This window comes from Hypanus sabinus, unplaced genomic scaffold (genome assembly GCF_030144855.1).
Source record: "Hypanus sabinus isolate sHypSab1 unplaced genomic scaffold, sHypSab1.hap1 scaffold_1560, whole genome shotgun sequence".
Lineage (NCBI taxonomy): Eukaryota > Metazoa > Chordata > Chondrichthyes > Myliobatiformes > Dasyatidae > Hypanus > Hypanus sabinus.
Genome location: NW_026779638.1, coordinates 7,293 through 79,381, shown reverse-complemented (window position 1 = coordinate 79,381; position 72,089 = coordinate 7,293). Strand labels below are relative to the sequence as shown.

Genomic DNA, 72,089 nt, shown 5'->3' with positions numbered 1-72,089 from the left:
CTACATGAGTACATCTACAGTATGAGAGTTCCAGTCTGTATGTGGAGGGTTAAAATCATATTATAACAAATTATGGTTCTTGCAATATTCTCTGACGTCTACTAATTTGATCCTCTAAATCCCACAGACTCTTGGGTGGTCTATAAGATAGACCCATTAACATGTTCAAACAAATTTTATTTCTTCGATCTACCCATAAAACCTCACTAGATGAGTTCTCCCATCTGCCCTTTCTGCACACTGCCGTGACAGTTTCCCTGAGTGAAACCACCCCTACCCCTTTAATCCCTCACGCTCTGTCCTGTCCAAAACAACAGAACCCCAGAATATTGATCTGCCAGTTCTCTGCAAGCCAGGCTTATTGATGGTGACAATATCATAATGTCATGTGTTAATCCATGACCTAAGCTCATCTGCCTTTCCTTCAATAAAATACATCGTGGGAATTTTTTGGTGTTTCCGCCAATTTCAGGAGAGTGAGGAAATGGTGGGTGCTGTCGTCACACAGATTTACAAGGGATTTCAGCCACCCCAGAGAAACAGGAGTTGTATTCTGTGAATGCTTCAGAGATGGGGTCATTTTTGCTGCAGTTGGAAGTTTGAACATCCCTTAGAAGGCTAACAATTATACCAGTGCCCAGGAAGAGCAACTTCATGTCCCTGTGTGTCAGCATCTCTGAGGATCTCCAGGGCCCAGCATACCGATGCAGTTACAAAGAATGCACGGCAGCTATTACAAAACAGTGGCATCAATCATTAGGGATCTGCTTCACCAAGGAGATGCCCTCTTCTCGTTGGTATCAGCAGGAAGGTGGTACAGGAGATTGAGGGCACACACTCAACTACTCAGGAACCGCTTCCTTCCCTCTGCCATCCCATTTCGGAATTGACATGGAACCCACGAACGTACTTCACTGAATTTATTTTTGCAATACTTATTTAATTTAACTTTTAGTAACAGATACTTATTGTAACGCGGTTCTGTTTTCTATTATTAGAAGCCGTGTTGGCTAAATAACTTTTCCCACGCTTGCTTTCGAATCGTAACCCCTGATTCGGGAACTGTTTTTAACCTTGACATAAACAGTGGAGAATCTCAACCGTGCAGACAGGATAATGCAAGAACACAAATACCACGACCGACAGAGGAGACTTGAAATAGAGCGAATAACTTCTTGCAAAACACACTAAATGCCGGAGGAAATCAGCAGGCCAGGCAACATCTCGGAAAGGAGTCATATCGAAGGATTTTGGCCCAAAACGTCGTCCGTTCACTCTTTTCATAGATGCTGTCTGGCCTGCTGAGTTTCTCCAACATTTCGTGTGTGTTGCTCCGGAATCTGTAAATTTTCGCTTGTTTGCAAGTAACTTCTTGATCACTAATCCAAAACGCAGGTAACGTGTCGGTTGGAAATAAAGATCGGAAATAAATATCAGAAGCTGAATTATTCTCACCTTAAGAATGTTCAGTTTCCGTGTGGGTAGATTCTAACTTTACAGCAGACAGTCAGGCGAGGGTCATTTAGTAGCTTCGGGGGAGGAGGGGAAGGGGGGGTGCTAATCTGTGAAAACTCACAGCACGATTCTCTGTGGTGTCCACAGGGCGAATTCCAACACACAGACATCCCTCAGAGCGGGGAACGGCTTCTCTGCTGAAACCATACAAACCAGTTCGACTTTCCGCACTCACCTTCAACTGTGAACAAAGCTAATTTAACACTGCGTTTAAATATTTCTGTTACAGGGGGAAAATAAATAAAAACACCGATGATATAGAAAAGAAAGTTCACCAGTGTCTGCAATCTGAATTTCGACTTGTTTGAATTCCGATCGGACTTTAAGAGTTTTTACATATCTATTAAAAATACACAATTTAATTAAATAAATATATCTGCAGCATTGTCCACTGCGACGATCCGAACGGCAACATCTTAGAGTAGTTCTGTATTCCGAATAGTTTTTCGTGTGTATGTGAGTGAGTGAGTGAGTGAGTAAGAGGGGTGAGAGGGAGGAGAGGGACAGAGACTATTTCCCTGCCCCGTGGGGACATTGCGCATATCATTGTCGGTGCGAAAGGCTTTTCGGCAGCGACGAGAACAACTGGAGAAGGTTTGCAATTGAAGGTAATCGTTTCTTTTAATCCATTTGGTCAATAATTAATTCGTTAATTTGAAGATTTCAGATTCCCCTTCTCCCACTGAATTCCCTCCCGGTCCCGACAGAAGCCGAATCCCGTTGAAAACGTTCCCTGATTCTGGAGAATCGGAGACAACACTTACTGTGATGTTGAAACCGGACCGAGTTCAGTGCGGTCCCGGGTGAACGGTGCTCACCGTGCACGCAGATTTCAGTCTGAGCCGCTACACCCGAGATCATTTGGTTATACAGTGTCAGTCGCTCATTACAAAAACACTTGCTCTCCTCCCACCCACCCCTGCCCGTTGTGCTCTCCTCCCAATCCCACCCCCGTCTTCTTTTCCTCCCGCTCTCTCATCCCCACCTACCCCTCGTTCTCTCCTCCCCCTCCCGCTCTCTCCTCATCCCATGCTCTCTCCTCCCCGCTAGACGCTCCTTCCTCTTTCGCTACTCTCCCTTTCCTTCTTTCCCTACACCCTACCCCGCTCTCTCGCGCCTTCACCCCTCGTCTTCTCTTTCCTCTCCAGGTACGGACTGTCTATCCCCTTCGCACCCCTCTTCTCTTTCCCCACTTTATATACGCCCCTCCGGGTGAGGGGGGGGGGTGTGAGAGGGAGGGGAAGAGTAGGGAGTGGGACGGCAGGGGTAAATAGTAGAGCAACTTTTGCAGGACGATGCTGCGTAGCAGAGGGAGATGGAGGTAGGGAGGGTGGTGTTGAGGGAAAGGAAGTGTTGAGAGAGGGGGATGAGTTGAGAGAGGGGGTGTGTGCTGAGACAGGGGAGTGCGGAGAGAGGGGATGCGCAGGGAAGGGGGTGTGCGCGGGTAGAGAGGGTGGAGGGAGGGGTGGGGTGTTGAGGGAGAGGGTGTGTGCTGAGAGAGGCGGTGTGCTTAGGGAAGGAGGTGCTAAGACGGGGTGGAGGGAGAGGTGGGGAGTTGAGGGAGGGGGTGTGTGCTGAGAGGAGTTGTGCGTGGGGAGGGAGGTGCTGAGAGGGGGGTGTTGAGAAAGGGTGGATGGAGAGGGTGTGTTGAGAGAGGGGGATATGTTGAGAGAGGGGGTGCTTGGGGAGGGAGGTGCTGAGAGGGGTGTGTAGAGAAAGTGTGGAGGGAGGGGTTGTGTTGAGAGAGGGGTGTGCTTGGGGAAAGGGGTGCTGAGGGGTGGTGTGTGCTGAGAGAGGGGGTGCTTGGGGAGAGGGGTGTTGAGAAGGGGGTGTTGAGATTTATTCCCAGGGTGAGGATTTTCACTTCAGGACATCACAGATGTTCTTCTTCAAAGAATGTCGTTTCCCGTCCTTTTCCACTGATGCTGCTCTCACCCGAATCTCCTCCATTTCCTTCTGCCTTAACAGTGATGGTCTTCCTCTTGTCATAAACTACCACCCAGTCAGGTTCTGCATCAACACAACATTCTCCACAACTTCAGTCATCTCAAAAAAGGATCCTAACACTAACGCTAACTCACCTACACTTCCACAGTGATCCGTCCCCACTAATCTGCCTCCTGGCACTTATCTCTGTAGGCGGCCAGAATGCTACACCTACCAGTCCTTCCAAGAGAGGCAACACTTCACCTGCAGATATGTTGGACTGAAAGATTGTAAATGTCACTCCGCTCTTTAAGATGCGAGGACCGTAAAAAAAAAGGAAATTATAGGCCAGTTATCCTTATGTTAGTGGTTGGGGAGCAGTTGGAGTCTATTATTAAGAATGAGGTTTCGGGGTACTTGGAGACTAATGATAAAATAAGTCAAAGTCATCATGGTTTTTGTGGAGAGAAATCTTGCCCGATAAGCCTACTAGAGTTCTTTGAGGAAGTAACCAGCAGGGTGGTCAAAGGGAAGACAGTGGATATACTTTGCTTACATTTTCAGAAGACATTTGGTAAGGTGCCACACATGAGGCTGCTTAAAAAGCTAAAATCCTGTGGCATTACTGGAATAGGGGAATGGTTGACAGGCAGAAGGCTGTCAGTGGGAATAAAAGGAGGCTTTTCTCGTTGGCTGCCGGTGACTAGTGGTGATCCTCAGGGGTCAGTATTGGGACCACAGTTCTTCACATTATTTATCAGTGATTTAGATAATGGAATGTGGATGGCTTTGTGGCAAAGTTTGTGGATGATACGAAGATAGGTGGAGCAATAGGTAGTGCGGATGAAGCAACGACTCAGACAAATTGAACGAATGGACAAAAAGTGTCAAAGGGAATACAGTGTTGGGAAAAGTATGATAACACATTCTGGTAGAAGGAACAATAGTGCAGACTATCATCTAAATGGGGAGAAGGTTCAAACATCACAAGTGCAGAAAGGATCATGAGTACTCGTGCAAGGTTAATTTCCTTGGACGTTAATTTAAAGGTTGAGTCTGTAGTGAAGAAGGCAAATGCAATGCTGTTCTTTATTTCAAAGGGAATAGAATATAAAAGCAAGGAGAAAATTCTGAGTACACTAATCTGAGTACAAAATTCTGAGATACTAATCGGGCCATATTTTCAGTATTGTCAACAGATTTGTGTCCAATATCTCGGAAACGATGTGTTGTCATCGTTGAGTGACCGCAGGAGGTTCATGAGGATGATTCCAGCAATGAAGAGGTTCACATATGAGGAGCATGTGGCAGCTTTGGGCCTGTACTGACTGGAATTACAGGAATGCTGGGGGATCTCATTGAAACCTACCGAATGTTGAAAGGACCGGCGAGTTTAGATGTGGAGAGAATGGTGGGCGTATCCAAACCTAGAGGACACAGCCTCAAAATTGAGGGGTAACTGTTTAGAAAAGATGAAAAAATGATTTTTTTCTTTAGACAGAGAGTAGTGAATCTGTGGAATGCTCTGCCACAGACTGTAGTGGAGGCCAAGTCTGTGGGAATATTTAAGGCAGAGGTTGATAGTCTCCTGATCGGTCAGGGCATCAAAGGTTATGGCTAGAAGGCAGATGTATGGGGTTGAGTGAGTGGGATCAGGGGTCAGCTATGATGGAGTGGCGGAGCTGAATTGATAGGCTAAATTCTGCTCCAAGTCATATGGTCTGGTGAATGTTACAACCTGATTTTTTTATAAGAATCATGAAATAATTTTTTTAGAGACAACTGTAGATAATGTGAGTCTGAAAGAAAAAGTTGTACAATTCCGGAAACTCACAGCAAGCAGGTAATTGATAACGTTGCAGTTTCGAGACCATTGGTACTGTTCTTTATATCAGTTTTCAGATTCACTGACCTTCCCTGCAGCAGAAATAGCTTAGCAGAATACTAATGTGAATGCTTTCACATCGGAATGATATTGAAATGTTAAACCGATTGGATTTCATTTTCGCAGAGTGACCACTCACTGGAATGTGGAATGTGCAAGGCCAGACAGCTGCTTACACCAGACCCTGGTGAAACTCCTGGTGTGGAATACAGAGACCAAAAACTGTAATCTCACCCTGGATTTGCTCAGTGATTTGTGATTAGCCACGTCTAACAACCTTTGCACTGTGGATGAATAAACAGTTAGTCTAATTATTCCGTCCAGTCACAGCACCTCTCTCACTCATCCATACCTCCTCACTGTCGTTCTCTTTCATTGAAACAAAGAAAGTCAACAGCACAACACAGGCCCTTCGGCCCACAAAGCTGAGTCCAACATGTCTTTACTTTGGAAATCACCTAGGTTTACACATAACCCCCTATTTCACTCAGCTCCATGTACCTATCTAGGAGCCTCTTAAAGGAACCTGTCATATCCACCTCCACCACCGTCACCAACAGCCCATTCCACGCACTCGCCACTCTCTGTACCTACTCCTGTCATCTCCTCTGCAGCTACTTCCAAGCACTTTAAAACTGTGCCCTCTCGTGTTAGCCATTTCCGCCCTGGGGAAAAAAGCCTCTGACAATCCGCAGGATCAATGCCTCTCATCATCTTGTACACCTCTATCAGACCACCTCTCATCCTCCGACGCTCCAAGGAGAAAAGGCCGAGTTCACTCGAACTGTTTTCAAAACGCATGCTCCCCAATCCAGGCAAAATCCTTGTAAATCTCCTCTCACCTTTTCTATGGTTTCCACATCCTTCCTGTAGTGAGCCGATGCTTTCTTCTACATCTCTTTCCTCCAATCCCTGCACTTACCTCATTCTGTTCCGCACACATCACCCTCACTCATCCTTTTCCAACAACCCTCGTGCTCACTCCACACTTGAAACCACTTCTCCTGAAACCCGTTTCCCTCAGCCCTCCCTCATTGATTACATTCTCATCTCCATTTTGCCCCTCACTTTTAACCTTACATCAACAAAATTAAAGGGGTATTTAGCATGTTTCCTTTAACAGGGAATCATACACGTTTCATACACTGTGTAATGTCTTTGTATTAAAGAATTTCACATTTGTGAATGTCATGGAGTGATTTTTCTTAAAAGCATCGTGGAAAAAATACTTTTAAAACAACTGCAGATATGTGAGTTTGAAGTAAAAATAGTCAAATTCTGCAATTTCACAGCAACTAGGGCAGCAACTGTAATTGGTTACGTAGCTGGTTCAAGCCCATCCTATAAGATAAATTACATATTCATTGGTTTATTGCTCTTCCCTGCAGAAGAAATAGTTAATAGTTAAACTATTAACTATTAACAGTTTAGCATCTTTGCATGTACAGAAATAGACAATAGACAATAGACAATAGGTGCAGAAGTAGACTATTCGGCCCATTGAGCTTGCACCCCCATTCCGAGATCATGGCCGATCAACTACTATCAATACCCGGTTCCTGCCTTGTCCCCATATCCCTTGACTCCCCTGTCCATAAGATACCTATCTAGCTCCTTCTTGAAAGCATCCAGAGAATTGGCCTCCACTACCTTCCGAGGCAGTGCATTCCAGACTCCCACAACTCTCTGGGAGAAGAAGTTTTTCCTCTCAATCTCCTTAATTCCAGCATATACAAACCCAGTCTCTCTAACCGCTCTGCGTAAGACAGTCCGGACATCCCAGGAATTAACCTTGTGAATATACGCTGCACTTCCTCGACAGCCAGGAGGATGTCCTTCCTTAACCCTGGAGAACAAAACTCTGCACAATACTCCAAGTGTGGTCTCACCAGGGCCCTGTACAAATGCAAAGGGATTTCCTTGCTCTTGTACTCAATTCCCTTTGTAATAAAGGCCAACATTCCATTAGCCTTCTTCACTGCCTGCTGCACTTGCTCATTTACCTTCAGTGACTGATGAACAAGGACTCCTAGATTTCTTTGTATTTCTCCCTTACCTAACTCTACACCGTTCAGATAATAATCTGCCTTCCTGTTCTTACTCCCAAAGTGGATAACCTCACACTTACTCACATTAAACGTCATCTGCCAAGTATCTGCCCACTCACCCAGCCTATCCAAGTCACCCTGAATTCTCCTAACATCCTCATCACATGTCACACTGCCACCCAGCTTAGTATCATCAGCAAACTTGCTGATGTTATTCTCATTGCATTTATCTAAATCGTTGATATAATTCGTAAACAGCTGTGGTCCCAATACCGAGCCCTGTGGCACCCCACTAGCCATTCCTAGAAACACCCATTCACCACTACCTTTTGCTTTCTATCTGCCAACCAGTTTTCTATTCATGTCAATATCTGATCCCCAAAGCCATGAGCTCTGATTTTACCCACCAATCTCCTATGTGGGACCTTATCAAATGCCTTCTGAAAATCGAGGTACACTACATCCACTGGATCTCCCTTGTTCAACATCCCGGTTACATCCTCGAAAAACTCCAACAGATTAGTCAAGCATGATTTGCCCTTGGTAAATCCATGCTGGCTCGGCCCAATCCTATCACTGCTATCTAGATATGCCACTATTTCATCTTTAATAATGTACCCTAGCATCTTCCCCATTACTGATGTTAGGCTGACAGGACGATAGTTCTCTGCTTTCTCCCTCCTTCCTTTCTTAAAAAGTGGGATAACATTAGCCATTCTCCAATCCTCAGGAACTGATCCTGAATCTAAGGAATATTTTAAAATGATTACCAATGCATCTGCAATTTCCAGAGCAACCTCCTTTAGTTCCCTAGGATGCAGACCATCTGGGCCTGGGGATTTGTCAGCCTTCAGTCCCATCAGTCTACTCATCACCGTCTCCTTCCTAATGTCAATCTGTTTAATTTCCTCTGTTACCCTATGTCCTTGGCCCATCCAAACATCTGGGAGATTGCTTGTGTCTTCCCTAGTGAAGATAGATCTAAAGTACTTATTAAATTCTTCTGCCATTTCTCGGTTTCCCATAACAATTTCACCCAATTCATTCTTCAAGGGCCCAACATTGTTCTTAACTATCTTCTTTCTCTTCACATACCTAAAAAAGCATTTGCAAATTATTTTATATTCCGGGCTAGCTTGCGTTTGTGCCTCATTTTTTCTCCCCGTATTGCCTTTTTCGTTAAGTTCTGTTGTTCCGTAAAAATTTTCCAATCATCTGTCTTCCCACTCATCTTAGCTCTGTCATACTTCTCCTTTTTTAATGCTATGCAATCTCTGACTTCCTTTGTCAACCACTGTGGCCCCTTTCCCCCCTTTGAATCCTTCCTTCTCCGGGGGATGAACTGATTTTGCACCTTGTGCATTATTCCCAAGAATACCTGCCATTGCTCTTCCACTGTCTTTTCTGCTAGGATATCTGTCCATTTAACTTTGGCCAGCTCCTCCCTCATGGCTCCATAGTCTCCGTTGTTCAACTGCAACACTGACACCTCCGATCTGCCCTTAACCTTCTCAAATTGCAGATAAAAACTTATCATATTATGGTCACTACCTCCTAATGGCTCCTTTACTTCAAGATCGCTTTTCAAATCCTGTTCATTACATAACACTAAATCCAGAGTAGCCTTGTCCTTGGTTGGCTCTCATACAAGCTGTTCCAAGAATGCATCCCGTAGGCACTCTACAAACTCCCTATCCTGGGGTCCAGCACCAACCTGATTCTCCCAGTTCACCTGCATGTTGAAATCCCCCATAACTACTGCGACATTGCCTTTGCCAGATGTCAATGTTAACTCCCTATTCAACTTGCATCCAATATCCATGCTACTGTTTGGGGGCCTGTAGACACCACCCATTAGTGTCTTTTTGCCCTTACTGTTCCTCAGTTCTATGTACACATACTCTACTTCTCCTGATCCTATGCCCCCCCCTTGCAAAGGACTGAATCTCTTTCCTCACCAACAGGGCCACCCCTCCCCCTCCCCCCACATTTCTGTCCCTACGATAGCACATATACCCTTGTACATTCATTTCATTGTACATTATACCCTTGTACATTAAATAGTTGAATAGAATTCTAAAGTGACTTTGTTTGCGTGACTGAGAGTGAAACTTCGAACCAGTTGGATTTGTTTTCAGCAGAAAGTCCGCTCCCTGTTCTGAGGAATGTGCTGTTTAAACACAGACCCTGAGCTCCGAGTCTCACAGCAAAGCAACCCATACATTCCAACTCAATCATTGATATTGCCTCTCCCCTCTTCATTTCCAGTTCCAATAAAAGGTCCCGGCCCGAAACGTTCCCTTTGTATTCAGTTCCATACATACTGCCCGGACCTGCTGAGTTACTCCGATTTGTAACAGCGGAAGCGTGGTGGGCCCATAATCCAGGGGTCGATGGATCGAAACCATCCTCTGCCATATTCTCTGCTGGCGCATCCTTTTGTTTCCGAAGACCCACGCTCTGTCCGTCAGTGAAAGCAGGACCTCCCAGTGGCCACACATTTTAATTCCACGTCCCATTCCCATACTGATATGTCTGACCGTGGCCTCCTCTACTTCAAGATGAAGCCACACTCAGGTTGGAGGAACAACATCTGATATTACAACCTGACGGTATGAATATTGATTACTCTTTTTATTGAATCTGAATATTGATTACTATTGATTAACTTCAGTTAATGCCCCTCCTCTCCGTCTTTCCCCATACCTTATCTATCTATCATTTATTTATTTAAGACACCGCGCACGTGAGGGCAGATCCCGCTGTGGAGAGCACGTCAGGCGGGAGGGGGAGTCTGTGTGAGGTCACCTGTAGGGGTGTAGCCTTAATGGGCGTTCCTTATGATTTCAGAGGGACAACAACATTATTCACGGGTTTCATCACTGAATCCAGCGTTGTGAGATGTAAAGGCCCCTGTTATGTGTCCGGCTGTGCCGTGTTGTTGGTGGAGTGGGCAGCGTGGTGTTTGTCTCGATTCCGGTCTCAACACCAGAATTGCCGGCGGGGTCCACACACAGTGTATTAGTCAACAGAAAACCTCTCGTCCCTGCAGTCTTTGTCTCCTGGTAAACTCAACACCCTGACAGTGTGGACCATAGATACCCTCTCCTCTCAGAGTCAGGGAATCACTCAGACAGCTGATCGCTGAGAGGAATTATATTTATTGGCCATTAAAGCTCGCCCAGATTCGTTTGGACGGATTTGATGTGGATTTCGGGGTGTCACAGTGAAAGGGCCGGACGGCCGAACTCTCTCCGTTGTCCAAACATCCTTCCAGGTGAGGCGAAACTTCACCTGTGAATCTTCCGGGGTCGCCCGTTGTGTCCGCTGCTCCCGATGCGGCCGCCTCGACACTCGTGACACCGGCTCCTCCGCAGTTGTGCGGGGTAGGGGTGTTTTTTTTTATCGGGGGGGAGTCGATGTTATTGTTCCATTTTCTCCAGAGGGGTGTGTTTGGGGTTTGATGATCAGGATGAAGATCTTTTTTATGCGGGGGGGGGGGTAGTTTGATTCTTCTCCCTGAGCGACTTTCATGCTCTTTTTTTGTTTCGTGGTTCTCTGGAGAAGAAGAAAAAAAAACTCAAGAGTTGTTTATGGATACCTGCTTTTATAATAAATTAAACTTTGAACTATCCGCTCAGAGCGGGACTTCCGGTGTCCAAACATTTCAATTCCGATTCCCATTCTCGTTCCGACGTGTCAGCCCATCTTTTGCCAAGACGAGTCCACCCTGAGTGTCCAGGATCAGCAACTTATACTCCGTCTGGGCACCCCCCCCCCCCCCCCCCGCAACCTGATAGCATAAATATAGATTTCTCCTTCCGGTGAATAAATTTCATTCACACCCCTCCCTCCCACTCCCTCTCTGACTTCTCACGTCCTCTCTCCTGCTTATCACTTCTCTCTGGATCCACTGCTCCATCCCTTTCTCCGATTCTCCACTCTCCTCTCCTATTAGACTCTATTTTCTTCTGCTCTTGAGCTTTCCCACCTACCTGGCTTCACCTATCACCTTCCAGCGAGACATTTCCTCGCCCGCCCCGATTTTATTCAGATATTTCTCCCATCCCATCTCAGTCCTGAAGGAGGGTTCAACTGGAAACGTCGACTGCTGATTCTTTCCGGTAGATGCTGCCCGGCCAGCTGAGTTCCTCCAGCATTTTGTTTGTGTTGCTCTGAATTTCCAGCATCTGCAGACTTTGTCGTGTTTGTGATTTACCTCTCCGTTGTCCCTCCCGCCTCCGTCCACTGGTCCCTCTGTAGGGACCTCCGGCCACGACTGGTGCAGCACAGAACCTCCTGCTAAACGCAGGCGCAGTGCCGACTGGAGCTGTCGCCGGCCGTTATTCTGTTCAGGAGTCCGTGAAGAAGGGTCTGATCTCGGGTTTGCGGAAACCAGGGGCCAGCTGCCGTGGAAGCACAACTTTGTGTGCCGAAGGGCCTGTATTGTGCTGTAGGTTTTCTATGTTTCAATGAAAAGTGCCGGGAACGAGCTCTGCCGGACGGCTGGAGGCTCCGGGCTCTCCGGACCCGCAGCCCCAGTTTTAACTTTGCGTCCGAGGCCAGGCTGTGGGATCAGTTAGTTGTGGTTCCCAGGCTGGGAGGGATTTAGTGTGAAGGGGATCTGTCTATGTGTGTGTGGGTAGAGGTTGTGGGTGGACTTGGGCGTGGGGTGAGTGCAGGGAAGGTGTAGGATCATAGTCGGGGAGGGTGGGTTTGCTGTTGTGAGAAAGTGGGATGATCGGACGTTCCGTGACCCGGGTCAAATAAAGTTGTAAACAGGGGAGGATCTGCTCCGTTGTATCGGACGCTCGCGTGTCCTTTCAGGAAGCAGCCATTCTCTCTTCGAATGAATTACTGTTTAATCTTGCTGCTAACATTGTGTTTGTTACAAAGCCCCAGTGTCTGGAAGAGCTGTCAGCGTCATTGGCTGTTGGTGCAGATTGGGATGGCGGTGGGGTGTCAGTGACCTCTGTATCAGAGGACAACACGGGTTTCTACATCCTCCTGTGAGATATAAATGTCCTCACAGTGGATTCGGATCAGCTGGCTTATCTGGAGTTTGCAAAGGGAAAGGCAGTAGGGAAAGGGAGTAGGGAAAGGCCTGAGAAGAGAGAGTTTTAATCAGCAAATCATCGTCCGGGGTGATGGGGTGCAGGAGCTGTCTGATAGATCGTTTTACAGTAATTATATTTTTATATAATCTCACAGATGGTGTCTGAGGAAGAGGCTTGTTGATGGAGGATACCCGGGGGTGAGCAGGTCAGACACGGTATCAGGAGAGTGACAGAGATGTGATTTCCTGTGTCACGGGTATAGACAGTCATCTCAAGTGAGGAGTTTGTGTGGAGATGCAGCTTCCCTGGAGGTGGAGGAAAGAGGACACACCAACATGTGGAACCAGCTGTGGGAAGACATGGTTTGTCAGGTCTGATGACGAGCTGAATGTACCATAACCTTCAGACTGAATCAGTAAACCATTTTGAGGGTAATTGAAATGTCAGGAGCAGGGGATATGTGATCCCATGTCTCCATCAGACCCTCAGTGAGATGGTTCCAGTTATAACATGCAGGGATGAAAGCAGAGTGTTTGGGGTCTGATTTAATTACTGATTCTGACACAGTGAGAGATTTAGCTTTGCTGTAAGGCAGCAACATTAACGGAAGAAACTTCATCAATTGCCAGTTGTTCAGCAAAAGTGATCAACTTGTATGTTACCTTGACAGAAACTGATACTCACAGTAGTGACAAAGGAGTTCAGTCTGGTTTATTTCAGGATGGAGAGGGGTGTGGAGTTTTGAAATCAATGCCTTGCAGTGGTACAATCATTAATCTGACATGTCCGGAGTGGTGGATCACAGAGCACGGAAACAGGCCTTTGGCCAGCCATACCTGTTCTGACCATCCACTCACTGTCTCCACTGGTCCCATTTATCAGCACTTGGTTCACAGCCGACTGTATCTCGGCAGTTTCAATGCTCATCCTCTTCGTAAATGTTGTGAAGGGAACAGCCTCAACCACCACCTCGGGCAGTGTGTTCCAGATTTCAGCTACCCTCTGAGTGGGAAATCTCTTCCTCAGATCCCTCTAAAGCTCTTCATCCTCTGCTTAAATCCATGCCCTCTTTATCTGTGACACCTCCGCCCCAGGATCGTGGCTGATGTGGGCATCAGTGAGGCCTTTGATAAGGTTCACATGGTAAGTTGCTGTGGAAAGTCAGATCACACGGGATCCAGGGAGAGCTGGCTCACTGGATGCACAGTTGTCTTGATGGTAGGAAGCAGAGAGTGATGGTGGGAGGCTGTTTATTGGACTCGAGGCCCGGGCCTAGTGAGGTTCCTCAGGGTTACACCACATTGCTCTCATTATTCATTGATATTTGAATATATTTGCATTTGCACAGTTTGTTGAATTCTATGCTCTAGTTGAACTTTCATTGATCCTTTTACTATTCTATAGATTTGCTAAATGTTCCTGTAGGAAAAACAATCTCAGGGTTGTATGTGGTGACATATGTGTGCTCTGATAACAATATTTACTTTGAACGCCAAGCACTGCTACTTGTCATCTAGATCAATAACGTGCAGGGTATGGATAGCAGGTTTGCAGTAAGTTCAAACAATTACTTTTTCTGAAAGATATTAAGTATAAACTCTCCACTCTGTTTCCCTCTCTGCACTCGACCACCACCTTCCCTTACTGTCTTCCCTCTGTGCCCCGTCCTCCCTCTCACCCTGACATTGGACATACGTTCAGGGTGAAAGTAAATTATTTTCGGGGAACCTGAAGGGGTATTCTTCACTCGGAGGTTGGTGAGAGTGTGGAATGAGCTGCCAGTGGAAGTGGAGGATGTGGGTTCGATTTAGACACTGAAAAGGAATTTGGGTGAGGACGTGGATGGGAGGTGTATGGAGGCTCTGGAGCAGGTAGCTGGAACCAGGCAGTAACAACAAAAACAGGTCAGCATGGACTAGTAGGCCTGTTTCAGTACTGCTGCTCTGTGACCTGAATAATATTCTCATTTGTAGTTTCCACAGTCAGTACTTTGCTACTTATGAGTGAACCCAGAAATTTACTCAAACAAGAACTGAAAGACTGTTGGTTGGCTACAAAAAGTGTTTACAAGCTGTGATACTTGCCAAAGGGGGTTTTACTCAGTAACGAACATGCAGGGTGCCCAAACTTTTGCTTTGGGCCCTTTTCCTTTTTTGTTATTTTGAAATTGTAAAAGATGGAAATAAAAATGTAATCTTGCTTAAAATATATTTAAAAAGTGTCATCTTTAACTTTATGCCTTTTGTAATCAAGTCATCTTTTACTCGCTTATCTAATCACAGTAAAATAAATTTTGAACAGGGGTGCCCAAATTTTGCATGCCACAGTATATATCCTGTGCCTTCCAAAAATTCCAGACATTGCTGATCTGTTTTCATCCCAGCCCATGTTTTTTTTAGATCAATTTTGAACAATTTTTCTCTCGTGCCCCTCTAATTCTCTTTATTCCACCTGACTTTAGCTTCTCCTTCTCTAATGTCAGGGTGAATTAGATCAGATTAAGATCACTAAAGGTTCTTTGGACTTAAGTGACCTAATTAATTCTGGTTTATTACAACACCCAATCCAGAATAGCTGATCCCCAAGTGAACTCAATCACGAGCTGCTCTAAAAAAGCATCTTGTAGGCATTCCAGGAATTCCTCCTCTTGAGACCAACACCATCCTAATTTTCCTAATTACCTGCATGACAATCCCCCATGACTACTGTAACATTGCCCTCTTGGCACGCATTTTCTATCTCCCATTGTAATTTGAGGACCACATACTTACGACTGTTTGGGGGTCTCTGTACAATTGTCATCAGGGATTTTTTTTTACATTTGCTGTTCCTTAATTCTACCCACAGATTTTACACCTTCCTACCCTACGCCACTTCTTTCTAATGATTTAATTTAATATTTTACCAACAGAGCCACACAACCCCACTACCAGCTTGTTCTTGGCTTCTTCTTTTAAGAAACATATAAGTATCTGGGAAACAAGAGGACCTGCAGTTGCAAGAAATCTAGAGAACTACACACAAAGTGCTGGAGAAGCTCAGCATGTCAGGCAGCATCTATGGATGGGAATCAACATTTCGGGCCAAGATCCTTCACCAGGACACTTGATACCCACATATCTGGAATATCAACAAGCAAAGAAAATAGAAAGTACTGCAAAATAGGGAAAACCTTTGACAAAATTCAGTTCAAGACTTTTAAAAAAAAACTACCAAATTGAGCTCAATAATTAACAAATACAACACAGGCAATAAACACTTTCATCAATACTGACATTGACTTTTTTTTTATAAAAATATCTTGGTCCCATTTCAATTAGTAAAATTTAGAAAGATAAACAATAAGAAAGCTTTAGAAAAGACTATTTACACTCAAACCCACTTAGATTAACACTACCTTGGACAGATGGAGGAAGGGAAATAACACACATGAAATAAAAAAATATCACAGAACAGTCAGATAAAACTTCAAGGTATATATGTTTTCATCAAAAATGAACTGGATTCAGCACTCCATGTGTGTATATGCAATTGTGATAAGAAATACAGACCGGAAATCTTAAATGAGAGGCCAACTCAGAAAAATTAATCATCACTATGGAAGGAAACATTAATCAGTTGAACGAGTATGATCCTCCATGGGAGACATCCCAACAATCTGAGCAGATGAAATGATGACAAAATTATACATTAATCAATACATTATTTCAGATAGGACAATCCATAACAACGATCCAGATATAATTTTACAAGATAAACAAGCAGGAACAACTCCCTTAATAGATAAAGCATTTCCGAACACACACAGTTCCTCAAACAGTGGAGCACTTCAACACAGGTATTGTTCGTGTTATCAGTCAGACAAACAAAAGATTTTCTCTGTCAATCAGCTTCAAAATGTTTCAACTCTGACATTGCCACACCCCACTTCTGATTTCCTTCTCCTCGACTTCTTCACTCTGCAGAAAACTCAAGGGAAACCTCTTCACCACAGAGTGGTGTCTGTTTGGAATCCGTCACCACTGGAATATGGATCCAGTGGTGGATCTCACCACCCAGGGAGAGCGAGAGATGAACAACAGGAGAAGATTTAAAAGAACTGTTGTGGAACTGGATCACTGGCAGGGTCCAGCTGGCTTGAGTTGACTCTCTACTGTACACTAGGTGTGTTATAAATTCAGTAAGTACCAGAGACAGAGTTTAAAATATAATTGATTTATTTGTCTCAGATCCAGAATATTAAACTCCAGTCCCATTAAAGGTGAATGTGCAGCAGAAGAAACTCCTCCCATGCCCAGTGACCAGGGTGCAGAACTGGGTGTGGTGAGCCGCAGCAATAATTGCAGAGTTCAGCACCGACAGTCAGTCTCGAAGTTGCATTCAGCAATGGTGATGGACAAATATCCAGCATGCAGCTCATTGAAACTTTCTCCCCAGTGTGAACCCAGTAGTGTATCACAAGTCTTACATGCTGTAAGGTTTCACTGCTAATGTAAGGACCTCTCAGTAAAGTTTCCCAGCTGAGGTAATGGTTTCTCAGTAGCAGCAATGTTTAGGCTACGACTATGGGGCTATCCAATGACAGAAATGTTCTTTCTTGTGAGTCTGGAAGAGAGATTTTCATGGTCTTTTGCCAGGGAGAGATGAGAAAATGCAAATGGAGAGAATGGGTCCTTTTTCTTTTTCTTAAATTTGCTTTCTTTACTAACCCACTGGTCAAAGTATGAATTACAAAGCTCAATTGTTTAATCACATGTTGTTTACTGTTATTTCAGGGTTCTGATTTGTAGCAGGGGACACATCACACAGCATCCATCCAAATGATATTTCTTAAGTTTAGCCAGGCTGGGGTCTATCACCCGTTATATTAAGCTACTAGCCAAATCAAGAGTTACATAAGGTTAGTTCACTAAGTGAATCGATTCCCATATTCACAGCAGGTGAAGGGAATATCCCCAGTGTCAACAGTGATATACATTGGTTGATTTAGCTGAGAGAATTTTTTCCCAAAGTCTGAGCATGAAATTGGCCTCTACCCAGTGTGAACTCGCTGGTGTCTCTGTAGTTGATATGTCCGAGTGAATCCCTTCCCACAGTCTGAGCAGGTGAACGGCCTCTCCCCAGTGTGAACTCTATGATGTACCTTCAGTTGAGATGACGAAGTGAATCCCTTCCCACAGTCTGAGCAGGTGAATGGCCTCTCCCCAGTGTGAACTCTCTGATGTACCTTCAGATGAGATGACATAGTGAATCCCTTCCCACAGTCTGTGCAGGAGAAAGGCCTCTCCCCGGTGTGAAATCGCTGATGTATCTTCAGTTGAGATGATGAAATGAAACCCTTCCCACAGACTGAGCAGGTGAACAGCCCTTTCCCTGTATGGGCTGACTGGTGTGACAGCAGGTGAGATGACCAATTGAATCCCTTCCCACAGTCTGAGCAGGTGAACCGCCACTTGCCAGTGTGAACTGACTGGTGTCTCTGCAGGAAAGATGATTCAGTGAATCCCTTTCCACAGACTGAGCAAGTGAATGGCCACTCCCCAGTATGAACTAACTGGTGTCTCAGTAGGTGAGGTGACAAAGTGAATCCCTTCCCACAGACTGAACAGGTGAACGGCCTCTCCCCAGTATGAACTCGCTGATGTACCTTCAGTTGAGATGAGCAAGTGAATCCCTTCCCACAGTCTGAGCAGGAGAACGGCCGCTCCCCAGTGTGAACTCGCTGATGTAACTTCAGTAGAGATGACTGAGTGAATCCCTTCCCACAGTCCGAGCAGGTGAATGGCCTCTCTCCAGTGTGAACTCGCTGATGTACCTTCAGTTTATATGACCGAGTGAACCCCCTCCCACAGTCCGAGCAGGTGAACAGCCGCTCCCCACTATGAACTCGCTGGTGAGCCATTAGGGTGGATGATTGAGTAAATCCTTTCCCACACTCTGAGCAAGTGAACGCCCTTTCCCCAGTGTGAACTGACTGGTGTACCAGTAGGTAGGATGACTGAGTGAATCCCTTCCCACAATCTGAGCAGGTGAATGGCCTCTCTCCAGTGTGAACTCTCTGATGTATCTTCAGTTTAGATGGCGAAATGAATCCCTTCCCACAGTCTGAGCAGATGAACGGCCTCTCCCCAGTGTGAACTCGCTGGTGAGCCATTACGTCAGATGACCGAGTGAATCCCTTCCCAGAGTCTGAGCAGGTGAACGGCCACTCCCTGGTGTGAACTCGCTGGTGAGCCATTAGGTCAGATGACCGAGTGAATCCTTTCCCACAAGTTCAGCAGATGACCAGCCTCTGCCCAGTGTGAACTTGCTGAAGTACCTTCAGTTGAAATGACCGAGTGAATCCATTCCCACTGTCTGAGCAGGTGAACGGCCATGTAAAACGATGGGTGTGCCAGTCAGTTAGATGACAGAGTGAATCCCTCCATACAGTCTGAGCAGGAAGGACAATCGAGTGAATCCCTCCCCACAGTCTGAGCAGGAAGGATGATCGAGTGAATCCCTTGCTGCACTTCTTAAATATCTGGACAAAGACAGCAAAACTGGTGTGTTGTGTTTGAGATTCCCGTAGACAAATTCCTTGACATTTTTAACCTGTAAAAAAGATTTACAAAATCCATCAATGGGGTAGGACAACATTTCAGATGAGATCACTTGAGTTGTCAAGGTGTGATCTGACATCACACTGTTACAGTAAAGTTCATCCCAAGTTGGAGAGAGAAATCATCTTCTAACTGGGCAGATTGCTGGTATCTGAAATGACCATCAAACTCTCAGATGCTCCTCCTGTCTCTATAAGAATGGGGCATTTCTGCCATCTTCAATCTGTGACCTGGCTCAGTTTGACTCTCGCCATTGGTATTACTCCCTGTTCCAACTGAGCTGCATGGGTTGCTGGCCCCACAGTAACTGAAGCACTCTCACACAAATATTCGGCAGTGCATTTCACGCACCCACCACTCTCTGTGTAAAATCTTACTCCAAAATCCCCTCGGTATCTACATCCATGCAGCTTAAAATGATGCCCCCTCATGTTAGCCATTTCTTCCCTGGGAAATTTCAACTATAGAACCATGGAACATTACAGCACAGAAACAGGTCTTTTTGCAGAACCATTTTTCTACCTAGTCCCACTGACCTGCACCTGGGCCATATCTCTCCAAACCCATCTCATCCATATACCTGTCCAAGTTTTTCTTAAATGTCAAAAGTGAGTCCGCATTCACTACTTCATCTGGCAGCTCATTCCACACTCCCACCATTCTCTGAGTGAAGAAGCACCCCCTAATGTTCCCTTTAAACTTTTCCCCCTTCACCCTTAACCCATGACTGTTTTTTTTCTCCCCTGGCCTCAGTGGAAAAAGCCTGCTTGCATTCACTCTATCTATACCCATCATAATTTTATACACCTCTATCAAATCACCCCTCGTTCTCCTACATTCCAGGGAACAAAGTCCTAACCCATTCAACCTTTCTCTGTAACTCACTTTCTCAAGTCCCAGCAACATCCTTGTAAACCTTCTCTGCACTCTTTCAACCTTATTAATATCCTTCCTGTAATTAGGTGACCAAAACTGCACAGAATACTCCAAATTCAGTCTTACCAATGTCTAATACCCCTTCACCATTACATTCCAACTGTTATACTCTATACTTAGATTTATAAAGGCCGATGTAACAAACATCTGGCTATCCACACAATCAACATCCCTCATCATTTCATAAACCTAAAAAAGGCTCTAAACATAAACAAGGAAATTAGACATTGCTTTGAGGATTTGTTATAAGTCTACAAAATTATGAGGGTATAGATCGGGTAAATGCAAGCAGCTTTTTTCACTGAGGTTGGGTAGGATGACAACCAGAGGTCATGGGTAAGTGGGGATGGTGAAAGTTTAACAGGAACATTTGGGAAAGCTCTTTACTGAAATGGTCGTGAGAGTGTGGAAAGAGATGCCAGCACAAGTGGTGAATATGAACTCGATTTCTCAATTAAGGGAAGTTTGATAGGTACCTGTATGGTAGGGGTATGGAGGGCGATGTTCCCAGTGCAGGTCGTTGCATTAGACAGCTTAAATTTTTTTTGGCATTGACCAGATGGGCCAAATAGCTTGTTTCTGTACTGAACTTCTCCATGTTTCTGTAACAGAGGAGCTGGCCAAACGTGTTTGGGAGGGAAAAGTTAGGAGTGACAACGTAGCAGCAATGGCTGGAGTTTCTGGGAGCAATTTGGGAGCTGAGTGACAGATATATCCCAAAGAAATGGAAGCATTGGAAAGGCAGGAGGACACAACTATGGCTGAAATGAGAAGCCAAAACCAACATAAAAGACAAAGACAGGACAAACAAAAGAACAAAAAAACTATTGGGAAGCTTCTAGGAACCAACAGAAGACGACTAAACAAAAAGTCAGATAAGCTCAGGGCTTGGAATGATGATTAATGAGTCAGTCATTAATGAGTCTTGGTAGCGCCCAGCAGTCTGAGACACTTAGAGGAACAAAATATCCGAGGTCTCAATATCTCTTGAAACCCAAGTTTCACTGTACCAGTTACCTTACCACTTTTATTCTGGCAGGCACATACAAACTCTACTCCCTCACTTCTGAAGAACTCACACTTACAAGTACTCCTTTGCTAGAAAAACCGCCAGTCCCAATCCACACTTATTAGATCTTTCTGATACCATCAAAATTGTCTTTTCTCCAATTTAGAAACTCAAACCATGGTCCAGCCCTCTCTTTTTCCATATTTACTTGGAACCTTATATCATTACGATCGCTAGATACAAAGTGTTCCCATACACAAACTTCTGTCACTAATGCAAGATCATTTCCTAACAGCTTACCGCACACCTCTATGTCGGGAATACGACGTCCTGATTAAGAGCACATTTGACAAACTCTACTCCATTTAGTCCTTTTACAGTATGGGAATTCCACTCAATATATAAAAAGTTAAAATCGCTTACTATATCAATCTTTGTTTCTAAGCATAGTCTGCGATCTCTACAAAGTTTTTTTTTTCTAAATCTCTCAGAGTGTTGGGAGCAACCAAGTCCCAATAATGGCTACAATATCAAATTCCCTGTCATGAGCTCATCGGGCTTTCCTACAATGCTTCTTGCATTGTGATATATACAGCTCAGCACGTTCATCATACCATGCTTAACCTTTTGTCTGCTGACTCTATCTGAGGTCTGAACAACATCTTTCTGGTGTCAAGAAAGCAACCTCTCCCTCAATGTCACAAAAACAAGGGAACTGGTTGTGGACTACAGAAGGAATGGAGACAGGCTAACCCCTTTTAACATCAATGGATGTGGGGTTGAGAGAGTGAACAGCTTTAAGTTCCTCAGCATAAACATCACCAAGGATCTCATGTGGTCTGTACATACCGGCTGTGTGGTACGTGGCCGTGTGCCTCTTTCACCTCAGACGGTTGAAGAAGTTTGGGATGGGGCCCCAAATCCTAAGAACTTTCTACAGGGGCACAATTGAGAGCATTCTGACTGGCTGCATCACTGCCTGATATGGGAACTGTACTTCCCTCAATCGTAGGGCTCTGCAGAGAGTGGTGCGGACAGCCCGGCATATCTGTAGTTGTGAGCTTCCCATTGTTCAGGACATTTACAGAGACAGGTGCGTAAAAAGTCCCAAAGGATCATTGTGGACCCATGTCACTCCAACAACAAACTGTTCCAGCTGCGACCTTCCAGGAAATGGTACAGCAGCATAAAAGCTGGACCAACAGGCTCCTGGACGGCTTCTTCCACCAGGGCAACAGACTGATTAATTTATGCTGATACAATTGTGTTTCTGTTATAATGACTGTCCTAAGTATAAACTATTTATTGTAAATTACAGATTGCACATTTAGATGAAGAAGTAATATGAAGATTTCTACTCCTCATGTATATGAATGGTATAAGTCAATTCATTTCACCCGCTTCACCATCTGTTCTGGCATTCTGACTCCAATTCCCCCCTGCAAATTTAGTTTCACCAAACACCCTCCACTCCACACACTAGCAATAGCAAGCCTTACCACTAGGATATTAGATCTCTGCTAGTTTTAATTTCCGAACATTTGACTTTCCTCTGCCAGGTAACCCGTCCCCCCCCAACAGTTTGTAAAGTGGTCCACCTGTTGTTGTATGAGATGACCCCAAGAGTACTCTGTGATGGATATTTAACCTCATTCCCCTTCCTTACTCTCACCCAGTTTAATGTGTCCTGCACCTTGGGTGTAACTCACCTCTCTTGATGTTATAACTATCTCCCCCTCCAACTCCTAGATGATCCAGAATTCATCCATTTCCAGCTTCAGCTCCTTAAAATGCAGGGTTACAGGCTGCAGCTGTATGCACATCTTGTATGTGAGGGTATCAGGGGCACTGGAGGTCTCCCCGCCTTCCCACCAATGTCCTGTCTAATTTGTAATGACCGGTGTGCTGAAACACCTTGCGCTGTGCAATTTTTACCCACTGACAACAAGACATGCACACTGAATTTTAAATAGGGAGGTACTTCTTTTAACAGCTAGCAACTCACTGTCGATAAGAACTTTGATCTCCTCTGGGTTTGATCAAGTTCATCTGCACTCTCACACAAACTATGTAACAGGCCTGTTGTGGGTTATGAAGGATTTTCTCACTTGAACTTTTGCAAACCGTCCATATGTGATTTGCTTGCTAAATGATACTTTCAAAGGTCAGATTTCCAAATATCACTCCCCACTTGCAAATTCTCCAGCAAATTTTGCATCGCCACAATACTGTAATACCAGTTTCTGTATTGTACATAAATATTTCCTCTGAAATCTCCCCCAAGTGACAGATGGTGTTGAACTCAGTGAATGCAATGCCAATGAATATGAAGGGAAGGGCAGTAGTCTGTCTCACTGGAGTCTGGCACATTTGTGATGTGAAAGCTACTTGTAGCCCAGGGCAAAGGTGTTTGATGTCATTATGCACCCAGGGATAACGGGACAAAACATGTTCTCACCGGTAGAAAAGTCCAGAGCAAGAGGAGGTAGAGGAAGCAACAGACACAAAATGCTGGTGGAGCTCAGCAGGCCAGGCAGCATCTATGGAAAAGAGTACTCAAGCTGAGTTCCTCCGGCATTTTGTGTGTGTTGCTTGGATTTCCAGCACCTGCAGATTTTCTCTTGTTTGTGATCGGAGATAGAACAAAGGTGATTTTCTCAACTGGTGATGTAAAAGATTTTGTTCCCTTTCTCCGAGTTCCTAATCCTTGCGTTTAGATAGCTGGAGCTCAGCTGTGTCTGAGAGATCCATCGGTTCCCATTCACTCATCAGCCGGAAGCTCCCCGGGGTCCGTGTACGGATCGCGGGGCTGAGAGAGAGGGAAGAGAGCAGGACTGTCCCAGGATTGCGGACTATGATGTCCAGAGTTCACAGCAAATGTCCCTCAGTCGGTGTTTAAGATAGCAGCCCAGAAAATCATTCTTACCTTTACCGATCCTCCGGATGTCCTTTGTCTACGGCGCGCATGCGTGCTATTCGGTGACGTCATCGACCTTGATGCCTGCGTATTTGATCGTTGCTTCAGAAGCAGCGAAATTTTAAACCCAGGGCTTTATGAGTAATCGCGGTGCCATTAAACATTCCTGCTAGCACCCGTTTCATGTCCACACCTCAGGGTTTTTTTTTCTGTGTCGAAAACTCAGCAGCTGTTTTAACGTAGAAAGTGGCTCCCAAAAACAATATCAACAGGCATTCTATTTACCTAATGCCTCTCGTATAACCCTCTTACAGAGGCAGATATAAAACACAAGAGATTCTGCAGTTGCTAGAAACACACACACACACAGACACACGCACACACTCACACACACACAAACAGACACACACGCACACACACACACTCACACACACACACACACAGACACACGCACACACACACTCACACACACACACACACAGACACACGCACACACACACACACACACACAAACAGACACACACGCACACACACACACTCTCACACACACACACACAGACACACACACAATGCTGGCGGAACTGTGCAGTTCAGGTAGCAACTAAGCAGAGGAGTACACAGTCTAGGCATGCTGAAGGGGCTCGGCGTAAACGTTGTCTATTTATTCCTCTCCACATTTGCTGCCTGATCTGTTGATTTCCTCCAGTATTTTGCAGAAATTAACCACCTTTTTTTCCAATCAAGCAGATTCCAAATGTGTCTGATCTTTCATTTGTAGCCACATCCTGCAGGTTCGGTTTCTCTTCTTCCTCCTCCTTGTAAACCAGGCCCCATCTCTTTCTGGAGCCCCAAATCTCTGACTGGCAACTTGGTTTCTGACTCTGCTCCATTCACTCGCTAGTCTGCTGTCAGACTTCAGATGTTCATTGTAACAACCCAGCAGTTCGAAGCGAAGACCTTTGAAATTAGTGAGAATGACCTAAAACATTGAAAAGAGCGGGGAAGAAGGAGTTTAACCAACTTCGTCCGGGGCCCTGAACAACGTCTCAACCACAGTGAGCTCATCCTCTTGTTCAGCCCGGAGAAAATCATGCAGGAAATTCATGCAGGTGTATAAGATGATGAGAGGCATTGGTCGTGTGGATAGCCAGAGGCTTTCCCCAGGGCAGAAACGGCTAACACGAGGGGGAATAGGTTTAAACTGCTTGGAAGTAAGTACAGAGGAGATGTCAGAGCTAAGATTTTTAAACAACAGTGGTGTGTGTTTATGGAATGCAGTGCCAGCGATATGGTAGAGTCGGATAAAATAGGATCTTTTAAGAGACTCAGATAGGTACATGGATCTTAGGAAAATAGGTGGCTATGTGGTAGGGTAATTCTAAGCAGTTGGGACTAAGATAAAGGCCAAACTGTCTGCAATGTGCTGTAGATTTCTCTGATTCTATGAAATTCAATGGCAATCTCCTATCCCTTGGAGTGGTGACTAGTTGCAACCTGTCATCTCAGGGAACGCGAGAGGAGAAAGGCAGGGATGTATTTTCATATACTGATATGGAACAGAATCATGGGAAGGGACCAGATGGTCCCTCCTGGCATTTGAAGTGGTAAAATCAGAGTCAGCAATGGTATTGAACATCGGGAGTAGGTGATAAGGCTTTTTCGTTGGAGATCGATAAACTGCCGGTAGTGTGTGTCTGGATGAGTGGGTCGTTTACAGACTGGAAGGAGGTAGTGTTTGGAGTACCCCAGAGAGCAGTCCCTGACCACAGTTGTTCACAGTTTAATGTCCTGGCGGAGGCAGCGAGATGTGAGATGTCCCAGTCTGCTGGTGAGGCAGAAAGAGTGGAGTTGGGGGAGGGGAGGCTATTCACATGCAATTTCGTAGCTTTGCAATCAGTACATAGTGCACTGTGGGGCTGCAGTGGGGGGTTCCAATCTGCTAATTAGATTTGCTGACGGCACTACTTTGATCGGCCGAATCCCAAACAATAACGAGGCAGCCGACAGAGAAGAAGTCATCACCCCGACACAGTGGTGTCAAGAAAACAACCTCTCCCTCATTGTGACAAAAACAAAGGAGCTGGTTGTGGATTACAGGAGGAATGGAGACAGGGACCGAATTCAACATTTCCAAGACTGTTATTGACACAAATCATTTTAATATTGATCATGGCCCAATGTGTTTTATATGTTGTTAATGTCATAAAGCATATTTATAGATTGTTACTGACAGAGAATCGTATAATTTGTGTTCCGTGTGTTATCTGAATGTACTTGTCTGTGATGCTGCCACAAGTCAGTGTTTCTTTGTACCTGTACCTTCCCGTACTTGTGCACTTGGCAATAAATTCAACAGGACCTGAGAAATCTCAGTGAGATTTGATTAGTGATGATCATCTTGGCAGCTCGGTAGGTCGAATGTATGAGACAGTACACTGTTAAATGCAAAACCCTGAACAGTGTCGATGATCAGCGGGATCTTATACACCAAGTTCATCGCTCCCTGAAAGAGACTGCACAGATTGATCGGGTGGTTAAGAAGGGAAATGACATGGTTGTCTTTATTAGTTGAAGCACTGAGTTCAAAAGTCGGGAAGTTGTGTTGCAGCTGTTCCGAGCCTGCGGTCGTACTGTGACTGTTTCTTTAAGAGCGCCGGCGTGAGGAGGCGGGGCTATGACGTCAGTCACAGGCTGACAGCGCTGACTGTGGACTGAACCATAAGAGAGAGAGAGAGCGATCTGCAGACAGGCAGTCGGCCAGTCTAAAGAGAGAGAGAGACTGGAAAAGCTGATCGCTTCAGTTAGTTGCAGCTGAGGTTTGGACCTCTCCTATGCCCGCAAGAGTGGGTTGATCATCGGTACACGGAAACACAACGAATGTGTGTGACTGTCACTTCGTATAATCCATAGGAGTAGATTTTGGAATATCTTGTGTTAACCCTTGCCTGGGTATGTTGTGTGGTAACCCCTGGAAGACGGTATTCCTGTGACAGGTCACTTTTGCAGATAACTCGTATGTGGACGGATTCAAAGGATAAGAATTTCGACGGCGGTTATTTTGAAGTAACCTTTTCTCTATATTTCACCCTGGATTATAAATATCTCTATCCCATCATTTATTCCGTGAATTACTGAACTTTCCTACTTTACCATCTCAAGACTCTGAGCTTTGTTCCCTCAGGCTCGATAATCTGTGAGTCATATTTACACATATATACACATAACACTGTAAACTTTCCTTTATTTCGTTAAGTTACTGTATTATATAAGTCAGTACTACTAAAGATAATGGTTTTAACATCAAAACCAGACTCCAGCGTGAACTCTATTGCTGCTGGTTCGTTTCTAAAACGTTGCAGTTCGTAACACAGTTTTATAAAACTAGTTAGCTCACATCTGGAGTGTTTCATACAGTTCTGGTCGCCCCCATTCTCGGATGTCGGGGCTTTGGAGAGGGCGCAGAAGAGGTTTACCAGGACACTGCCTGGATTAGAGGGCATGAGCTATAACGAGAGGCTGGACAAACTTGTGTTGTTTTCTCCAGAGCGGCGCAGGCTGGGGTGAGACTGGATGGGCGTTTATAAGATTACGAGAGGAATAGATCGTGTGGACAGACGATATATTTTTCCTGGGGGTTGAAATGTCTAATACATTTAAGGTGAGTGGAGATGTGAGCGGCGTTTGCGTCCTTCCACAGAGTAGTGGGTAAACGGACATCTGTCTGGGGGTGAGAGACCAAAGCGGCCATGTGATCCCGTTTCCTGTTCACGTTTCTCTGCAGATCTGCAGCATCTGCGGGTCACTGCTCTACCTATACGTGTAGCTTCATCTTTCCCCGTTCATACAAGGCAGTGAGATCCGGATCTGTCACGTCCTCTCGTTGTGGTGGACAATATGGGTTTTTTTTCGGCAATATTTTCAGCATGTTTCATTCCACTGTTTTCACCTGCTGAAGTGCTGCCGATGTTTCTGGGTGTCTGACCCATTTATGTGAGAATTTAGCTTTTTATAATTATCTGAGCTTCTCATCATTGTGTAAAGTTCAGTTAAGCTTCACTCCACTACTTCCAAAGCAACAACCCAGTCAGTCAAACAGTCGGCACAATCAAAATAGTTTATTACATCTTTTTTTCATTTTGTATGATTTATATAATTTAACTATGTGATATTTCTATTCTTGTATTAAATCACAATTGTTAAAATATGTGGTTAAAAGTTAGGTTCTACTGCTGAACGAATTTCATGACATATGCCGGTGCTATTAAACTTGATTCCGATATTGACATGGGAGACCCACCACCGGTCACCTGATCCAATTAAAATGGGGAATTTGTTTATTATCATCACGTACTGAACTACAGTGATGTACCATCCACACAGATCGATACATTACAACAGTACATTGAGCTGATAGATGACAGAACATTAACTGTAACAAAGCATTATGGCTGCAGAGAAAGTGCAGTGCAGATAGACATATGGTGCAGCGTCACGTCGACTTACATTGTGAGGTTGAGTCAATTTTATCATTCATTTGGCTTATAACTGCAGTCAGGAAGCCATCCTTCAACATGGTGTTACGCGCTTCAAGGCTTTTGTATCTCTCCGCCAGTGGGAGAGGGATTGCAGCTAGAATGTCCAGATTATGAGGTTCTTTGAGTACATGGCCTGATTTTCCAGGCAGGGGAAGTGTAGGAAGAGTCCAAGGAGTGGGGGCTTGTTTCTCTGATGTCCTCTGCTCTCCAAAGTTCTCTGCAGTTCCTTGCAGTCATGGGCAGAGCAGTAGCCATACGAAGGCGTGAAGTATAGAGAAGAAGCTCAGAGACCTCGGCCTTCACCCTGCCTTGTGTAGCTGGAAACTGGACTTCCTGTCAGATCGCCGGCAGGTGGAAAGAGTGGGCTCCATCTCCTCTGTCTCTCTGACCCTCAGTACACATAACCCACAGGGTTGTCTCTTTGGCCCTCTCCTTTACTCTCTGTGCATCCATGACTTGTGTTGCCACCCACAGCTCCAATCTGCTAATTAAATTTGATGTCAACACTACATTGATTAGCCTAATCTCAAATAACAACTTTCAATAGATCATATGCCTCCTGACACGGCTCGGTCCAAACCAACTGTTCACCCTTCTTCAGGAGATTATTCAGAGGAAGAGCGATAGCAGCAAAGTTCTGACAGAACTTACGGTAATATCCATCCATTCCCAGAAACCTAAGAGCCTTCTTAGCAGTCAGAATAGGAACTTGAGAAATTGCCTGGACTTTTGCCCGAGCAGGAGCCATCTTGCTTTGACCTACAACATAGCCAAGACAGTCACACTGGCATGGCCAAATTCACTCTTAGCCAAGTTAACTGTAAGGTTGTCCTAGGAAAGCCTGTCAAATAGCTTTTCTACTGCAGAGATATGCTCTTCCCAAGTGTCACTCCGTGTGCCCGAGTTATCAATATAGACATCTGTGTGTTCTAACCCTGGAATTACAAAATCAATCATTCTTTGGGATGTTCCTGGAGCATTTTTCCTTCCAAAAGGCAAAATACTGTATTCATACAACCCAGATGGTGTCACACATGCAGAAATTTCTCTACCTCTGTCCATCAATGGAACACACCAAAACCCTTTCATCAGATCTATCATTGTAAGAAATTAGCTGTTCCAATATTATCGATACAACCATTATTCCTAGGGATAGGATAGGCATCTGTTTTTGTTACTGCATTTACCTTCCTATAATCAGTGCAAACTCTAACACTACCATCAGGTTTTGGCGCAATAACACAGGGTGAGCTCCAATCTTATGCTGAAGGACTAATAATATCATTTTCTAGCATATATTCAATTCCTTGCTCAGCCACTTTACACTTTTCTACATTCATGCGATATGGGTGTTGTGTATTAGGTTTGGCTTGACCAATATCTACATCATGTACTACGACCGTGGTTTGCTTGGGAACATCCGGAAATATATCTTTAAACTTCAGAATTAATTCTTTCAGCTGTTGTTGTTGCTTTGGCTGCAGATGTGCCAAACTTGTTAACAATGTTATCTGGAACAACTGCGTTCACTAGCCTAACTGGGACCACGTTTGGCTTGTGAAAATTCTCAGACGAGTCAATTGCTTCATTCTCAGGGCTGCCAGATTCATATGTTTTAACAACAACACTCAAAGATTGTGCCTGCTTGTCAAAATAAGGCTTTATCATATTCATGGGTACCACCTGTGTTCGTTTACGTCGATCATGTGTTTTAATAACATAATTCAGATAATTAATTTGAGAGACTATTTCATGCGGTCTATTGAGTTTCGCCTGAGGTGGATTCGTCAACATTGGAAATAGGCAAGCACCTTATCTCCCACCTGGCAAGCCTGCTTATCAGACCAACAATTCATTTTGTTTTGAGAAATCTTTACGTTTGTCTTGCTAGACTACAGGCTTGCTGTAGTTTATTTTTGAACTTCATGACAAAGTCAAACAAGTTAAAATGTACATCCCTATCAATGCACTGTTCCTTTAACAAGGTAAAAGGTCCCTTCACTCTGTGATCAAATACAAGTTCAAATGGACTAAAGCCCAGTGATTCTTGTACCGACTCTCTGACTGCGAACAAAAGCAAATATATTCCTGCATCCCAGTCTTTTCCATTTTCAACACAGTATGTCTTAATAATTGTTTTGAGGGTAGAATGGAATTTTTCTAAAACCCCTTGTGATTCCGGATGGTACACAGACGATGTAATTTGTTTAGCACCCAGTTCATAAGCTACCTGCTGGAATAATCCAGATATACAATCATTTCCTTGATCAGACTGGATTTCTTTAGGCAAACCAAATAAATATAAAAAAAAACTTGGTAATTGCCTTCACCACAATTTTATCTAGGAAAATATTTCTGAGAAAAATTGCCTCTGGGAATCTGGATGTAGTACACATAATAGTTAGCAGATACTGATGGCCAGCTTTACTCTTTGGCAATGGCCCAACACAATCCACTATCACTTTGGAAAAGGGTTCACCAAATGCAGGTATAGGCCGCTGTGGGTCCATTGGGGCGACCTGATAGGGTTTACTCATAACTTGACAAGTGTGACAGGTTCTGCAAAAGGTCACTACATCTTTCCTCAAATTAGGCCAGTAAAATGCTTTCATAATCCTGTTTACAGTTTTATTCACTCTAGGATCTCAACCTAAGGGCATACCATGGGCCAACGTTAAAGTTTCAGTCCTATAAACTTTAGGAACACCAACTTGGTGAACAATTACCCATTCCTGACACGCTGGTATAGCAAATAGCCTCCACTTCCTCATTGACACTCCATCCCTGATATAATACCCTACTGGCACTTCCTTAATCTCATCATCAGAGAGAGCTGTTTCGTTTAAAGCTTCAATCTCAGGGTTTCGGTTCTATTCTGCTATAAATTCCTTCCTAGACAGAGATAAATCTTTCTCATCAGACTTACTACCTGAATCATGTTGAAACAATGAAGGCAGAAAAGTCCCTGACAAGTCTTCATAACCTGAATCCCGACTTTGGCTATCATTGGTATCAGAATCATGCTGCACAGAACCGTCTGCGTCGGCAGACTTTTTAGCCATACTTCGAGTTATTGCGCAGGAAGGATAAATGTTAAAATCCATCTGTGGGTCGTCAGTGGTTGGCTTAGTTGTCAACAGCACTGCAGGAACAACTTTACCATCTGCCAGGTCATTCCCTAACAGCAAAGTAACATCTTCCACCGGTAAACTGGTGCATAATCCGATCTCAACAGGTCCCGAAACCTTCAATAATGCAATCCCATCTGACATAAAATGATTGATCACCACCTTAACTCGGTCAGACCTCTCAGACCTTATTGGAGCCACAACAGAATGTTCAGGACCCAGTGCGTTTACTGGTGCTTCAACATACTGATCAGAGGCATTTGGGACTGCCTCCTTTTCCTTGTTCTTCTTCAGGACGGAACAATTAGCCATCATATGACCAGCTTTCTTACAATAGCAACAAGTGAGATCAGAGTATTTCTACTTCAACTGCTTCCCTTCCTCCTTTCTCTTGTCGGTAGTCCCAGCTTTAATTTCTGCTTTACCCTGGTTATCCTTGCTACTCTTCTGGAAACTCTTATTTGGGATAAACTTAACCTTGTCAGTTAAAGCAAACTCAGCTGCTAATCAAGCAGACTCCTGCAAAGTGGAAGCATCTTTTTCATCTAAATACGTCTTTATGTCAACGGGGACACACATTCTGAATTCTTCAATTAAAACCAACTCTCAAGCTGTTAAATATCATCATTTATATTTTTATATGTGAACTAGCAGTCAAAATACACAAACTTCTCATAAGCTAATTCCATATAATTATGGTTCACAGATTTCCTCAAATTTCTAAACCTTTGTCTATCTGATTCTGGAACCAACTCATGAGCTTTGAGCACAGCCTGCTCCACAATGTCATAATTAGCTGCATTTTCAATTGAATGTGCTTGTTGAGCCTGACCCTTAATTATACTTTGTAACAAGAGTCCAGCTTCCTTTCGGCCGCTTTTGACTTAGAGCCACTTTTTCAAAAGGCTGTAAATATTTACAAACATCAATCTGATCAAATGGAGGGACCAATTTAACTTCCTGGCTGGAAATGAACGGTACAACCAACTCCTTTGAGCAAGCACCTTCTTTCTCAAGCCTTAACTTCTCTATCGCAAACTGCCTGTCTTCTTTCCCTCTGTTTGTCTGCTTCCTCAGTTTCAAGAGTCTTTTTTCCTGCCTCTTCCCTTTGTTTGTCTGCCTCTCTAGTATCAAACCCCCCTCTGCCTCTCCTTTACTTCAGCCTCTAATCTAAGTACATCAATCCTCAATTGTTCCAGACATAACAGGATCTCCTCTTTACTCACAGGAAACCTCTGTAACACCTCCTGATCAAACACCTTCATAGATATATAGTGCTCAACTATTTTCCTCTGAATTTCTGGCTTTCTCATAGCCCTCCTATGGTGGCTGCAATTCCCAGCTGCACCATCAGCTGGGCATATTAAAGTGTCCTGGAGCCGACCATCCTCCTGATAATCTGGGAAACGAATGAGCAGTTGCGTTACACCAGCCTAAGTAGATGGGGCTGGATAATTGAATTGTGCCATTCTACTATAGCCAGCGGGATGTTATCTGGAGCTACTTCATTTATGCCATATGTTTAAGGAGTAGAATGTTTTATCTTCCCTGCAATGTACTATGGACTGGCCAGCATCAAATGTAAACCCAAAGTCAGGAGCAGAGTGGTGTCTCTTGGTTTGAGGAGTATTTCACTATGTTGTTGTCACCCAGTTCTGTTCGGTTTAGCTGATTCAAGTTTGGACTCTAGAACAGTTCTGTTGAGTTTGTAAACATTTTGGGGAATAAAGCCCCTATTTTTTTTAACCTTTACCTGCTCTCCCAGATTTATGCTTCCCCTTGTCATTCACAGATTCTTAACTCCTTAAGGCTCAGCCTATTAGCAATAGTCATCAATTCATTCTGATTGGTTTTTCCTAATGCCTCAGGGGTTGGCGCTTCCAAAAATATAGCAATATCCACTGCTGCTGATTTCCACACACAAGACAGACAGACATACTTTATTGATCCCGAGGGAAATTGGGTTTTGTTACAGTCGCACCACCAGGAGTAGTGTAGAAATATAGCAATATAAAACAATAAATAATTAGAAATAGTTAAAATATGCCAATTGGAAAAAGTCCAGGAACAGCCTATTGGCTCAGGGTGTCTGTCACTCTGAGGCAGGAATGACTTCCTATGATGATCAGTGTTGCATTACAGGCAGGATTACAATCAAAAGGGATTACCCCAATCAAATCGATAATTAATCAATCAATACACCCCCAAATTTGTTCATATCTGAGATGCTGGCCCCAATTTTTTTTATGAACCTTAATGCTTTAGAAACAAACCAGTAGCAATTGACTGCACCTGGAGTCTGGTTTTGATGTTAGAACCACTATCTTTACTAGTGACTACTTATAATATTGTAACTTAAACAAGATAAACAAAAGTTAAGTGTTATGTGTATAAATATAACTCCCAAACTATTGAGCTTGGGGGAAATAAGGCTTAGAGTCTTGAAATGGTAAAGTAGGAAAGTTCAGTTCATCCACGGAATAGGTGATGAGAGAGGGATACTTGTAATCCAGAGTAAATGTTGACAGAAGACAATTATGTTGAATTCCACAGGTTCCATGGTGGTAAAACGAGAGAACAGTCACTGTAGATTTTATGTGTCATTCAAAGTCGACATACAAATTATCACCGAAAACGACTTGTCACAAGAAGTATCATCTTCTAGTGAATTACCACACCACAGCCAGGCAAGGGTTAACACATAAGTGGTCTTCACAAGATACAACAAATCAGATACACTCCTATGGATCAAATGAGGTGACAACCACACATTTGATGTACGATGGATCGATAATTAACCCACCCTTGTGGGCATAGGAAACTTCTAAACAGTGACCCTTGGTTCTGGTTTTGATTCTTCCATTTTTCCTCCTTCGTCTCTGTCTGACTCTGAGTGTCTGTGTCCTCGGGTAAAACTAAACAAGCTGCAAGTCAGACTGAATTGCCTTCTTAATCTCTCTCTCTCTTAAAATGACAGTCCGCAGCAAAAGAAACCTAGAGATTCATAACAACAGCCACTCACCATTGTGAACTGACTGATGTGCCAGTAGTTGGGATGACTAAGTGAATCCTATACCACAGTCTGAGCAGGTGAATGGCTTCTCCCAGTGTGAACTCGCTGATGTCTCTGCAGCGTGGATGACTGAGTGAATCCCTTCCCACAGACTGAGCAGGTGAACGGCTTCTCTCCAGTGTGAACTCGCTGATGACTCTCTAGGCACTAGACTTATACTCACCAGAATTTAGGAGATTGAGGAGGGATCTTATTGAAACATAAAATTTTAAAGGCATTGGACAGGCTAGATGCAGGAAGATTGTTTCCGATGTTGGGGGAGTCCAGAACGAGGGGTCACAGTTTAAGGATAAAGGGAAAGCCTTTTAGGACCAAGATGAGGAAAAACTTCCTCACACAGAGTGGTGAATCTGTGGAATTCTCTGCCACAGGAAACAGTTGAGGCCAGTTCATTGGCTATATTTAAGAGGGAGTTAGATATGGTCCTTGTGGCTAAAAGGGATCAGTGGGTATGGAGAGAAAGCAGGCAGAGGGTTCCGAGTTGGAGGATCAGCCATGACCATACTGAATGGTGGTGCAGGCTCGAAGGGCCAAATGGCCTATCCCTCTACCTATTTTCTATGTTTCTACAGTGAGGCTAAACACAAGTTGGAGAGAGAAATCAACTTCTGACTGGGCAGAGTGCTGGGATCGGGAATGACCATCAATTCCCTAATGGTCTTCCTGTCTGTATAGGAATGGGGCATTTCTGCCATCTCCAATCTGTGACCTGGCTCAGTTTAACTCTCTCCATTGGTATTATTCCCTGTTCCTGCTGAGCAGCACGGGGGCCTGGCCACACAGTAACTGAAACAGTCTCACACAAATAGTCTTTCTTGATGCACAGCTGGGAATTCTTTTATGTATTATTAACTTAAAGTATCACAGATTTAACACCATGTAGAAAATTCCTGCTGAGATGTATGGTTGGTCTGCACAGCTGTTAAAAGGACAGAGTGATTTTTTGCAGAATTCCCAGAATGGGAATACTGAGGATTATTCTGAGACAGGGAGGGAAGAATCCAATAAAACCCCAGAGTTAATTGCTCCACAATGACAACAGCCCACCCGAATGATGCCCAATTCCTGAGCAGGAGGAGGGACAGCCCTCAGTGATTCCTGTGTATGCTCCCTGGAAGCCTCAAGAAATGATAATGATCATGAATCAGTCCCCAGAGAGAAAAGAAAAAAAACAGCACAGTTTGCTCAGTGTGTCCGCAGTACTATACAAAAGTTTAATGCAACCCCATAAGATTTATTCAGTCTCTGCTGCGTGATTCACTCAGCTGATGAAGGGCAGAAATGGAAGGAAGAATTGAGATACCAAACCTGTCAGGAGTTACAGGCAGGAAACCATAATGAGAATGAACAGACAGAGCAGATTATTCAAACCTTGGAAAGGGCTCTCCAGCAACCTGTAAACATCACTAAAGTACTTGAATGCAAGCCTAAGCCTGGGGAATTGAGAACAGAATATTGCGAGTGATTTGTGGCCTACTATGGCACTTTCACAGGAGACCAAACCTTTAATGATGGGAATCCGTCCCCCCAGTTTATGCCCTACTGTTCCAATGGTTACCAACTAAGTTAGCCAACAAGATTAAAACAAATAATATGGATTGGCCTGACAATCACCGAAATCGAATGAGATGAGCTTTGACATATTACTGGGACCTGACTTTCGAACCTCGAAGGGAACTAATACTAAAAGGTGAATACGTTCAGTGGGAAGAAGGACATGAGTGGGCTAAATCTTGGGATCAAAAATGGGATCAAAAACCTACCAAGGGACAGGTGGGGACAACAACCCGTTTAGAAATTGACAAACAAGGATGCTTCCTACTGTGAGTATCATCCCTCAGGAAGAGCCCAATGTAATATTGCAAGTTGCTGGAATTCCAGTTCCATTTATGGTTGATACGGAGGCAACCACAACACCCTCGATCAGGAAATACTATCAAAAGGGATTCCAGCTATCAGACGCTACAATCACTCTGTCTGGGTTCGAAGGCACAGAACGTACATATTCACGTACCCATCCACTGCAGGTGGAATTCCAGGGGAACCAGTGTGAGATTTCATTTACAGTCACCACCAGACGGGGGTGTAATCTTGCAGGGAGAGACTTGCTCTGTCCGCTGGAAATTGAGATTCTATGCACGGGCAAAGGTATCACTTCGGGACTAGCGAACAACTAACAGCTTCTCCAGTTTCTGATCTCTCCAGTGTTGGGCAATTAATCTGGGCTCCACTGCGTTCCCAGTGGCCAAATCTCATGCGATGAGAGGTGTATGGAGGGATATGGGCTGGGTGCAAGTCAATGGGACTAGGCAGAAAAATGGTTTGGCAAAGCCAAGAAGGGCCAAAAGGCCTGTTTCTGTGCTGTAATTTTCTATGGTTCAATGAACCTGAAGGGTGCTCAACGTAGGAAAGCCCATATTTTGCACTTCTCGAGGGACAGAACTTCCCAGTCACGTTGATTGGAGAAGTTACAGAAAGAGAGTACAATGCATTACTGGCCAAAATTTCGGATTTCCTTTGGTGACAGACAGGGCTGGTGGTTCCCTATACAACCGTTAGGATTTGTCCTGGGTACAAGCAAAAGAGACTAGGGTTCCTTGCCTACACCCTGACGAAACAAGCCTCCAGCAGCGAGGGAGCCTGGCAAGACTTGGCCGCGGGCCAACTCCAACACTGGAAGGACTCTAAGGTGAAGACAGGAATTATGGTAATACATTATTTTAATATTCACCGATCCTGAGTCGTTGTACCCCATCTCTGGGCAATTTCAGGCCATTAAGTTGGCCATACCAACTGCCCCCATGTGGATCACCGTGAAGGAAAGACCGACTCTCCCATCCATTCCACAATATCCCCTCAAGCTGGAGGCAATGTTTTATGAGGATGGAAACTCTTTTGTGGATCCAGCAGGGAAACGATGCGATAGTGACGGACAGTGAAGTAATTGCACAGGCCTCTTTTGAAGCAGCTGTCTCCGCCCAGAAGGCTGAGCTGTTTGCTCTGACTCGTGCCTGTATCCCAGCAACAGACAGAAGTGGGAACGTTTACAAAGACTCCCGTTATGCATTTGGAATTGTACATGACTACGGGGCTCTCTGGGAACATGGGGATTCCTGACTTCCTCTGGCCACCCCATTAGTAATGCCACCTTTGTAAACAACTTACTCACTGCTACACAGCTACCTGTTACTACCTGTTATTAAATGAGCAGCCCACACCCACATGTCCGACTGAGTCACGAAATACAATGCTTTAGCAGATGAGACAGCGAAAAGTGTGGCACCATCCTCGGTAGTTGTAGACCCCTCGGGTTCCCGTCAAGCAATCCTCCATCACTCAAGCAGAACGCGTTTGCCGGACATGTGGGAGGTACGTACTTTTCAGGGGGACGTCTCTGAGGAGGAGCACAAACTGTGGTCCCAGATGGGGTGCCAGAAAGACCCCGAGCTAGATTTTTGGATCACCCCAGCAGGACAGGTTTGTGTTCCTACACAGTTTTTACCAATATTGGTCGATTATATACATAATTGTACAGCCCTTGGAAAGGAGGGAATGGTTGGAAACCTGTACCCTGCACACCGGTACGACTCCCTTGACAGGTGGACTTTTCTCGTGTTTACAAGTTGATTTTCTTGAATTGGCTAGAGTACATTGTTTTGGATACTGCTTCAGTTATTATAGAAATGCTTAGTGGATGGATTGAAGCTATTCCAACTACCTTTAATACTGCGAAGAATACGTACACAATGCTGGAAGACCTCAGCTGGTCTGGCAGCATCTGTGGGAAAAAGAGTAGCCAACGTTTCGCGCCGAGACCCTTCATCAGGAATGGGGGGGAAGAGAGGGCCGAAGCCCAGTGAAACAGATAGGGGAAGGGCTAGAGGCAGGTGGAGAACCAATCAGAGGAGAGATAAAGGGGGGAGAGGGAGGGGATAAGCATGAAAGAACTGTAGAGATAAAGGAGCAGAAAGTTGAAATGGGAGAGAGGCAGAGAGGGACCTGGGATAGGGGAAGGGGGAGGGAATTACTGGAAATTGGAGAATTAACATGGGGGCCCCCGAATGCTGGGGTGAGCCCTCTCAAAGACATAAACATGAACACCACTAACAACCAATACATTTAATACTGCAATGTCTGTTGTGAAGGTATTATTACGGGAAAAAAATCCCAGGTACAGTGTGCCGGAGATGCTGAGCTCTGACAATGGCCCACACTTCGTGATGAAAGTAAACAAAGGGGTACGTAATGACCTAGCTATCAAGCAACAATTCCACTGTGCACACCACCCACGGGCCGAAGGAATAGCGGAAAGAGCCAATGGCACTCTGAAGAGTAAACTGGCCAGACTAACAGTGGAGACTGGACTCACTTGGTTGATAGTCCTACCGATACCCAGTTCCACATGAGGGTTACCCCACGGGGGAAAACAGGGTTGTCACCAGCTGAAATCATTTATGGACAGCCCATGAGGACACCCTGGGGACTAAGACCTTGTGTACCATTGTTCCCAGAAGTCTACCAGCAAAATTGGATATTCATACCTGAGGGGAAGACACGGGGAAATATATATGCCAAAAAAAACAAAATTTTCTAAGCATTACATTCACAGGTATGACAGGCTTACAATGAAGAGAACAACTACGCAGAGAGGAATGACTATCCCACCATGGAACCTGGGATTTTTTTTCCTGATGAAGAACTGGGATTAAGGGAATCTTGGACCTCGGTAGAGAGGACCATCAGGTGTTACCGACCACTCCCACGGCTGAGAAACTGAATGGGCAATCTCGGTGGATACATCATTAGGCGCCAAACATGTTACTGAAGGAACTGAGCAGAAGGTCTCTCTCGGACTAATGGAAAATGTATTGGTTGTTAGTGGTGTTCATGTTGATGTATTTGAGAGGGCTCACCCCAGCATCCGGGGGCCCCCATGTTAAAACATTTCTGTCTTTCTGTCATACCAATGCCAAACAGGTAGAGCTAGGGGCCTGCTAGGTTTGTGCTGAAATTCCACAGCATGGTAAAACTATGGTTCCAATGTCATTAATCCCACTCAACCAGACTGAGGAACTCTCAGCCTGGGCTTTCTCAAATAACATATGGGGAAGAGAGTGAGGACCTGTGGTCCAGTCAGAGATGACTGTCGCTGTCAGTGTTTTGAGGGATGGTATCGCAGGCCCCCACCAAACTGAACTTCCTATACTGGGAAACATGCATCCTGGCCATACTTGCAGGTGCCTAGCAGCAGAGAGGAACAACCGAGACTGATTGATTTTGGATGATTACTTTTCCCTCCTATGGAGAAAATCAGGAATTCATGAGAGATAATCAATTTGGATACAGCACTTGAGGAGCTGGCCACAATACTGCAGGGGCCCTGACAGTAACACAGGCCCAAGTAACAGAAATATCCACTAAAATGATTGCAATCTGGCAAACAGTCCTACAGAATCGTACAGCTTTAGATTTTATCCCAGCTGAGAAAGGGGGAACCTGTGCTATTATTGACACAGAATGTTGAACCTATATCCCTGATGAATCTACTAACATTACATCCCTCTCCACACTGCAAAGCACACTGCAAAGGAGATTGACAGCAACAAGAAAGTAGGGCAGGATTTACACGTGTTCACCGAAGGGTCGAAATGGTGATCTGTGAAGGCCTGTTTGGTAATATGTGGGGCATGATACTGCATTATAGCCTAATAGTAGTACATATCTTTGTTGTAATTACTGTTGTACACTGTCTTTACCCACTGATAAGTCAATGCTGTCATCAGTTGCTTTCTCTATAAAAAGTTACTGCTTTGTTGATATTGTAATGATCAAAAGGAGGGAATGATAAAGTCTGTAAAATGGTTAACACTTTGTTAAACAATAGCAGCCTGTTTTTCTGAAGGAAATTTCTGATGATCAACCGTTGTGCTGAGCCACGTTTCTTTTTGTGGGTAGCTAGCTAGAGTTTCAAGATGCTTATCTCCATGTGCACTCATGAGAAGAGATAGGACAGCTTCAGTCTGTCCTGTGTCTGGAAGCCTTTATGACTGTTTTGTAATTTGTCTATAGGGGCGGCTCATGTAGTAAATATCTTTGGCTCCAGCGTCTTGCGTGGGGAGGATCTGGACTATTTTGATAATGACTATTTTGTAGTTTGTCTTTAGGGGCTCCAGCCTGTCATGTAGTAAATAGCCTGTCTTGTGTGGGGGTATCTGGATGGATATATCCATGGTGTCAGGGGAATTGTTAGTCAGTTAGTGGATTGGGTGGGGACAGTCATCAACTGTTCCTGTTTGAGCGACTGAGTAAGCCCCAGGTACTTGGAATAAAGAGTTTGTACTGTACGGTCTCTGAGTGACTCTCTCCAGCTTCGACTTACAGAATGGGAGTGGTTTTAAAGGGCTGGAAACTGGAAGCTCATTACCAGACCTGGAGTGATTGCAACTGGGTCTGACAGAGGCATAAATGGTTGTTCTGGGCGCATTCAGTCTCACTCCAAATATAACCCACCTTCCCTTTTACAGGTATGTAATGTCTAAAGGACCAGTGTTTGAGTAAATGAGACTCACCAAACTTTCTCCTGACTGAATCAATGGAATCTCCGATTCTCCTGAGGCAGAGTTGATCTCTCCAGTTAATGCTCTCAGTCCTCAGGCTGGTGCACTTGTTGCTGTTCCCTCGTCTTCAGCCGTGGTTTGCTTCTAGTTGGGGTTTTTCTTCCAATAAAAAGGAGAACCAAACATTTCTGCTGAATGTTACTAAGAACAAAACGTTGAAGGCTGATATAATGATTTCAGTAAACATATTTTTTATTGTCACTCACACATCACAAAACAATATGGGATAAGGAGGAGCCATCATTCAGTCAGGAACAGAATTATGTGATTTGGTCCAACTGGTCTGCCCCACCATTTAACCATGGCTGATTTTCATTCCAACACCACATTCCTGCCTTCCTCCTGTAACCCTGAGCTGCTGAGCAATCATCAATATGTTCATCTCTGTCATAAATATACCCAAATAGCAGCTTCAACCAACCTCTGTGGCAACAAATTCCACAGATCAGACATCTTCTGGCCAATTTTTTTTTCTCCTCTCAGTTTTAAAGGGAAGCTTCTTTATTCTGAGACTGCGCTGTCAGATCACAGTCTAATGGAAACATCCTCTCTGTGTCCACCGTATCCAGGCTTTTCAGCATTTGGTAGGTTTACTTAACCATACATCCCCCACCACTCCCACCGTCCTGATGAACTCCATTGAGCACTGGTCCAGAACAATCAAATGCTCCTCATACATAATGCCGAACATTCCTGAGATTATTCTTGTAAGCCTTGTTCACAACAACTGTACTGAACACATTTCTAGGAATAACAATCTAATTGGCACCAGGGTAATTTGCAGGGAAAAGTTGTGGTTACTTTACTGTTCTACTATCACAGAGTGAGCCATTTCCACTCCCACATTAAAACAGGTACAATTCAGGAAACATAAACTAATCCAGAGTGAATGTAATAAAAAGAAATTGGAATTACCAAACTGCTCAGCAGGTAAGGAACAGCTGTGGGGACAGGAACAAACTTTACAATTCAGGTTAATAACATTTTGTCAGAATGACTTCAAACACCAACTATTTCCCACCTTCTAATGTACAGGCATGTAATGTATAAAGGACCAGTGTCTGAGTAAATGAGACTCACCAAACTTCCTCCTCACTGACTCACTGGGAACTCCAAGTCACCTGATTCAGTGTTGTTCTCTCCAGTTGATGTTCTCAGTCCTCGGGCCAGTTCACTTGTTGCTGTTCCTACATCTTCAGCCGTGGTTTGCTTCCAGTTGGGTTTTTTTTTCCAATAAACCTCTCACAGCAGGTCTAACATTAACCAGAGAGATCACGAAGCACATTAACAATGAAACAGAGAACCAAACATATCTGCTTAATGTTACTAAGAACAAAACTCACTGTAATTTAAAAGTTGAAGCCAAATATAATAATCTCTATGAGCGATCTTTTATTGTCCCTCACACATCACAAAACAATATGGGATAAGAAGGAGCCATCATTCTATCATGGTAATACATAAGGCACAGGAACAGGATTAGGTGATTTGATCCATCTGGGCTATAAATGAGCAGGAGCAATGGGTGGTTAAGTGCCATGCACAAGGATACAACACACTGCCTGGCCTGAGGCTCAAACTCATGACCTTCAAATTGCTTAACCACTCGGCCACGTGCACATCATAGAAACCATTCACCCCCTAGACTTCCCAGTCCCTCGGTAAAGCAGGCAGTGAAATCAAAGATCCCCAAAACCTGGGATGTTCTCATTTCTCACCCACCCCAGTCCGGGAGAAGACACAACAGCCATAAAGCTCAAGGACAAATGTGAGCAGCCTCAGGAAACGAGGCGAGTTGCAGGAAGTTAACGGGACTCAGTGACCAACATCAGATTCCCCAACACAACATAGAGGAAGCATCCTGACCCATCCGGGGACTCTGAGCACACACGACGTCATCTCACATCACAAAGCGAAGGGTAGGGCAGATCTGCAGTAAACAGCCTCACGTGACCTGTCGGTGGCTCTCCCATTTCAACCCTGTGGAAATAGACAGCCTGGGCTCTAGGTTTGGATCGTTCAATGCAGATTAATTGAAGTCTACACATTTTTGACAAGCCCAGATAATCAGAATATAAATGAGTAATTGGTCCTCAGTTCGGGGCTCACGGCCAACATCGGATCTCCCTGCTTGGGATCGGTCGCAATACTCACCAATGGGAACGCAATATTTTCGGCCCACAGGCAGTGATCCCGACCCCTGGCTCCCCCACCCAGGAGGTGAGGACCCTTCCCTCGATCCCACAGATGATGCACTTCAGCACTGAGTGGAAATGAAAACACCGCCCGGCCGGAGACAGTGAACATGCGCAAAGTGAGTGTCACATCATCCGGAGGGCAGGGCCTCGGAAACAGATGCACAGGTGCTGCCCATCTGCTGCTAAATGGAAGGGACTAACGGGATCACGTGACCAGTCGGGTCTCCCACCCCAGGCAGAGTTTTCCAGCTAGCCACTACTCTGTGTAAAGAAACAAACTTGCTGCTTACATCTTCTCTCACCTTAAATATATTAGCCATTTCAACTCCCGGGAAACATAGATTGTCTGTCCACTCAGAATCAGAATCAGGTTTATTATCACCAGTCTGTGTCATGAAATTTGAAAACCGTGCAGCAGCAGTTCAATGCAATACATATTATAGAAGGGGGAAGAAAAACAAAACAAAAATAATAAAAATAAACAACTAAATCATCTGGTTCATCTGGGACCCTTACTCTTTGGGATTTTGATAAATGACCTGAATGAGGAAGTGGAGGGATGGGTTAGCAAGTTTGCTGATGACACAAAGGTTGTGAGTGTTGTGGATAGTGTGGAGGGCTGTTAGAGGTTTCAGTGGGACATTGATAGGATGAAAAAATGGGTGGAAAAGTGGCAGATGGAGTTCAACCAGGATAAGTGTGAAGTGATTCATTTTGTTAGGTCAAACATAATGGTAGAATATAACATTAATGGTAAGACTCTTGGCAGTGTGGAGGATCAGAGGGATCCTGGGGTCCCAGACCATAGGACACTCAAAGCTGCTATGCAGGTTGACTCTGTGGTTAAGAAGCATATGATGCATTGACCTTCATCAATCGTGGGATTGAATTTAGGAGCTGAGAGTTAATGTTGCAGCTATATGTGAAGCTGGTCTCACCCCACTGTGCTCAATTCTGGTTGCCTCACTACACGAAGCATGTGGAAACCATAGAAAGGGTGCAGAGGAGATTTACACAGATGTTGCCTGGATTGGGGAGCATGCCTTATTAGAAAAGTTTGAATGAACTCGGCCTTTTCTACTTGAAGCAATGGAGGATGAGAGGTGGCCTGATAGAGGTGTATAAGATGATGAGAGTCATTGATCATGTGGATAGTCAGAGACTTTTTCCCAGATCTGAAATGGTTATGGCAAGACAGCACAATAGGTACCTGGAGACACTGGAGAAAAATAAAGAAATACTAGCTTAGAACAATAGAGGGCGATGGGTAACCATAGTAATTCCTAAGTTAGGGACATGTTGGCACAACTTTGTGAGCTGAAGGGCTTGTATTGTGCTGTAGGTTTTCTATGTTTCTGTGAATAAATTAAAAATCGTGCAACAAACAGAAATACTATATATTTTAAATGTGAGGTAGTGTTCAAGGGTTCAATATCCATTTAGCAATCGGATGGCAGAGGGGAAGAAACTGTTCCAGAATCACTGAGTGTGAGCCTTCAGACGTCTGTACCTCCTACCTCATGGTAACAGTGAGAAAACGACATGCCCTGGGTGCTGGAGGTCCTTGATAATGGACGCTGCCTTTCTGAGACATGGCTTCTAATCGTCTGGTAATCTTCTAAACGTCTTTCCAGTCTCACCCCAGCCGGCAAGGCTCCGGAGAAAACGACACAATTTTGTCCAACCTCCCGTTATGGCTCAGGCCCTCTAATCCAGGCAATATCCTGGTAAACCTTTTCTGCGCCCACTCCAAAGCCCCGCTATCCTTCCGAGAATGGGGGCGACCAGAACTGTATGAAACACTCCAGATGTGGTCTAACTAGTTTTATAAAGCTGCAACACAACTTCCCGACTTTTGAACTCAGTGCTTCAACTAATAAAGACAACCATGCCATTTGCCTTCTTAACCACCCGATCAATCTGTGCAGTCTCTTTCAGGGAGCGATGAACTTGGAGTCTAAGATCCCTCTGATCATCAACACTGTTCAGGGTTTTGCATTTAACAGTGTACTGTCTCATACATTCGACCTACCGAGTTGCCAAGATGATCATCACTAATCAAATCCCACTGAGATTTCTCAGGTCCTGTTGAATTTATTGCCAATTGCACAAGTACGGGAAGGTACAGGGACAGAGAAACGGTGACTTGTGGCAGCATCACTGGCAACTACATTCAGATAACACACGGAACACAAATTATACGATTCTCTGTCAGTAACAAGATAGAAACATGTTTAACTTCATCCTGCTAATAGGACCAGAACAACGGGCTGAGCGGCGGCTCATCTCAGACGGTTCGGTGTGAAGGTCTCACAACCCGGACCGACCCCGGCAGATTCTGTGAAGGAAGCGAGGCGAGGCCGCCAGTTCTGGAAAGTTCATCCCCTCCCCCTTCAGGTTTCACCGATCACCTTGTGTTTCTCGCTCCCTTCCCCTCCCCCACCTTTTATTCTCCAGTAATGTCGGTAATGTCGACGGTATTCTTCCCCTAGATGCTGCCCGGCCTGCTGAGTTCTTCCGGCATTTTGTGCGTGTTGCTCGCATTTCCAGCATCTGCAGATTTTCTCTTGTTTCCGTTCGGGAAAGTTAACTCACCACTCAACGTCAGACCTCCCCGCTCGGGACCGGCTTCAATACTCACTGAATGGAAATTGTTGGTGTTGCCCCGCAGAGAATAATCCGTCTCCGGCTCCCCGTCCAAGGGGGCGAGGACCCCCTCCCGATCCCGATCCCGATTGCGAACCCGAACCCGGACCCGCCGCTGACCCACTTCCACAAAGAACGAAAACAACATCGCTGCCTGGCTCGGCACTGTGAGCATGCGCAATGTGCTTCCTTTTGCGTCACAGTCGGTGGGCGGAGCCACGGAAAGAATCCCGCAAATGCTGCCGATCTGCGGTAAAACACGATCACGTTTCGCTGGTCTCCCATGTAACCGGTGACTGTTCCTCGCCCTTCACATACCGCCCTACCCACCGGCGCATTTCCCACATTATTTCATTATTTCCCTATATCATTTCCATACGTATTTAGATTTTCCCTCCATATCTTTCCCGATCCCTTTCCCTCCAGCCCCAGGTCACAGAGTTCTTAGAGTTATAGTTTTGATTCACTTCCCATCCCGACACACAGTTCAGACCCACACAGAAAATGAGCTGGTTTCTTTTAAATCAGTCAACACACGCAAAATGCTGGTGGAACGCAGCAGGTCAGGCAGCATCTACAGGGAGAAGCGCAGTTACGCCTCGGGCCGAGACCCTTCGTCAGTTCTGAAACATGGACAGTGCTTCTCCCTATAGATGCTGCCTGACCTGCTGCGTTCCACCAGCATTTTCTGTGTGTTGCTTGAATTTCCGGCATCTGCAGATTTCCTCGTGTTCGTGAATGGTGAAATATTATCTGATTGGGGAGAAGGTTCAAACAGGAGTACAGAAGGAAAGATGAGTCCTCGGGCAAGACTCCCAGAAGGTTAATATACAGGTTGAGTCTGTGGTAAAGAAGGCAAATGAAATGCTGTCATTTATTTAAAGTGAAGTAGAATATATAAGCAAGGAGATAGATAATGCTGGTACTTTATAAGACACTACTCAAGTCGCAATGAGAGTATTTGGGACCCATATCTCAGAAAACGTGTGTTGTCATTAGAGAGAGTCCAGAGGGTGTTCAAGAAGATGATTCCGGGAATTAAGGGATTAAGATATGAGGAGCATTTTCCAGCCTTGGGCCTGTACTCCTACACTGACCTATGTTTAATAAATGAGGATGGGTGGGGGTGTTAAATCTCACTGAAGCACACCGAATGTGGAAAGGTCTGGATAGGGTGGATGAGGAGAGGACTTTTAGCATGGTCTGGGTAGCCATAACAGAGGGCACAGCCTCAAAACTGAGGAGCAACTTTTTAGAATAGTAATGGAGGATTTTATTTAGTTAGAGAGCAGTGAATCTGTGGAATTCTCTTGACACAGACGGCTGTGGGGGCCAACTCTTTGGGTACATTTAAGGCAGAAGCTAATAGTTTGCGGATCAGTCAGGGCATTACAGGATACCCCGAGGAGGCAGGTACATGGGGTTGAGTGAGAAACGGAATCACCCATGACAGAACGGTGGAGCAGACTTGATAGGCTGAATGGCCTATTTCTGCTCCTATGTCTTATGGTCTTATACTGCTAGTGTCTTACACAGTGAAGATTGACACAAAGTACTACATTCGGCCACTATTTACTCTAACTCTTGCCTCTCTTTTACTCTTTATGTATCTGAACCTCTTTTGATACTTGATATGATCGGCTCATTGACCTTAATTTTTCATCTTGTCTCTCCTGGCTTCTATTTTTGGTTGTCTCCTGTTGGTTATGTAAAAGCTTTTCGATCCTCTAACTTCCCACTGTTTTCTTGCTATATAGTATGACCTATAGTCATATATATATAATGAGTGAAGCAGCTGCATCACTGCCTGGTTCGGAAATTGCAACATCTCGGAACACAAGACCCTGCAGCGGATAGTGAGGTCAGCTGAGAAGTTTATCGGGGTCCCTGTTCCCGCCATTACGGAGATTTACACCACACACTGCATCCGCAAAGGAAACCGGATTGTGAAGGGCCCCACGCACCCATCATACAATCCCTTCGCCCTCCTGCAGTCTGGGAAAAGGCTTCGAAGCATTCGGGCTCTTACAACCAGACTATATAACAGCTTCTTCCCCCAAGCTATCAGACTTCTCAATAACCGAAGCCTGGACTGACACCTTGTCCTTCTGTCCTGTTTATTATTTATTGTAAATGCCTGCACTGTTTTTGTGCACTTTATGAAGTCCTGTGTTGGTCTGTATTCTAGTGTAGCTTTCTCTGTGTTTTTTTTTGTTATTATTACTTAGTACAGGCCAGTTTTTTTGTACTGTGTCATGTAAACCATGGTCCTGAAAAACGTTGTCTCATTTTTACTATGCACTGTACCAGCAGTTATGGTCGAAATGACAATAAAAGTGACTTGATTTGACTTGACCCTGCTTTTGCTTTTATCAAAAAACGGGAGAAAATCAGTGGATGCTGGAAATCCAAGCAACACATACACAAAATGCTGGAGGAACCTAGGAGGCCAGGCAGCATATATGGGAAATAGAAAACAGTCGAAGTTTCGGGTCGAGACCCTTCATCAGGACTGGGAAAAAAAAGATGAGATGTCAGAGGAAGAAGTGTGGGGGTGAAGGGGTGGAAGAAGTGGTAGGTAATAGGTGAAACTACGAGAGGGGGAGGAGTGAAGGTAAAAACTTCTTAGGATATAATTTCCTTAACGACTCTCGAAAGCTCATTGCTAGTGCCTCCACATCTCTTCAGTCACCTCCTTCAGATCTTCAGATGAGGTGTACACCATCTGATTCAGGTGACCTATTTACTTTCAGATCATCTCTGTTTCCAAAGAACCTTCTCCCGAGTAACGTAACTTTACACATTCTGACCACTGACATCAGGGACTTCCATATTACTGCCAGTGCCTTTGACAGATAAGAGTGATGTACAATACTTATTCAGTTCATCTGCCATCACCTTGCACCGCCACCCCATTACTACCTCTCCAGCGTAATTTTTAGTGGTCCAATATCCTTTTTCAAATCTCTTTTACACTATATGTAGCTGAAGATATTTCCTAGCAATTTTTGCTCTATGCCCTCTCTTTGGTTTTTACGTTTTCTTTGGTTTCTCTTATCAGCCGCGGTTTTGTCACCTTACCTTTAGCATACCACTTCCTCTCTGTGACTTCCGAATTGCTTTCAGAAATTCCAGCCATTGCTTGTCTGTTTTCATCACTGCCCTTGTTATTTTCAAATCAATTTCGACCAATTTTGCTCTCATGCCTCTCTAATTATTCCACATCTGACTTTAGCTTCTCCTTCTCTAATGTCAGGGTGAATTTGATCAGATTAAGATCACTTGTCCCTCAGGCTTTTTGGAAATTAAGTGACCTAATTAATTCCAGTTCGTTACATCACCCAATCCAGAAAAGCTGATCCCCAAGCGGGCTCAACCACGAGCTGCTCTATAAAAAGCGTCTTGTAGGCATTCCAGGAACTTCTGCTCTTGAGACCAACACCATCCTGATTTTTCTAATCACCTGCATGACAATCCCCCATGACTATTGTAACATTGCCCTTTTGACAAACATTTTCTATCTCCCATTATAATTTGTGGACCACATACTTTGGAGGTTTGGAAGTCTCTATACAATTCTCAACAGGGATTTTTTTTTTTAACATTTGCTGCTCCTTCATTCTACCCACAGATTCTACACCTTCCAAACCTATGCCACCTCTTTCTCATGATTTTATTTAATATTTTACCGGCAGAGACACACAACCCCACCAGCAGCTTGTTTTTTCAATAAATATATAAGTATCTGGAAACAAGAGGACCTACAGATGCTAGAAATCTAGAGCACTACACACAAAGTGCTGGAGAAGCTCAGCATGTCAGGCGGCACCTATGGATGGGAATCAACATTTCGGGCCAAGACCCTTCATCGGGATCCCGATTCTTTTTATTGTAATTCATTTTTTAATGAAGTTCATCATCAACAAACTTTTCCATAAGATGTATTTCAGGTATTGTACACATATATGCCACAAGTCTCCACATAATATTTATCTGAGATATGCACTTATAGAAAAGAGATAAAAGAACAAGTGAAAGGAGAAAACTATGTACAAGTAAGCAGTGGTCTTTTTTTTTACAACACTTTCATTCATTTGTGAGAATAAAATCAGGTCTATGAGGTGTTATGTAGTTAAACCACTTTTCCCAGTATGAAACAAATTGTTCTAACTTATGATTAACAGATGCTGTTATCTTCTCCATTTTGTAAATATCCATTGTAATTTCCATTCATGCGTTTAAGGTTGGGCTGTTCTGTGATAACCATTTCTTGTTAAAAAAAAATCTTTTTACCAGTCACTAGCAGTATATTCATTAAATATGTATCCCTTTGTACCGATTCTAGAGGTATATACCCAATATATATGGTCTTACTTTCTAAGGGTATTTCACATTTAAAATGTCTTTCAGGGCATTGTGTATTCCAATCCTATAGTCTTTGACAACAGGGCAATCCCAGAAAATATGATAATGGTGTGCATTTTGATTTACACAATTTCTCCAGCAAACAGGAAGTTAACTATCATAATGGGATTTCTGAGAGGGTGTAATAAAATATCTTATCAAAGTTTTCCATCCAATCTCCGTCCGTTTCTGTGAACTGGTACAGCTCCACTGATAACTCCATAATATTGTCCATTCTTCCTCAGATATAATTATTCCTCATTCCTTGTCCCATTTTGTTTTAATGTACACGCTGGAAATTATTCACTACAATTATCTGAATTATACTTATCTTTTTTAATAAATAGCTCTATCAAACATGAATTTGCCTTGGTTCCATTTTTAACCCTCCTATTAACAAAAGGTGGATAGCGGAGCAGACTCACCTACTTCTGCTCCTTTGTCTTGTGATCTTGTAATATTGCCCTTTTGGTACGCATTTTCTAACTCCCATTGGAATTTGTCGACCACATACTTACTACTGTTTGGAGGTCTCTATACAATTCCCATCAGGGAGTTTGTTTTTACATTTGCTATCCCTTCATTCTACCCGCAGATTCTACCAACAAACAAACAAAGCAGTAAGTGCAGAAAATGCCAAGAGAAACCAGAGACAATCGAGACATTTCAGGCTCCTGCAGCAGTTTAACTCAATCTGATTACTTACAAAAGTACACTCAAGTGGCAGATATTCTCAATAGGGGAATCAAGGGATATGGGGACAAGGCAGGGACTGGGTATTGATAGTGAATGATCAGCCATGATCTCAGAATGGCGGTGCAGACTCGAGGGGCCGAATGGTCTACTTCGGCACCTATTGTCTATTGTCTATTGTCTATAAATATCATTCACCAAAATCTTTAAAATACAAACTCATGAATGCCCTCTATCACTTCATAAAGGCACCATAAATTCAAGCCTGATCCAATTTTAGAGTCAAAATCTTACAAATTATATGATAATCAATAATTAGGATAGGACAATCCATAATAACCATCCGGATATAATTCTACAAGATAAACAAGCAGGGACAACTCCCTTAATAGATAAAACCATTCCCAACACACACATGTTCCACGACCAGTGGAGCACCGCACCACAGTTATTGTTTGTCTCGTCAGTCAGACAAACAAAAGATTTTCTCTGTCAATCAGCTTCCAAAAGTTGTTACTCTGTCATTCGTTGCCACGCCCCGCTGCTGCTTCCCTTCTCATCATCATACGTTCATAATCCAGAGCCCCAGTCTCTGCCCTGTGCAGATCCCCATCGGGTTTCTGACCCTGCTTCGTTGAACATCCAACAGATGTTTCCCCATTCTGCTTTCAGTCTTTAAAGGACAGGGGTGTTTTCAACAACCTTTAGAAGCAGGAAAAATGACACATAATGTGGAAATGAGTCGTGAATAAGGAGGTCATTCTTCCTCAGTCCAGAGATGAGAGGGGCGGAGAACATGTCAGACAGAACTGCAGTCATCTCGTCTTCTTCAGTCTGCAGGGAATTCAAGGGGAAACTCTTAACCGATAGACTGGTGACTGGAACCCATCCCACAGGGAGAGCGAAAGGGGAACAACAGGAGAGGATTTAAAGGACTGCCCTGGAACAGAATCACTGGCAGGGTCCAGCTAGCCTGAATTGACTCTCTACTCTGCACTACGCGTGTTATAAATTAACTAAGTACCGGAGACAGAGTTTAAAATAGAACTGATTTATTCGTCTCAGATCCAGAATATTAAACGCCAGTTGTCACAAGGTTAGATTACTGAGTGAATCCCTTCCCACTTTCACAACGGGTGAACAGCCTTTCCCCAATGTAAACTCAATGAGGCACATTTGGTGGAGATGGCTGAGAGAATCTCTCCCGAATGTCTGAGCAGATAATCGGCCTCTACCCAGTGTGAACTCGCTGGTGTCTGAGTAGACTAGATGACCGCGCGAATCCCTTCCCACAGTCTGAGCAGGTGAACGGCCGCTCCCCACTGTGAACTCGCTGGTGTCTCTGTAGGTTAGATGACTGAGTGAATGTCTTCCCACAGTCTGAGCAGCTGAATGGCCTTTCCCCGGAGTGAACTAACTGGTGTGTCTGTAGGTGAGATGAGAAAGTGAATCCTTTCCCGCAGACTGAGCAGGTGAACGGCCTCTCCCCAGTGTGAACTCGCTGGTGTCTTTGTAGGTCGAATGGCCGCGTGAATCCCTTCTCACAGACTGAGCAGGTGAACGGCCTCTCCCCAGTGTGAAGTTGTTGGTGCTTCTGTAGGTCGTATGATCGATTGAATCCCTTCCCACAGTCGGAGCAGGAGAATCGCCTCTCCCCAGAGTGAACTATCAGGTGTCTCCGCAGGTAGGATGAATGAGTGAATCCCTTCCCACAGTCTGAGCAGGTGAACGGCCTCTCCCCAGTGTGAACACTCTGATGTACCTTCAGATGAGATGATCGACTGAATCGCTTCCCACAGTCTGAGCAGATGAAGGGCCGCTCCCCAATGTGAACTGACTCGTGTGCTTTTAGGTGAGATAACTGAGTGAACCCCTTCCCACACAAAAAACAGATGTATGGTCTCTCCCCAGTGTGAAGTCTCCGATGTGCCTTCAGCTGAAAGGACCGAGTGTATCCCTTCCCATAGTCTGAGCAGGTGAACGGCTTCTCCCCAGTGTGAGCTGATTGGTGTTTCAGTAGGTGAGATGATTTACTGAATCCCTTCCCACAGTCTGAGCAGGTGAATGGCCCTTCCCCAGTGTGAACTCGCTGATCTGCCATTATGTCAGATGACCTTCCCCACAAATTCAGCAGGTGACTGGCCTCTCCTTAGTGTATACTGACTGGTGTGTCCGTAAGTGGGATGACCGAGTGAATCCCTTCCCACAGTCTGAGCAGATGAACGGCCGCTCCCTGGTGTAAAATGACGGGTATGCCAGTAGGTCAGATGACCGAGCGAGTCCCTTCCCGGTCGAAACAGGTAGGATCGGGAAATATTGCACGAATGGATGATTGCACGATTGAAGGATGATTGCACGAATAGCCCGCTGCACTTTTTAAATATCTGGGCAGACACAGCGAGACTGGCTTGTTGTGTTCGAGATTCCCGTAGCCAAATTCCTTGTCGTGTGTAACCTGAAAAAAATAACAAAATCAATCAGTGTGTGAAGGACAACATTTAAGATGAGATCACTTTGGTCGCCGAGGTGTGGTCTGACATTACACTGTTACAGTGAAGTTCAACCCAAGTTGGAGAGAGAAATAACCTTCTAACTGGGCACAGTGCTGGTATATGGGATGCACATCAAATTCTCTGATGCACCTCCTTTCTCTATAAGAATCGGTGCAGACGAGTTATCAGGCGTAAGATTTTTACACAGAGAGTCGTCAGTGTGTGGAATGGGCTGCCGGCGACGGTGGTGGAGGCGGATACTATTGGGTCTTTAAGAGGGTCCTGGGCAGGTATATGGAGCTCAGAAAATTAGAGGACGATGGCTACCCCTGGGTAATTTCTCAGGTAATAACATGTTCGGCACAGCTTTGTGGGCCGAAGGACCTGTATTGTGCTGTTGGATTTTTTCTATGTTTCTGCTGTCTCCAATCTGTGACTTGCGTCAGTCTGACTCGAATTAGTATGACTCCCTGTTTCCATTGAGCTGCATTGGTGTCTGGCCCCAGAGCAACTGAAACAATCTCACACAAGTAGCCTATGTTGACTTTCTTTCACGTGCTGTCAATATAAAGTGCCACATTTTAAAGCCATGTAAATATATCCTGCTGAGATGAATAGTTGATCCACACAGCTGTTCAAAGGATTTAGAATGAATATTAGTATTATTTCAGTTTCTTGAATCAGAGTCATAGAATGTACAAGATAGAAACAGGCTCGTTGGCCATCTGCCCACTCCCATATCGCTACCATCCAGGTACCTGTACAAACCTCTAACTTGCTGAAATCGATCTCCCATGCACAACTTGAGCTGGCTGCTCATTCCACACTCGCACGATGACATGATGACGTTTCGCCTCATGTTGTCGTTAATGTTTCACCTTTCACCCCTAACCCATGACGTTTGGTTCTGGTCCCACCCAATCTCAGTAGCAAAAGTCAGCTTGAATTTACACTATCTATGCCCTCATAATTTTGGTACACTTCCATCAAATCTCGCCTCAATCTTCTGCGTTCCACGGAATAAAGTCCAGTTTAATCTCTCCTTATAACCCAAGACCTCCAGACCTGGCAACATCCTTGCGAATTTTCTCAGAACTCTTTCAACTTTTTTAAAAGTCTTTCCTGTGGATGGTGACCAAAACTACACACAATACTCCAAATAAGGCCTCATCATTGTCTTGTACAACGTCAACATAACATCGATCTCCTGTACTCAGTACTTCGGTTTATGAAGGCATATGTACCAAATTCTTTCTTTTTATCCCTATCCAACTGTGACACATCTTTCAGTGAATTATAGACCTATGGTCCCATCCCTTTCTTCAACAACACTCCTCAGTGCCCTATCAGTCACTGTGTAAGACCTATCCTGGTAGATCCTACCAAAGTGTAATACCTCAAAACTGGATGCATTAAATTCCATTTTCCATTTCTCAAACCATTTCTCCACCTGGTCCGGTTCGCACTGCAAGCACTGCAAGACGGCAAGCAAGTCTTCTCTCAGTCTGCTAAACCCGCAGTCTTGTTTTCATCCACAAATTAGCTGATATGGCCATCCATGTTATTACCCGGATTGCTGATATAGATGACAAACAACAACAGATCCAGCACTGATTCCTGTGGCTCACCACTAGTCACATGCCCCCAGTCAGAAAGACAATCATCTGCTACCACACTCTGAATTCTGCCAGAGACAGTATCTCATCCAATTTATTGTCTCGTCTTGAACGCTGTGACTGAATCTTCTTGACCAACCTCCCATTTGAGACTTTGTCAAGTGCCTTGCTAAAGTCCATGTGGACAACATCCACTGCCTTGCCTTCACCCACTTCCCTGATAACTTCCTCGAGAGACTCTATAAGATTGGTTAGACATGACCTACCATGCACAAAGCCATGCCATCTATCCACGTAGATCCAAATATTTATATATTCTGTTTCTGCACAAATGTTCCAATACGTTTCCCACTATTGATGTCAATTTCCTCGTTTATTTTTAGAGCCTTTCTTGAACAGAGGAACAACATTGGCTGTCCTCCAATCCTCCAGTACCTCACCTGTCACTAAGGATGATTTAAATATCTGTGCTTAGGCCTCGACAATTTCTGCACTTGTCTTATGCAGGGTCCTGGGGAACAACTTGTCAGGCCCTGGGGATTGATCCACGCTAATTTTCCTTAAGACAGAAAACACCTTCACCTCTGTAATCTGTCCAGGATCCCTGAAGTTGATGCTGCCTTGACTCACTTCTACAGACTCTGTGTCCATCTCCTGTGTAAATACGGATGCAAAACTACTATTTCAAACCTCCCCCATCCATTTTGTCTCCCGTATAGATTACCATTCTGATCGTCCAGAGTGGGCATGTTTCTGTTCTGACCTTCTCCACGTTTCTGTGACAGAGAAGCTGGTCAGAGTTGACTGGAAGGGGAATCTGGTAGGAATGACGACAGAGCAGCAATGGCTGGAGTTTCTGGGAGCAACTTAGGAGGTGCGTGGTAGATACATCCCAAAGAAGTGGAAGCATTGGAAAGGCAGGAGGGCACAACCGTGGTTGAAATGAGAGACCAAAGCCAACATAAAAACAAAAGAAAGGGCAAACAAACGAGCAAAACCCATAGGGAAGCTTTCAGAAACCAACAGAAGACCACTAAAAAATGTCATCTGAGCTCACGGCGTGGAATGATGTAGTCATGTTGTCATGATGTAATGATGTAGTCATTAATGAGTCTTGGCTGCACCCAACAGTCTGAGGCATTTAGAGGAACAAAATATCCGGGGCCTCAATATTTCTTGAAAACCAAGTACCCTGCACCAGTTCCTTTTCAACTTTTATGTAGGCAAGCGTATACAAACTAGACATCCTCAATATTTCACTTCTGAAGGCCTCCCACTTACCAAGTACTCCTTTGCCAAAAATCATTCTGTCCCAATCCACACTTGTCAAATCCTTAAAATTGAGCTTTCTGCAATTTGGAATGTCAAGTGCAGTCCAGGCCTCTGTTTTTCCGTATTTACTTGGAATCTCATGGCATTATGATCACTAGACACAAAGTGTCCCCATACACTAATTTCTGTCTCTAGCCCTGGATCATTTCCTAACCTCTACGTCGGGAATTCTACGTACTGATTAAAGGAACACTTGACGCCTCTACCCCATCTAGTCGTTTTACAGTATGGGAGTCCCAGTCAATATATGGAAAGTTAAATTCACTTACTAAATGAAAAATTGCTTCTTGGCATAGTCTGCGATCTCTCTATAAATAGGTTCCTGTAAATCCCACAGACTGTTGGGTGAAACCAAATTCCAGTAATGGCTACAATATCATAATTCCATGCCCTGACGTCTGAACAACATCTATCTCTTGTCAACAAAACAACCTCTCCCTCATTGTCACACAAACTAAGGAGCTGATTGTGGACTACAGGAGGAAGGGAGACAGACTAACCCCCATTGACAGGATCTGGGGTTGAGAGGGTAAACAGCTTTATCAGTACTCCATCAGTGCTGGAAAGGAAGGGGGAAGGGTCAGATGTTTGATTGATTTTGGAGAAGTGGGTTGTGGTCCTGTGAGACTTGGTTCTATTTGTCAGCAGCTCCCTATTCGCGCAAACACCAATTTACCCAACAACTCACTCTCGTTTAGGTGTGATCGACGTCGCTTTCATATTTCACACAACCCTTTGCCCTGCGGGGAAACAGATAAAACCTATACCCTGATATAGGAGACACCACTTACCTCTGAGACTGTAACCGGATGGCGTTCGGTGCGGTCCCGGGTAACCTCACTCTGACCTCACGGGTGAGCGGCAGTGGATCTGGACCAGGGTGCTTAACCTGCGGGGAAACAGATAAACCTATACCCTGATATAGGAGACACCACTTACCTCTGAGACTGCAACCGGATAGCGTTCGGTGCGGTCCCGGGTAACCTCACTCTGACCTCATGGGTGAGCGGCAGTGGATCTGGACCAGGGTGCTTAACCTGCGGGGAAACAGATAAACCTATACCCTGATATAGGAGACACCACTTACCTCTGAGACTGTAACCGGATGGCGATCGGTGCGGTCTCGGGTAACCTCACTCTGACCTCCCGGGTGAGCGGCAGTGGATCTGGACCAGGGTGTTTAACCTGCGCGGAGAGTTCAGTCTGAGGTGAGGCAGAAATTGACACTTTTCGGCACCAATGGAGCTAAATAACTCGCACGTCTCCTGACGACGGTTGTCTGGCGGATGACGGGCACACAAGGTTCCCCAAATCGTCTCAGCGTGAACCCCTCACCTTAATTATAAATCAAATTGTTTAAATTCTAGCTGTGTGTTGATTATTTACCAGCAGGGGGAAATAATCAACGCACAAAACTGGAAATAAAATAATTAATCGATTTAATATTTGTTTCCAGTTCAACCCTATATTAAAATCATATCCCTCTTCGCACGCCGTCATTATACTAAATTATGAATGAAAATGGGGAACTACGATATTGTTGGGATATCGGAGACATGGCTGCAAGGGGATCAGGCCTGGGAATTGAGTGTACCAGGGTATACGTGCTATGATAGAGACAGAAATATGGGAAGAGGGGGTGGGGTGGCCCTGTTGGTGAGGAATGAGATTCAGTCCTTAGCAAGAGGTGACTTGGGAACAGGGGAAGTAGAGTCTGTGTGGATTGAGCTGAGGAACAGTAAGGGTAAAAAGACCCTAATGGGTGTTGTGTACAGGCCCCCAAACAGTAGCGTGGATATTGGGTACAAGTTGATTAGGGAGTTAACATTGGCATGTGCTAAAGGTAATGCAGTCGTTATGGGAGATTTCAACATGCAGGTGAACTGGTAGAATCAGGTAGGTGCTGGACCCCAGGATAGGGAGTTTGTGGAGTGTCTAAGGGATGTATTTTTGGAACAGCTTGTGCTTGAGCCAACAGGGAACGAGGCTATTTTGGACTTGGTGATGTGTAATGAACAGGAATTGATAAGTGATCTTGAAGTAAAGGAGCCATCAGGAAGTAGTGATCATAACATGATAAGTTTTTATCTACAATTTGAGAGGGATAAGGGCAGATCAGAGGTGTCAGTGTTGCATTTAAATAAAGGAGACTACGGAGCCATGAGGGATGAGCTGGCCAAAGTTAAATGGGCGGATGCCCTGGCAGGAAAGACAGTGGATCAGCAGTGGCAGATATTCTTGGGCAGAATACAAAAGATGCAAATGCAGTTCATTCCAATGAGAAGGAAGGATTCAAAGAGGGGGAAGGGGCCACAGTGGTTGACAAAGGAAGCCAGAGATTGTATAGCATTAAAGAAAAAGAAGTATGACAGGGCTAAGATGAGTGGGAATACAGATGATTGGGAAAGTTTTAAGGAACAGCAGATCTTAACTAAAAAAGCAATACGGAGAGAAAAAATCAGGTATGAGCTCAGTCTAGCCAGGAATATAAAAGGGGATAGCAAAAGCTTTTTTAGCTATGTGAAGAGAAAGAAGATAGTTAAGAACAATGTTGGCCCCTTGAAGAATGAATTGGGAGAAATTGTTATGAGAAACAGGGAAATGGCAACAGAATTTAATGCATACTTTAGATCTGTCTTCACCAGGGAGGACACAAGCAATCTCCCAGATGTATGGATGGGCCAGGGTCATAAGATATCAGAGGAATTGAGACAGATTGACATTAGGAAAGAAACTGTGATGGTAGGGCTGAAGGCTAATAAATCCCCGGGTCCAGATGGTCTGCATCCGAGGGTTCTAAAAGAGGTGGCTCAGGAAATTGCGGATGCATTGGTAATCATTTTCCAATGTTCCTTAGATTCAGGATCAGTTCATGAAGATTGGAGAGTGGCTAATGTTGTCCCACTTTTCAAGAAGGGAGGGAAGGAGAAAACAGAGAACTATCGCCCTGTTAGCCTAACGTCAGTCGTGGGGAAGATGCTTGAGTCCAATATTAAGGACGAAATACTGGCACATCTAGATGGCAGAAATAGGATTAGGCCGAGCCAGCATGGATTTACCAAGGGCAAATCATGCTTGACTAATCTGTTGGAGTTTTTTGAGGGTGTAACAAGGATGTTAGACGAGGGTAAGCCAGTAGATGTTGTGTACCTAGATTTTCAGAAGGCATTCGATAAGGTGCCACATAGGAGATTGGTGAGTAAAATCAGAGCTCGTGGCATTGGGGGCAGGGTTTCAACATGGATAGAAAACTGGTTGGCAGATAGAAAGCAAAGGGTAGCAGTGAATGGGTGTTTCTCAGACTGGCTGGAGGTGACTAGTGGGGTACCACAGGGCTCTGTATTGGGACCACAGCTCTTTACGATTTATGTCAATGATTTAGATGAGGGCATTGAAAACTATATCAGCATGTTTGCTGACGATACTAAACTGGGTGGCAGTGTGACATACGAAGAGGACGTTAGGAGAATACAGGGAGACTTGGATAGGCTGAGTGAGTGGGCAGATACTTGGCAGATGTCATTCAACGTGAATAAATGTGAAGTTATCCACTTTGGAAGCAGGAACAAGAGGGCAGAGTATTGTCTGAACGGTGAAGAGTTAAGTAAGGGAGAAATGCAAAGAGATCTAGGAGTCCTAGTTCACCAGTCAAAGAAGGTGAATGAGCAAGTGCAACAGGCAGTGAAGAGGGCAAATGGAATGTTGGCCTTTGTTACAAGGGGAATTGAATGCAAGAGCAAGGATGTTCTTTTGCATTTGTACTGGGCCCTGGTGAGACCACACCTGGAATATTGTGTACAGTTTTGGTCTCCAGGTTTAAGGAAGGACATTCTGGCAATTGAGGAAGTGCAGCGTAGATTCACTAGGTTGATTCCTGGGATGGCAGGGCTGTCTTACGCAGAGAGATTGGAGAGATTGGGCTTGTACACGCCGGAATTGAGGAGATTGAGAGGGGATCTGATTGAAACGTTTAAGATAATTAAAGGATTTGATAGGATTGAGGCAGGAAATATGTTCCAGATGTTGGGAGAGTCCAGTACCAGAGGGCATGGATTGAGAATAAGAGGTCAGTTATTTAAAACAGAGTTGAGGAAGAGCTTCTTCTCCCAGAGAGTTGTGGAAGTGTGGAATGCACTGCCTCGGAAGACGGTGGAGGCCAATTCTCTGGATGCTTTCAAGAAGGAGCTAGATAGATATCTGATGGATAGGGGAATCAAGGGATATGGGGACAAGGCAGGGACTGGGTATTGATTGTGAATGATCAGCCATGATCTCAGAATGGCGGTGCAGACTGGAGGGGCCGAATGGTCTACTTCTGCACCTATTGTCTATTGTCTATTGTTCTAATTCTTCTGTTTGATTTATTTTCACTTTTTCAAATAACTCAGTCTGGCTAATAAAGGACAACATGCCATGTTGTTTCTCCTTAACCAGACTAAGTTTCTCCAAATACACATAAATTCCTTCTTCAATTATCCTCTCCAGTAGTTTACCCACTACTGATGTAAGACTGCCTGCTTAAAATTAAAAGAAATATCCCTATTATCTTTCGTCAACAATTGAATAACGTTTTCCACTCTCCAATCATCTAGTTCTACTTCCGTGGCCAGCGAAGATACAAATATCCTGTCTAAAGGTGCAGCAAAATCTTTGCTCACCTTTCAAAATTACCTGGACTATATCCCTTTCGGCACCGGGGAATCATTTATCATAATGTTTTCCAAGTTTCCAGCGCATCCTCTTTCTGAGCGTCGGCAGGTTCTGGCAGATCTGCCTTTTGACGCTGTGTTCACATTGATCAATGTATTCAGTGAGGAGCTTCACCGCCTCCTTGGACTCCAGACACAAGTTTTCCTCTTTTACCTCTGATCTGCCCACACTCTCTCCAGTCATCTTTCTGCTCTTCAATTATCTTACTGATCACTACTCCCCTTCTAACTTTGAAGTCCATTGTTAAATTCATTTTCTATCTACATTGTTACTCGCCCTAACCCTATCTGATCCTTATTCCTGAACCTTAAGTATCTTTCTTTCTTCCTCTTGACAAGCTGTTCCAATTTCTTGTCAGCAAGGGTTACTTTACGCTATCATCCTTTCCCTGCCTGAATGAGGCAAGCTTTTACTGAACCCCATGTAAGTGTTTCCTGAACAATCTCCACATGTGTGTTGTGCATTTCCCTGAGTACATCATTTTCCTATTTACCTTCCCAAGTTCCTGCCACGTAGCCCGATGTATCGGAATTAAATAATTCCATGCTCTCTGGTCCTATCCCCGTGCAGGGTGGACGTCGGGGAGTTCTCCCTGTCGTTCTGAAATGCTGACCCGCGGAGAGATCTGACACCTGATCCGTTTCCTTTTCTAATATTAGATCCGGTATGGACTGTTCGCTTGTCCGCCTGTCTTCATATAGTGACATGAATCCTTCCAGCACACAACTGAGGATTTCTGTCATAACCAAATCTTTTACCCTGGGGATGTTCCAAAGAACATTAGGGAATTTTCAGTTGCCCTTGCCAATAACATGACACGTGTCCAAGTTCCGCTTCCCGATCGGTACCTCACTGATTCAGTCGCCGTTTTTATTTTTGTTCAATCTGTGGGCAGCTGTATAGAATACTCCAAACGGAGAGATCGCGTCCTTCATGTTTCTGTGTTCGTCTCCCAGTCTATTAACAAACGAACTCTCCACATTGTCCTCCCTTTCTGCAGCTGCGATACTATCCCTTGTTTCCCATCGCACTCACTTTACACTCTGTGACCTGACCCTGTCCATTTTGAAACACCTAAAGCTCGGAAAGCCCTGAAGCCATCCCTGCCCTGTTGACACATTTCAGTGGCCATTGACATTGTCAATTTATAATTTCCTGTCAGACACATATCATGTTCGGAAGTTCGCGCAACCAGCGTTCATTTAAGTACGTAAAATTAGTCTATGTACATAAGCGAATCTTATGTACCTTTCACAGACAGGCGAGTGACACATAATTCAACCAATCTAACAATCACGGTAGCAGCATTGAGTGTTTGTATTGCTACCTCCCTGAACTGTATCACGTCAGCAATTTTCCACCAATTCTCCAATTCCCGGATGACCAGGCATATGAATGTTTGAATTTATGACATCCATGCCAAGCCTGTTCATTGTAAAACGGCTTTATTTGAAAACTTCACTGAATTGCCTTTGAAGGCCGACGTTATCTACACAGATGGCCATTTAATGTGAACACATACTTCATTCCATTCCTCAGCTCCTCTCTGAATTTCCTCTGTGTCAGTGTATAGATACAAGTATTGGTGCACATGCTGAGAAATTTTAACATGAACCCAAATTGTTGGAAGATATATACCGGGGAACTCAAATATCTGTCCTGGTAAAAATAGTTCTCTGGTTGCCATTTCAGAGAATGGGCTACATGGGGCATCCACAATAATATGAAATTAGCTGATATAGAAAACAGCAAAATCATCGATTTTCTGCGTTTTTCCACCTCGGCATCTTTCTGATTATCGCTGCTGTGCCGAAGCCTTCTGCGGACTCTATTTGCCACAACGATATGTCTAACGGTTAGCCCGTTAAACACCAGGATTAAGCCGATTGGTAGCAATGGTGTTAAAATGCTCTCCAGTAACTCGTATCCTTTCCACGCGGGTGAAGTAGCGTATTCATATGTGGTGGTGCACCGCCACGGCGTGTTGTCAATGATGACGTAAGGTTCAATGGCAAAGTAACACGGGACACTTCTCCCGCAGCTCACTATAGCCACCGTCACCATAACCACCATTGCTGTTCTCTCGGTGCAGTATCGCTCCCGTAGCTTTTCGTAACATATTGCGATGAAGCGATCGAAGGTAAAACTGACCGTGAACCAGACAGAACAGTCACTCGTTATAACCCGAAATACAAGTGTCAGAGCGCAGACAGGAGTGATGAGCAGGAATTTGGAATAAATGTAGATATTGTTGGTATGTTCCATTAAAGCAGCAACGATAACCAACATCAGATCCGCTGTTGCCATTCCAACCAGGTAACGGGTGATGCATTTGGAGAGTCCGCATTTTCCCCGAGATAGGATCACAATCGCCGTTAAATTAACTGCAAGAAATATGAAAAGAGATTAGAGATATGGTCATCTCCCTGCATGCCCCATTCTACCGATGGTGTGCAGGGGAGGGTCTTGGAAGTGGAAAGCGGGAGTCTCCGTCGCTGCACTCCGGCTGGGCAGGTCAGAGCAAAGAATCTGAGTTCCACGGCTCACGCACCGGTGAACGGACGATCGTCCCAGTAAACAACACCATTTCCATTTCTAGAGGTGAAAGAGCAGAAGGGATTGCTTGCAGCTGTGACAAAGAGGAATCAAAAGATACAAAACACATTTTATCATTTACAGACCCGCGTGTCGGAAATAGACTGGACAGTCATTTAAATAAGCTGCCATGTTGTTTTAAGGTCGAAGTGTCTGCACTGACAGAAACTCGGACCTAGAAAAGCAGAGACCAGCATCACTTCAGAAAGCCTAGCGAGGTGAAATTATGAAACAATGTCAATATCGGCATATACATAATTGACAAAAGAATAATCACTTCGAACAAAGTACGAAAATGGAAATAAAACAATCAGATTCCTGAAACCTCCATTCCGGAAACACGTTTCAGCCGACGGTAGCATCAGTGCTTAGTAACAGTGCGGATACCGCAGCAGAGTAACGACGGCACCGTACATAAAGTAACCAGCTCCGGCATCTTACCGGGGACACCAACCGCCACAAGTGTGGGATAGTAAATGGCCGCGATGTAGTAAATCGCCGGATATCCCATATTCCGTCAGAAGCAGCGTTCAGTTGTACGGAACGTTTCAGCTGCTCAGATGGACTGGTGATCGGTTTAGCAGAGTTTTATTGAGGAGAGAGCAATTCCACTGAATTAATTAGCGTGGCGATCACGTCAGGGACATTAGTAACAACCAACTACACAAACATTTACGTTAAACTATTTTTACTCTCTCAATCCCCTTGTCATGAATTTGACTCCTCAAGGGATTTTGCAATGTCATTACTTTAAAACAAAATATGATGTGCTTTTTTTCCATGATACCTGGCTTCAGCTATTTAAATGAAGATATATTTTGTCATTGTTGCTTTTAAATCAGGCATTCAGCTTGAAGTCGATATATTTGGAATATTTGACGGAGCACATTCGCTTCTGAAATTGAGGGAAGGAGTTTGTTCTGGCGGGTGGAATGGAGAACACTTCTTTATGAAAGGGGAACGTTCATCATCTTTTCTTTCGTTCGTTCCAGTCATTCCGAGCGGTTTGAGTGATGGAAATCACAGTCACAGCTGACATGTGTTACAATAAAATAAACTGCACATATTCCTCCAAACACTGTAAAAGATCCACAACGACATTCCAAAGACCTGTCGTCAAAAAGGAAAACTGTCCTCTGGAGATTAGCGCGGGCTGTGGACAGTTTGAAGAACAATGTTTTCCAGCGCACACATGGGCCGTTTGGCAGGAACTTGACCTCTGCCAGTGAATGACTTCACCGCCCCATAACCGTGACCTGCGATGCAGTCTGTTTAACTTTAAACATATTCTCAGACCTGCTACAATTCTACCACTATTTCTCCATCCATTCTCTGTTTGAACAAATATAGTAAGCAAAATCTATGATCAATCAGCAGGTTCTCAGGCTGTTGTATCATTTGCCACGAAGTTGCATCTTTTTTCTCCTGATTTACTGTCAGGTATATTGCCTTTCGAGCGTCACTATGAGTATGTGCAGAACAGCGGAAGTGTTCAAGCTCACCTGTCAATTACACTTCCGTTTGCTCCTGCAGCGCACCGCTCCGTGCTGATTGTGGTTCTCGTACCGATGAGCGGGTCTCGGCTTATTGGAGAAAGTCTCATCACTCCGTTTCCATTGTGGAACTCGGACTAATGTGCGGCCCTCGGTTGACTCGAGAAAGTATCACCTCAGTCTTCAAATCCATCCTTCCAAAGTGAATCACTCCGTAACGTTCCGGGTTGAACTCCATCTGTAACTTCCCAGCGCTGCTCTGCGTCCTGTCACTATCCTGTTGTTAACTCTGACTACCTTCTATACTATCCCTAATTCCACCAAACTCCACATCATTGCAAATACAATAAACCACCCTTCCACTTATTTATTCACATCATTTCAAAGCACAAATATCCTGGGCTCTCAGAACAGATCTCTGCTGGACACCACCGGCACCAGCATGCGGGGAGATAATGTTCCATCCACAACTACCCTCGGCCTTCTGGGGTGTCAGTCCTGAATCCACAAGCCTACTTTCCCGGGACACCAAACCTTCTGAAAGGTCCTGCCATGGTTAACCGTCACATCCTCACAGAATTGAACCAGGCACGTGAGACATGATCCATTACTCTAAATCGAATCCTGAGGGAGTTTTAGAGTTAGATTCCGACAATTTTATTATGACCAATCCATTCCTAGAGATAGGGCAATACATCAGACACATCCGGATATAATATTACAGGATTAAACAGCAAAAACAATTTACTTAATAGTCAACCAATAAAAAACAAGAGACAAATCTGCAGGTATGTGTGTGTGTCATTCCAAACACACATAATAGACAGAAATCAGTACTTGAGAAACAACAAAAATATGCTGACTTGAAAAATAAAATTGAAAGACTATGGTATATGAAAAGGGTATATAATGTCCCAATTGTAATTTCCAATGGTAGTTTCATCCCAGAGTCACTGCGCAACAATAATTACTCCTATGCAGCAATATTTATGTAAATCTCCTGAAAGCTACAATAATAAATATCACTAGAATAGTAGGAATGTTCCCAGCAATTGAAAAATGAGTTTTACCAGTCTTAGCTGTGAGAAAAAAAAAGAAAAATTATTAACATACATGCGTTTGTACTGGAGTAAATGCAGAGGAGATTCAACATGTATTTTGCTCGGATGGAAATTTGGAAAACTGCAAAACTCGACAGTTACAATTCTGGTCTGTTTACAGGCGGATGTTGTCTGCTCATCGCGTGTTGACGGATCCGATGTAGGGTGCAAACAGCTAAATCTCATTGTGGTGCTGCCCACTCACTGCGAGCTCGGATCAGTCCCGATCTGACCGTCGGGGTGCTCACTGTGAATTCCGTCCGCTCTCCTTGTGACGGCCATATTTCCAGCAGCTGCTCCGTCTGCGAGAAGCACCGGCTTTGTCCGTCACTTGAGCGCTGAGTATTTACACCGTACGGCGGGATTTATTATTCAACCTGGTTCGGCGATGATGACAGCGGGGTTATGGTCAAAAATCAAAATAAGATGCAGGATGAATTTAATCACTGGTCGGAGGTGAAGGTCGCAGGGTGCGGGCGCCGAGGGGTCTGTTCTCATGATGTGTCTCCGTCGGGCTGAAAACCAGTTTTATTCTCCCCGCTGCCACGTCCTCCAATGACCGCCGGTTTTGCACTCTCAAGGTGGAAAAATACATCCTCCCTCCACTGAGAAGAATTTAGACATTTTAGTTATTAATTAGTTGACATGACAGGATATCTCGCTGCGCTGGGGAACTGCTCTCTGAATTTAGACTGAGTTACCCCATAACGTGTTTAATCAGCAAATTAATACCATCAGCAAGTATCCGCAGTGTTAAACATTTTCCAAGCCTTGGAAGGAGTCCGAGCAAAACCGGACGTGGGGGAGGCAATGACGGGAGAATGAGAGCACAGTGGACAGTGGAGTGGAGACACAATGGGAAGAGAGAGATGGGTAGAGAAACTGAGATATAAACGAGAGACAGACGGAAGATCAGCGAGGTAAGGAAAAGCGAACGAACTAGAGACGTGAGGGAAAATAAATTTCAATGGAGCAGACACTGGTTAGAAAGACTACGGAGGAGAAAGGTTGGTTGGAATGAGTGGGAGTGGGCGAAAGAGTTATAGTGAGAGAGGCGGCAGAGGAAAGACAGACTGGGAGAAAAGGGAGACTAGTGAAAGAGAGTCTTGCAGATATGCGGAGAAGCACGGGGAGCGAAAGAGGAGCGTAGGAAGGAGAAAGACTGGGTGAAAGACGGGAGAAAGGGAGAGGTTGAGAAGCAGCGAGTGACAAGTACGGGGCCTGAGACAAGAGAAGGATACGCATAGAAGGAGAGTGACGAGGAGAGAGAAACGGGGCGAGGGAGGGAGAATTGAAGGAGAGAGAACGAACGGGCTAATAGAAACCGGGAGACAGAAAGCCTTGGGGGGGTGGAGAGAGAGAGAGAGAGAGAGAGAGAGAGAGAGAGAGAGAGAGAGAGAGAGAGAGAGAGAGAGAGAGAGAGAGAGAGAGAAGACTAGGCGGGGAACAAAAGTCTGAAGGGTCGAAAGACTGAGGAGAGAAATAGACTGGTAGGAGAGAGGGTGAGAATGCGGATGAAAGTGTGGAATGAGAGCCCCTGCGAGGAGGGAGACTAGAGACAAGCAAGAGACGGGGAGGGAGAGGCAGACGTGAGGAAGACAGACTGTACAGAGAGAAACTGGGGGACTTGAGAGAGGATGAGTGAGAAAGAGAATAGCGGGGAGATAATCCGGAGGTGATAGTCACGGGGTGAGGGTTGGTAGGATGGGAGACTGGGAGAGAGAATCCCGGGTTGGGGAGAGGTAGCGGGATTGGAAAACGACAGTGATGGGAGAGACAGTGGAAGACGGGAGTGGTAATGGGGGATAAAGGGAGACTGGAGAATGTGCAGAGACGAGGGTGTCTGGGGAGGAGAGAAGGACAGGGGAGAGGGACGTAGAAGAGAAGACAATTGAGAGGGAGACGAAGCCGATGGCCTATGGGAGGAAAACGGCGGGGGGCGGGAGAAACTGTGTGTGAGAACTGGAGGAGAAAGTGGACCGGTATGAGAGAGAAACAGGGAGACTGGGGAGAGAGACGGAGACAACTTGGGGAAGAGAAAGACTAGGTGGAGATGGACTGGAGTGAGAGAATGTGGCGTGTGACAGAGGGCGAGAGACTGGGGAGAGAGAATCGGTAGATAGAGACTGGGGAGAGAGTGATTCGATAACAGAGAGACTGGCGAGGGCGATTGGCGGGGGGGGGGGAACATTGGGAGAGAGGGAGAAAGAGACCAGGGATAGAGACTTCTGGCATAGAGATTGAGCGGACCAGTCTGGGAGAAACAGACTGGACAAGATAGACTGATTGAAGAGAGATTGGAGAGGGAGCCTGGGAGATAGACTGGAAGAAGCGAGACTTGGGAGGGACATGAACAGGGGAAAGAGAGACTGGGGAGGGACATGTACAGGGTAAAGAGAGACTGGGGAGGGGCATGGACAGGGAAAGAGAGACTGCGGAGAGAAGCGGTGAGAGAGAATGAGAGAGAAATGGTGAGAGAGTGGGAGAGTGAAAGGTAGAGAGAGAAATGGAATAAGAGAGAATAGGGCAGGGAGAGGCTTGACGAGAGAGACGATGGAGAGAGCCGAGTGGAAATGGAATGACAGGGTAGGAGCGGGAAGGGCGGGGTAAAGAGGGTAGGGGTAAGAGAAAATGGGAGAGAGCACCTCGGAGGCGAGATAGTGTCTGGAAGATGAGACGGGGAGAGAGAAACAGCGGCAGAGAAAGAGACGGTGGAGAGAGTGGCCGGAGAGGGTATGTGGGGCAGATAGATGAGGGAGGGGGTGAGATGGAGCAGCATGAGGAAGAAAGACTGGAGCGGAAATGCTCTGAGAGAGAGAGAATGGAGTGCCGAGGAGAGTTACTGGCGGTAGAAGGAGTGAGAGATGGGGCGCGAGGAAGATGAGGTAGAAAGAAACCGGGGGGGAGAGGTAGAACCAGACCAGGAGGAGGAATGCTTGGGTGAGTCGAGGGATCTGGGTTGGGGAAAATGATTTGGAGTGGGAAGCGAAGTCTGAGTGACGAGGGAGATGAGAAGAGACCCGGAACAGAGATTATCATCAACATCATCATTGTTATTGTTGTTGTTTGCAGTAGTATAAACATGAGATTGTTGTGGAGTGAATGCAATGGAGATTTAATATGCAGTTTGCTCGGATGTTTGTTTTTAGAAATCAGGAAGTGTAACTCATTCCTTCCTTAATGCAGAGAGAACATTAGGATTATCCATAGAAATTTATACAATTGTGAACAAATTGCACGACTTTTCTGGAGCTGTTTTTTTTTTCCATAACAAGTTTATCTAATACGAAGGAGAAGAGTAAAGTTTTCTGCAGATCTCGGCTGTTTGTTTTCTTTTTCGTGTCATTCCCAAGCAGAAGAAAAAACTATCAAATGAGTTGCATTCCTGCCGATTTGGTCCTGAATATGCTCAGATCCTCACCCGCTCTGTTATTACCCAAAGGGAAGCGGTGGAGACTAAAGAAGGAATACAGTGAAAAGATAAAAAATAAAAGGTAGTATGAGTTTATTTTTTGGTCGGAGGTGGAGGTCGCAGATTCCAGATCCGTACTTCAGGGAGCGCGAAGCGCAGAAACAAATATCGCTGTGATCATTGTACACTCGAGTATTAATTGTCTGGTGACAATAAAGCAAAGTATAAAGCATAGATTATGAAGGGTCTGTTCCCGTGTTGTGTGTCTCTCCCTTTTATTTTCACAGCTGTCGCTTTCACCGGGTGACCGCCTGAAAACCTGGAACCTGGAAGAGCCTATCCCTCTTCAGTTATTTTGTTTGTTTGTTTTTTAACGAGGTCGACTTGCCAGCTCGACACTCAACCCAGGCATTTCCGGAGAGCGTGCAAGGTAGCCGGCCGGATTCGAACCGGAACTTCTCGCCCCGAAGTCCAGCGCTGATGCCAGTAGCCACCAGCCGGCATAGATCTGTAGTATCGACACTGAAATCGGGGAGACCGCCTCTGAGAAGAATTTAGATTTTTTGTTTATTAATTAGTTGAATAATTGATGCGAGCGGATATTTCGCTGCGCTGATGAACTGCTCTCTGAACTTGGTCTGAGTTACCACATAAATAAACGTGTTTGTGCGGCAACTTAATATCATGAGCATGTATCCGAGGTGTAGAAATATGTACTCCGATTCGTTGTAATTCTTTGGATCCAGTCCGGCGATGGTGTAATAAAGGAATTCGGAAACATTCACCGACCACAGGATGATGAAGCTCCCGGAGATGGAGAGAAGTAAGATCACAGACCTCCTCCTGCTCTCCATCTCCGGGTCACTGCGGTTCTCCGCCTTGCCGTGAACCCTCAGCCCCTTACGGACGCGACTCGTCACTAAAATGTGTCTGACGGTCAGAGCGTTGAGCAGGAGTATTAACACGAACGAGAGTAATGGCGTTAGGACGGTAGTAAGCCAGTCATACCCCAACCACCCGGGATCCGTATAGGTGCCGGGCTTTGGAATACAGTCCCAAGGTATATTGTCAATGACTTTCGCAGGATAGTATGTAAAGAATCTGGGCACATTATTAACACAGAACAGAACGCCGGTTTTTGTCAGAACAACAGCCGCAGTTTTCCCGGTGCAATATTTTGTTTTCAGCTTCTGGCAACAGATGTCGACAAACCGATCAAACGTAAAAGTGGCGGTGAACCAGACAGAGCAGTCTGTGGCTGAAAATCCCAGGACAGAGATCACACTGCATACGGGGGTGATATCCAGGAAAGTCCCGGGGAAGTAATAATAATTGATCCGCCACAAAAGGACCCGAAAGATTATGGTTATTAGATCCGCCGTTGCCATGGCCACCAGGTAGCGAGTGGTGCAGGTGGAGAGGCCGCATTTTCCCCGGGACAGGATCACAATCGCCACTAAGTTCACTGGGGGGGAAAGCAGAAATAGAGAGTGAATTACAGTCTCGCCGCTCCGTGGGTCTCAGGACAGTGATAAACTGGAAATTGAGCACAATCAAACTTTGCAGAGAACTCACTACTGGAGGTTGAAAAGTGTAAAGCGGTAGGGACGTGAATGCTGGGTGAACGGGTACAGAACGCGGGACTGGAAGAGGAACGCTGTTTGAGAAGGAGACATTGTCATCTGATGGCCAAAGGCGATATGAAAAAATCAGTATAAATTTCACACCAGAAGGTTCTCGACTAGCGTGTAAGATTCCTCAGCAACTGTCTCAGCGATACTGCTTGTTGAGTTCCCGTCACTTATGTTCCGCAAACTCCATATAGATCGAAGGTCTTCTCCCTCCGTCTCTGTCCACTTCCAAAGTTCGTTGTTGAAAGCAATTTTATTTCCCGCATTTTCATGTCTTATTCTCGCTTCGTTTGCATTCTGCAATAACTTCTCTTCGTAGCTCCTTCACACTGTGTCAACGGATCTTAACAGAAAGTTTCATTTTTCACATTTAAAGATTTTGCCTGACCCGCTGAATTTATAGATATTCTGCAGGTTAGTGATTAAACCATCTAATTTTCAAAGGGAAGTCAATGTAGATACTTCAAAAACATTTGTCACTTTTAGGGGTTGCTCCGAATCCCTGCAGCATTTTGCTAA

At 44.7% G+C, this 72,089-nt stretch overlaps 1 protein-coding gene across 8 annotated transcripts; it reads right to left on the bottom strand.

Moving 5' to 3' along the window:
• Positions 1 to 15,717: 15,717 nt before the first annotated feature.
• Positions 15,718 to 46,234, bottom strand: LOC132387141 (zinc finger protein 229-like). Of its 8 annotated transcripts, none has more exons than XM_059959491.1 (5): positions 46,088 to 46,234; positions 42,329 to 42,501; positions 41,201 to 41,389; positions 23,905 to 24,874; positions 15,718 to 19,025 (listed from the first exon to the last, which is right to left on the bottom strand). In XM_059959491.1, the coding sequence occupies exon 5, from the start codon at positions 18,667 to 18,669 to the stop codon at positions 17,464 to 17,466; it is 1,206 nt and encodes a 401-aa protein (XP_059815474.1). In that variant the 5' UTR covers positions 18,670 to 19,025; positions 23,905 to 24,874; positions 41,201 to 41,389; positions 42,329 to 42,501; positions 46,088 to 46,234; the 3' UTR covers positions 15,718 to 17,463. The 8 variants fall into 8 exon arrangements, 5 of the variants coding, with proteins under 5 accessions (XP_059815474.1, XP_059815476.1, XP_059815472.1 ...); XM_059959493.1 differs by having other exon boundaries at positions 41,201 to 41,376; XM_059959489.1 differs by having other exon boundaries at positions 41,201 to 41,347.
• Between the last annotated feature and the right edge of the window lie 25,855 nt (positions 46,235 to 72,089).

Coding starts and splice junctions, on each gene's coding strand:
- LOC132387141 (XM_059959490.1), bottom strand. CDS start 18,669: ATGGCTCACCAGCGAGTTCACACCAGGGAGTGGCCGTTCACCTGCTCA.